This window comes from Ambystoma mexicanum, chromosome 3q (assembly GCF_040938575.1).
Source record: "Ambystoma mexicanum isolate Mex_15411 chromosome 3q, UKY_AmexF1_1, whole genome shotgun sequence".
Taxonomy (NCBI): Eukaryota; Metazoa; Chordata; class Amphibia; order Caudata; family Ambystomatidae; genus Ambystoma; species Ambystoma mexicanum.
Genome location: NC_090926.1, coordinates 1,156,490,349 through 1,156,562,437, shown reverse-complemented (window position 1 = coordinate 1,156,562,437; position 72,089 = coordinate 1,156,490,349).

Genomic DNA, 72,089 nt, shown 5'->3' with positions numbered 1-72,089 from the left:
TTGCTTTCCTGGATCATGTCATTTCTCTGGCATATTGGGCTGCTTTTATTTATTTATTTACGACCCTTACTATGCGCGAACACGCAGCCCCTTGTTCACTTCAGTGTTCATCCATCTGCATGCTGGGAGATGGCTTAGGAACAGCAACTAAATCTCAGGTTTAAAGGGGAGACTGCAGCAAGTCAAATGGTTGATGAATATTGATGATCTTTTTCACAGGCACAAAAAACGGGAATGGGAAGAAAAACCCTAGGGTGGCTAATCTGGCCCCTGTACCCATTGTGTGTCTGTGGCCCTTAGGAATTCAACCATATTCTGAACTGGATTTCACAGTGTTGATACCTTCAACTAGCCCTGTCTTTTCAGCTGGCATTTTGGTAATTGAAGGTTCACTTTCACATTTTTTTTTTTTTTTTTTTTTTTTTTTGTTTTGGCTTAAGCCTTTACAAAAGAGGAAGGTAATATAAAACATTTGCGTTAGGTAAAAAAAAGAGATAAAAGTTTGTGTTAAGGTTTCTAACTATCCACCAACCCTGCCAAGTTTTTTCTAGTCCTATAAATTACCTACTTAGGTACCTCTATCCTTTGGATCGTTGTGTTAGATTGTCAACCCACTTTTTATTAGCACCTGGATTGCTGCAAACGTAAGTGCAGCATTTTTCCCTGAGATTATTCTGTCCCAGAGGAAGTCTGTGACTATGTCTTCCTCCCTCCGTACCAGATCTCTGAAGAATCTTAATCGCTGAAGCCAGGTGCCTTCGCAATCCATTAGGATATGTTTTAGCGTTTGTTTGGCAGGGTTTACGCAAATTGAGCATAATTTTATTGCCTTGTGCCCTTGGTTACGTCTTGCCAGAACCGCCCCACAGTGGACGAGATTCAGTCTCATTCTGAGGAAGTCTGAGCGCAGTTTTCTGTTTGGAGATTTCAGTAGGTAACATGAGAGTGATCCAAGTTTCTTTTCTCCCTTCAAAAATATATTTTGGGTTGGGTCCTCTCGTATTTTCTCCACTGTTTCGATCCAGTCCCGTTCTTCTAGTCTACATTTAACCTTCTGAGGGTTTAGACCCAAGGTCTCTTCGTTAAGATCCAGTTTTTTTAGTATTTCCAAAGTTTTCCGTTCCAACGAGATGAGGATAGCTGATTTTTTCAATGATGCTTCATGCTTGAGGTCGCCATACAACGTCGAATCCTTGCTAAGTGTTATTTCCCTAAACAATGAAATGAGCTTCCAATCAGCCATACAATTTAAAGATTTTAGGCCTAGTTCAAATCTTAGGCTTTTTAGGGTGGCGCAATTTGGAAGACCCAAAACTCTTTTCCAGAGGCGGCCTTCATGGTTGTCCCAGTTTATGGACCAGAGATCCGGTTTTGCTTCTAGACCGTATAGCACGACTGGAACCACATTGGCGAAGTAAAACTTTACCAGAGGCAAAATAGAGAACTTGCAGAATTTATAATTTAGCTTGATCATCTGTGATGTAAATTGTGTTATTTTGACTGCCACTTCATTTTCTACTTTGTACGTCGCTGGATGTGCATAGATGTTATAACCAAGATATTTTATGGTTTCTACTGTTTTGATCCGTTCTCCTCCCATGGACCAATTTATGCTTTTTACTTTTGACAATGGATGTTTAAAAATCAAGATGTTTGATTTAGATGGGTTTACTGTTAACTTGTTTAATCCTACGTATTCGTTCAGTTTGTCCAAAAGGTGTTGTAGCCCAATTGGTGTTCTGTCGAGGAGAACTATGTCATCCGCATATGCCAACCAGCAGATTTTCCTCCCGTTTAGTATTGGGCTTATCAGAGCAGCTGTTTCTAGAAAATGGCCCATGTCTGCCAGGAACAGGTTGAAAAACAGAGGTGCCCCCAGACACCCTTGTCGTACACCTCTGTTAACTTCCACTAGTCTGGACAGGTGCCCCATTGCATCGAGCCGTATTCTTAGGTTGGTGTTTTTATGAAGTTCCACCAAAATTGACAGAAGAGATTCTGGAATTCCCCAGTTCCGAAGTTTATCCCACAGTAGGGTTCGTTCCACCTGATCAAAAGCTTTGGACAGATCTATCCAGGCTCCGTACAGCATTTGTTTTTTCCCCCCTCTCTCTTGCTCATTCAAGATGTTGAGAATCAGGCCGTTAATAGATGTTGAATGGCCTTTGCGAAAACCTGTTTGGAACCGTGATAGAATGTTGAAATCTTCGACCCATTTCGAGACATGAGTTAGTAGTAGTCTCATGAAGACTTTGCTTTCGATGTCCAATAATGCTATCGGTCTATAGTTCGTTGGTTTGCGACGATCCCCGGATTTGAAAAAAGGAATTATGAGGGCCGTTTTCCAAGATGCAGGAAAGGTTCGTTGCTTTAATATTTCTTTGAAGAGAGCGGATAATAGCTTTGACCACAATAATGGTTCGCTTTTCAGTGCCTGATAGGTCAGGCCGTTTAAACCCGAGGCTTTTGATGATGAGGAATTGGCTATAATTTCCTGTATATCTTCTTCGCAGAAGTTAAGATGCCAAGTGATATCTGATTTGGATCTAAATTCGCGGGTTTCGTCGCTCTTAAATGTCTCTGTCAGGTAGCTCACCCAGCCATCTTCTGACACTAGGTTACATAATGAATGTGCATGATCCCCTTCAAACTGGTTCATGACTTCCCAGAAGTTCTTGCTGTTTTTTGCTCTAAGTGTTTGGAGTATATGCTCACCATCATTTTGCATGCGAATTGCGTTATGCGAAATCAACCATGATTTGTAATTGGCTTTTTGAGTTCTTCTCTCAGTTATCGTCTCCTCCACTGAAAGTCCTGCCTTTTTTATATCTCGTAACGCTTTCCTGTGCTCTCTTTTTCTTCTCTGTGTAGATTCATCAAAGGAGTGCAGATGTTTCTGTTTGACTTCTCCCGCTAGGTATTTAGGTGCTAAAGTTGCCCATAGGAAGTTGGTAAAACGGTGTGGATCGCATTGTGATTTCCATATGTGATCGGGAATCGTTTTAAGTTTTCCATTTAGGTTAGTCCCCCCATCTTTGTATTTTACAACTCTAAGTTTACCTTTCTTCCCCTCTAGTATCTGTAGTTCTCGTTCAGCTTCCGTGGTCATAAAGTTTTCGAGTGACAGCTCCAGTCTGCTGTGATCACTTCCAGACTCCTGTATCGTTTTGAATGTATAGGGCAAAGCGAGCAGAGTTTTTGAAACAAAGATATAGTCTAAGGCTGAGGAAGATTTACCTCTTCTCCAGGTTATGTATGGCTCCTTTACACCCTCCTGTGAGCCCACTATCATGTGAAGGTCCCATTGCTCCATAAAATCCTGCCATTGTTTTCCCAGATTGCTTTTCCTCTGGGTTGCTCGATCGCCATTTCCTTTTGGGGGATAAAGGCAGTTCGTGTTGAAATCTCCAGCTACCACAATATTACTAGTGACAAGAGTTGTTTTTAGCAGTTCGAATAGAAATGCTAAATTCTCTAAAAAGCAGTCTAGTTTCGATGTTGCTGGATTCCAGTAAATATTTACAAAAACCCAAGTTGTAGTGGCTCCTTGTGTAGATACTTCAGCTCTGCATGCCTGAATACCCTGGGGATTTTTCCATATCTCCTTTGCATTTTTAAAGACTTGGTTTTTTAATGCTATTAATAAGCCTCCTGAGGGCCGGCCCAGTGGTTTTTGTGTAGCTGACAGACAATGGACCATGTACCCTTCGATGTATAACGGATTGACCAACCAAGTTTCTTGTAAGAGAATTGCGTCCCCTTGATTGAATAGGTATGACTTTGCTTCTTTGCCTCTAATGACACTAGAGCCTCTTGTGTTCCAGCTGAAGATATTAACATGGTTCTTTCTAAAGTTGTTGTGAGCCCAGACCCAGCTTCTTCAGAACTTCTGACAGTATGTCTGGTAAGAGCAAAAGGGTGTTTTCTTTTGTTTTGGGGTCTTTTTCTAAGCTTCCTTGCTCTGTGCGGGTTGTCTCATTTTGATATATTGTTTCTTTGTATGGGCGTGGGGGAATGCAGTGTTTGGCCATGATGTTATTTCTCTTCTTACAGTATGAAACTTCCAGTCCATAGGATTCTAACTCTATTGAGTTTCGCAAGATGTCATTTTTTGCGGTCTCTGAGGTCATGATGAGTTCAACCAAAAATGGATCGCATGACAATGGGAATTTCACGCTTTCAATGTCATTAGATGTTATAGAGTGAAGATCTCCTATTTTTTGTAATAATTTCAAAATCACTCCCCGGTTCAAGGATTTGTAGTGGCCATAGTTTGAACGCAGTCGCAGCCAAATCCTTCCATCTCCATTTCCCATTGCTGTGTGTTCGGATGGTTTGTTGCATGTATCGGAGGGTGGGTGGGTGCCTTCAGCGTTCCTCTCGTAGTGCCTCTCAGTATCAAGTTTGACGAATTTCCCTTCACCATTTTTGGCTTGGTTAGCATTTATTTCAGGTATATTTCCCCCTAGCCTGTTTGCTGAAGCAGTTGCATCTGAAGGGGTTATACTTAAGTCCTTGAAAGCCAACGGCTTCTTTGTTAGAAAGATGGGGGCAATTTTCCTGTTTTCCTGTTGATTTATGGCAGAGCCACTCCCACACGAACTTTTTGCTACCTGCTGCCCTATTTTTTGTGTGAAAATTGGAGCCCATTTGACTGCTTGAGCTATATTTCCTTTTTGTGGTTGAGCAGCAGGTTTTTTTTTACTTGGTGTCTCCTCCGGAATTACCTCTTTTTCCCGGTCCTTTTCAATCTCTATGCTTTTCTTTTTCGGATGGTTTTTTTTTTGTCCTGTCAGCTCCTCTGTTTGTAAGCCAATACTTGCTTTTGTTATTGGAACTGTATCGTCCAATTGTTTGTCTTTGATAAGTTTGGTTTTTTTAGGGATGTCGATTTTGGCTTTCTGGTTTCCCTTTCCTGTATTGAATTTGTTTTTTTTTGTGCCAATAGGAGGAGTTTTAGAGTCGCCCACAGTGGTGTCTTGCTCCTCACTAGACATATCGGAATATATTTTTCCCTGGATCTTATCTTTTTCTTTTGCAGTTTTGCTTTGTTTCAGCCCTTTGTAACATTTACTTTTATTTTTTGACTGTGAGGATTTGGAGCCCTTTCTCTTTGGTGGGCGGTTTCTCCTTTTTCTTCTACCTCTCGAAGTTTGTTCCCCTTGTTCTTGCCATTCCTGAGTTTTTTCTGCCCGTCTGGTTTTTTGATTACCAGGATTGATTTCTTCTGTGTTTTTTCCAATATCTGCCTCTTCTTCTAAAACTGTGGCTAGCCTTAAGAACTCTTCCAATATTGAGTCTGATAGTGGGGTATCCTCCAATGAGTAGTCCTGAATTTCTTCCACAATTTCTTCTCTTTGAGCTGGGGGCAGTTGTCTTTTCAATATTGAGGAAATTTCTTTCAAAAGTGTGTTATTTTGGATTTCAGTTTGGTTTTTTTCTTTCAGCGATTGCTGGATGGAGGAGATGTCGAGTCCTTGTTTTGCAATCTCAGTGTTCAATGCCTGAATTGGGGTGCTCAGTTTTGTATTCATGGCATTTGCTAGGCCCACTAGGGTAGAGTCGCATAGAGAAATTTCTTTAGTCATCTCTAGAAGTGTTCCATTTTGCGATTGGACCTCTCCTTTAAGCATCTCAAAGACTGATACCAATGAGTTAAGAACAAAGTTTAGTGCTTTTAATGTTTCTGAATTTGGATTTGTTGTTGCTTCTTCTTCATCTTTTCTTTCTAGGTCCCTTTGTTCCCGCATTTGCTGTGCAACAGTCGATGAGGATTGTATGGTTTGTAATATTGGGGTGAATGCGCTATCTTCCATAGGTGAGGTGCAGCATTCTTCTTCCGGATGCACTGCCACAGTATGTATTTCTGTGCTAGAAGCTGGGGCTTGAGAGTGTCTTGGTTCTTCCCAAAGAATAAGGGATTCTCCTTCAATGTCACTGTGGCTTTTATGTCGCTTATTGCCGAAATGATTTTCTATTTTACTTTGTATTTTCCTTGTTGAGATAGTGTATTCCAACCCTTTTTTCCAGTTGTTTATTATGGCAATATTTGGATTTTTCTCTATCCGACTTGGTGTTGGGGTACTATGTTGTCCGTCAGCATGTACCAAAACTTGGATTACTTGTTCCTTCGACTGATTGACATTCTCCTGGACCAGTTGGACAGTTGTTATGACCGCTTCGCAGCTTTGGTTTAAATATGAACCGTTCCCTGCCCCTTCCATATCTTTGGTGCTGCGAAGTTTCATCAAGTTTTGGTATAGTTGACACTCTATGAGGTGTTTACTGGTTATTGATAACAAATGGTAGACGGTATGTCTTACAGCATTTAATATGTCAGGGGTAGATGGTCAGCTTGCGTCACAAATGCTTACTCCCAAGGATGGAGAAATAAAAAATAAAAAAAAAGCGAAGATTACAAGACGACTTTTGTCGTATCTTAGTTGGACAGAACAGCGCGATCAAAGGATGTAGATTCCCGCAGTCTCACGCTGTCTGAGCAGTTGATGTTTACGATGTAGGCCTTACCTCAGGTTCGCCTCGACTATCATTGGCGGCTGTTGTTCTTGTACTGAACCCGTAGAGTTGTTTGCGCCAACTGCGCGCAACAGCCGCACAACAGTCTCTGGGCTTTACTCCAGCCGGGCTTAACGCCACAAGGGTGGTTGCCTTGGTCCTTTGTAGGCGGCCGCGCTCACGTGATCCAGTCACGTGTTGCTCCTGCCTCCTGCCCCGCCTCCTCCAGGAAGCACGCTGGTGCGAGGGACGAACGGCAACAAAGCGGCAACAAACAGTGCTGGTTTAAATTCACCACAAAATGCAGCTCTCTTCACGGGTGGGTTTCGCTGTATAGTCACAAGGTAATCGGTGAGCGGGCGGCTGCCTTGGTCCTTTGTAGGCGGCCGCGGTCACGTGATCCAGTCACGTGTTGCTCCTGCCTCCTGCCCCGCCTCCTCCAGGAAGCACGCTGGTGCGAGGGACGAGCGGCAACAAAGCGGCAACAAACAGTGCTGGTTTAAATTCACCACAAAATACAGCTCTCTTCACGGGTGGGTTTCGCTGTATAGTCACAAGGTAATCGGTGAGCGGGCGGCTGCCTTGGTCCTTTGTAGGCGGCCGCGGTCACGTGATCCAGTCACGTGTTGCTCCTGCCTCCTGCCCCGCCTCCTCCAGGAAGCACGCTGGTGCGAGGGACGAGCGGCAACAAAGCGGCAACAAACAGTGCTGGTTTAAATTCACCACAAAATGCAGCTCTCTTCACGGGTGGGTTTCGCTGTATAGTCACAAGGTAATCGGTGAGCGGGCGGCTGCCTTGGTCCTTTGTAGGCGGCCGCGGTCACGTGATCCAGTCACGTGTTGCTCCTGCCTCCTGCCCCGCCTCCTCCAGGAAGCACGCTGGTGCGAGGGACGAGCGGCAACAAAGCGGCAACAAACAGTGCTGGTTTAAATTCACCACAAAATACAGCTCTCTTCACGGGTGGGTTTCGCTGTATAGTCACAAGGTAATCGGTGAGCGGGCGGCTGCCTTGGTCCTTTGTAGGCGGCCGCGCTCACGTGATCCAGTCACGTGTTGCTCCTGCCTCCTGCCCCGCCTCCTCCAGGAAGCACGCTGGTGCGAGGGACGAGCGGCAACAAAGCGGCAACAAACAGTGCTGGTTTAAATTCACCACAAAATGCAGCTCTCTTCACGGGTGGGTTTCGCTGTATATTGTGCTTCATGGCATCATTTTCTACAATAAGTGGTTGCCTACAAGTCCGTAAATACAACACGGATGAGCTACGTTTCACTAACAATGTTCAATGAGGATAAAATATGTCTGGGGTTGCTTGTGGGCCACGCAGAAAGTGTGTGACCTGGCGTTGTGGTCTCATATGGGATGGAATCAAGCCGGATTTAGAAAGGGCGTTTCACTTTCTGTAATGCAATGGCTGGCTGAAAAATAATTGTATGGTGGGTTTCCCAGAGCAATGCCAGTGGTTATGATTAGTTCAACCTTCAGTTACTCTTCTTGCTCAAAAGAGAGGACCTGTTGAAGGTGTCAGCCTTGGCATTGGATTGGCATTCCAAGTATGTGGTTCAACAGATGTGGGCTCATAAGATATACCAAAATGTCCGATCCATTCAGGGAATGGCAACCCAGCCCTGTTTTTTCGATACGTTTTTGGACTTGTAGTCCTGATTTATAAGGGGGAAATCCAGAGCTATAAGTTACACAATGCAGAGAAAACAAGCATCGGCAATGCCGACAGTTTGGGGCTTTTGGTTAGGCATGGGATAGGCAATTGCCAGGCACTGCCACAGTGGTTTTAACTGCCTATCAATGATAACCAGTGCAAAATGGGCATCTAATAGCGGTGCCCGACAAATGCCTATGACTACAACCCAAAACGGTTGGCTTTGCAAATGCTGTTTTTTGTTCAGTGAAGGACCTGCATAGTGCTTATAAATAGAGTGGCTGAAGCCAGACCTGGTTAAGACAGTTTTATTACACCAATAGCGGGTTTTCTAGCTCCAATGAAGTAATTACATCTCAGTAGACTGCTTTTTGAAAACATTGGCAGGCCCTTCGAGTGCAAAGTTTGATGGTAAGTCTTGATTGAAGTGAGCTCAAAGATGTTCCCATGAAGCTGTGTTTTGGGTGGGGAGAGGCAGGAACTGGGTGGGCATGGCCATAGTGATTACCATGGTCAGTCAATGGGTGGGCAAATAACCAAACAATGCCTACCAGCTGTGTGTCCCTCTTCACATGCCATTTCTCCCGAGCTGTACTCTAAAGCAACAGTTTCGGCTTATAGGTGGCGCTCAAGCCCACACTAAGAAGGACTGCAGTAGCATCCCCAGAATAGGATGGAGCATGTTGCCATGCATGCGCATACCATCCAGATCGCTTAGGAGATGCTGCTGCAGTCCTGTTTTTTACTTTTCAGTCTGGGACTTAGAGTTCAGCTTTTCCTATTACAAAGTGCGAAATACAAGTCCCAGAAGGCAAAGAAAAAAAAAGAACAGGGCACGTTACCACGTGGTCCCGTGCATGCATGGGCTCACACTTGCTAGCTAGGCCAGCCTATGAAAAGCCGGTATCAGGGAGTCAGTGATGAGTCGGCCCCTGGCAAGGGACTCTGCCTCAGTCCTGCACGCCATGGCGGAGCCAGGCACAGGCATGCCGGGGCTTACACGCTCCCACATTGAGGAAGGTGAAGGCAGAAGGGGGGCGGAGGCAAAGGGCGCAAAGGACAGAAGCCTCCACTGCGCATATCAAATGTGCACCTCCCCCACCCCCACAAAATCATGAACTGCTCCGCTTTGAGAGGACCCACACCTCCCGAGGAGTAGCATCTCTTCCCAAAGGAACACGTCCAGCTGCCAGTTCTCCGAGGGAGGGTGGGGCGACAGCACAGTAGGTCAATGCACCTATTGCTGCTACCTATGAATAACCTGCAGGCAATACACCCAGTTCTTGGTGCTATACTGATACAGGTTTGCTTGGTATGCTGGGATCTGTAGTCACCTCACATCAGCTGGAGGCGGTTCTGTTTGATTCCCTAACACAAGTGTTCCCCTCCATTCCACCCCATGCTCCCTTTTCTTTGCTCAATTGTTTCAGGGCATTTGAGAGAATTCTTATTTATGCGGGTTATGGAGGCCGGGTATGCAAAGCAAGGGCACAACTGATGGGTGGGAGGCAGTGGCCTCACTAGAAATCAGTATTAGGGGGGCAAAAATACAACAGGGGTGGCAGGGCTGTGGCACACCAACTAAGGGTCATCAGGCCAAACTGGTTTAAATATACCTATATGCTACCCAGCGGGTTAAAAAAAAAGTGACATTCTTCATGTTCAGAGTAGGTTTAAGACAATAAAAGTTTTCCGTCAAGTTGCTATACATCCTAAAAAGTTAACTCACGGTCCACAGTTGAAGTAATGTACTATGCACTCAGCAAGAGACGGTATTAACTCAATTAGACATCACTCCCAGCACAGCTTCAAGAAATGTGTAGTTAGAGGGGGTATTTAGCAGAAGAGACATCACTCCCAGCACAGCTTCAAACAATGTGTAGTTAGAGGGGGTATTTAGCAGAAGAGACATCACTCCCAGCACAGCTTCAAGCAATGTGTAGTTAGAGGGGGTATTTAGCAGAAGAGACATCACTCCCAGCACAGCTTCAAGCAATGTTTAGTTAGAGGGGGTATTTAGCAGAAGAGACATCACTCCCAGCACAGCTTCAAGCAATGTGTAGTTAGAGGGGATATTTAGCAGAAGAGACATCACTCCCAGCACAGCTTCAAGCAATGTGTAGTTAGAGGGGGTATTTAGCAGAAGAGACATCACTTCCAGCACAGCTTTAAATAATAGCCAGTCAAAAAGAATGAGTTTAACTCAGACCTCATTTACAAATTAAAGTCAAGGACAGTCTGTTTACCAGATGAATTATCACCTCCAGGCACAGAGTAGAAGGGAAAGGAGTCGACTGTCCTTTAGTTCTTTAGCAAAGGTTGCTGGAATCTCATGCAGCAGGTGAACCTATTTTTTTAATTGGAAGGACATAAATATTTTCCCCAAATATGCGAGCATAGCGAGGGAGCCATCACACTAATCAAGAGGGGTTGGGGAAAGGGGACGAGACGGTGGACGGGCACGGGGCCTTTCCCCCAGAGACGTTTTTTGTAAATTATGGCTTGAAATTGTGATTTTTGCAACACACTTCTTTTGAAAAATAGGGTAAATAGCTAGTTTGCAATTGGTGTTGTAGGGTAACTTATGAAACATTCCAGTAGATGCAAGTCACCAACAGCGTACCAGGGCATTGCCAGAGTTTGAAATTGAGGGGAGATGAGTCTGGGAACTATTTAGCTCCTGCTTGTAGCCTAGAAGAGCCTGGTGAGCTTGACAACAACAGTTTCGAAGAGCTATGTTTGGCTGCCCAGGCCCACTGATGCCAAACAAACACACCTATGTGCATTTAACTCTGTGCGTTTGGGATGATCTATAAACATTATGACACATGTATAAGTCATTTAAATTATATAGTGTCACACTTAATTAGCAAGTTATATGTTTGCATCTTATGTGGAAGTTACATTTGTAGAACGCTATGTACTAGCTCCTTGTTCCCTAGTATTAGCTCCTAGTACCTGGTTACTGCTGGATACCCAGCAGCTGCTTTTGGCTCCTGCTTATCCATTGCTAATTGCAATCCCCGAAGCATGATGTCTTTGCTGACAATATATGCCAGCACAACAACATGTTCATGCTGGCTGCACCAATATATGCTAGTATTCCCACCCATAGTGCATAATGCAGTAATGACACTATACAAAGACATGTCCATTCTTGTTCTGCCAATATATGCTAGTACCCCACGTAAGAAGATACTCCAGTTGGCTTTACCAGTAAAAATGCCATACCACACTATGAAAACATGTCCAAATTGGCTGCACCAAAATGCCAGTCTAGCCACATACTATTACTTCTCATATTTGCTTTATCGAAGATGCCCAATCCAAAATGTCATGACAGTAAGAAATGACTAGACTGGCTGCATCACACTTCCAGTCTAGCCACGTAATAACAGTTATCATGCTTGCTTTATCAAAGATGCCCAATACTAGATGGCATTCCATAGTAGGACATTGATAGACTGACTGCATTAAAATGCCACTATAGCTACATAATCACACTCATCATGCCTGCTTTATCTTAGATGTCCAGTAAAAAATGCTATGTGTGCACCGTAGCCCCACAGAGCCTCGCACACAAACAATCCATGTGTGTCATAGTATTTGTATTAGTCATCTATCATATATGCCTAGTACAAAATTGAGGTACCTGGCGGGTGTGCCCCCCAGCGCCTCAGATGGATACAATGTGATTATTTTTGCATGCACGGTGCTCGGGGCCACAGGGGTCAGGCATGGTATTTTTAAATAGGCATCTATCCTGACCCATAAACACCCCAGCGCCTCGCACGGTGAGCAAATTTTTTCTGGTGAGGACGGGCATTTTGCAATAATGGTATTTTTAAAAAGCTGTTATTGCAAACCCCCTTTCTGTCACACCCACCAAAATGAGATCCCCAGCCCAGCACAAACATATTCGCACACATTCACATAACATTCACATGCAGCATGCACTCGCTCAGTCACACGCAAACACATCATCATACACTCACTCATTGCACACACACATACATACACTCACACACATTTCAATTAACTTACCTTCTGCCCTGATCCTGAAGTATCTTCGCAGCGCTCCAACTCCCACGTAGAACGAATAGGAACCAGGAAGCAAAGAGCACTTCCTGGCTCCTGCAAATGCACACAAGAGCTAGAGCGCTGATTACGAAGCGCCCCGCTCTGTTTCTATGTGCCTTGAGGTGCAGGAGCACCCCCTTGCACATTCAGACATGCAGTTCTCCGGCCAGTATCCTCAATGGGCCATGCAAGGCTGTGGAAGAAAAAACGCCCCCAGCTTTGCATGGCCCATTGGACATGCGCATCTGGGGAACAGAACTGTCAAACGGAAACTGCTTTTACCTTTGACGAAGCAGCTGCGCTCCCTCAGCTGCAAAAAGCAGGTGCGCTCCCTCAGTTGCAAAAAAGCAGCTGAGGAAGCACTCAGTGTTAGCAAGTAGGCTGGCTCCTCAGCCCCTCCATAATGGATGAGGGTGCCTGCCAGTGATCTGGCGCCCCCTCACCCATTATGGATGATCTCTCACTGGCGCATCCTAAATGAATCTATGCACCCTGTCTGTGTGGCGGGAGAAGAAATGCTATGGACTTGCAAGTCATGTACATGAACTGCCCTGTGGGTATGCAGTGATTTTGAGCACATTAGGATATCCATAGATGTTCCCTGCAGTAGAAGGTTACCAGGGTAGCTCAGATGGTTGAGCAACTGTTACTGAGATGTTATATGTTTAAAAATGGGCTGTTATGACTTTGTGAATTTCTTATAAAAAATAAGTTGTATAAAATGTTCTCGACCAGGGGATGGGTTGGGCTGGTCGCTTGCCAATATTCCGGACGGGGGAATGTCTGCGCTGTAGTGAAAATCAAAGGTTGGCACCCACGAGTTTGCATTTGAGTTTCTTCATAACTGCTGTCATTATAATAGAGGCATGGGGGCAAATGCCCCCTCTAGGGATGCCTTTGCTGAGAGGTGGTGGGTGCCTGTTGTGTACTGCGTACACGAAGTATGCATGCGCGAGCAGCTACGGGGCTCGCGCATGCGCGTTAGTTCAATAAAGGCGGTGCCCGGCAGTTCGCGCCGGAGACCGGAGCCACCACACGTCTCCGGCGTGTCTTCCTTGCATGCATGGGTGCGGGTTGCTGTACGCGTGTGTGACGGCTGGAGGCCGACCCCCAGCACATACAAAATTGGCGACGAGGCGGGATCGGAGCTGTTCTTCCTGTTTCCGACGACACCGGCGCAACGAAGCACAACTCCGCAGTCGCAGACCCGCTCTAACAGCCGGTGGCCATTTTGAGTGCTCACTCACTACGGCACACGCAGTGGTTGCGCCCCGTTCTGGGTGCTCGTGCGCCATCTGCCCGCTGCAAGCAGTTGCAGAAATTTTTGGACACTCCACAGCCCAGCTGAACCAGGGCTGTCACACAGAAAGTGGCAGAAGAGCCAACAGGTAGACTCTGCCACAGTTGGGAGTCGGATCATCCATCAACCTGCCAAGACAATACTGTGAGTACCTATCGTGATGGGCGAAGAAACAGATGATGAGGGCGCCGTTGCCCCAATACCACGCAGAGTGCGCACCACTCTGGCTCCCATGCCCGAATTTGATAATACGGGGCCCCCATCAAAACTTGGCCCAAAATGGCTCACATGGGTCAAAAGACTGGAAATGATGTTCAGAGCCTCGGGGGAGACTGAAGACGAGGCAAAGATCGCCATCATGATGTACTCCGCAGGCACTGAAGTCCAGAAAATATATGATTCCCTCGACATTCCAGTGGCAACGTATGACGCTGTCAAGCAAGCACTTAAGGATCACTTCCTACCATTAGCCAATGTTGATTTCGACAGGTCTGTCATGGGGGCAGAAAAACAACGAAGCAAAGAGTCACTGGACCAGTTTTGTGCCCGTTTGAGACACCTAGCGAGCTCCTGCAGGTGGGTCAACGAAGAGGAAATGGTCCGCAAGGTTGCTGCTCAGGAAAACTGCGGAGGCAAGTCCTGGGGGAACCAGGGCTGACCCTCCGGCAAATCCTGGACATGGGAAGAGCGTATGAGCTGGCGGAGGCCAGAGGATCGAAAATGGACGTGGCCACGCATCCCAAGAATGAGGAGGAGGCTCTAGCAGTCGGACGGTTCACACCTGGGAAGGCCAGATGGACACCGAAGAAGGGAGAAGGACCCACGACTTCAGGTACCCCTCAGTCGTGCTCCTATTGTGGATATGACCTCCCACACAGGGGTGAATGCTCAGCCAAATCACGAACATGCGGCAGGTGTGGGATACCGGGGCATTACGCAAGGATGTGTAGGGCCGCCATGCCTGTAGCAGCAAGCAGAGGACCGGAGAGGGCCGGTAGAGGTGGCACTCGCACAGTAAGGGGCATATCCTCCCTTGAACAGGACGTGCACGACCTACACATTGCCGAAGAAGAGGAAGAAGAGGAGGAAGACATTTTCTTAATTTCCAGCATCGCAAATAGCCCTGGTACTAGACGAAGACCCATATGTACTGTGGACATTGGAGAGATTCCCACCCCAGTCCTCATTGACACGGGAGCTTCAGTATGCGTACTGGCGGACAGACATTACAACGCGCTGGCAGGCCCACCAACCCTGTCACCCTCCAAAGCCCAGATATACGCTTTTGGTGAAGATACTCCGCTACCCATCCAAGGGGTATTTGTAGCCCCAGTGACCCATGGCCAAAACAGCATCAAAGCGAGGTTTTTGTAACCAACGTCAGTCCGCACTCTCTTTTAAGCTGCGCAGCATCTGAAGCACTTGACCTGGTTCATTTCACTTTTGCTGTGTATCACACAGATCTGGACAGCCTGCTGACACGCTTTGAGAAGCTCTTCAGGGGCATAGGGAAACTGAAGGCTGAGCCAATAAGGCTCCACATTGACGAGTCAGTCAGACCAACGGTGCTGAAACATCGTCGCATACCGTTTCATCTGACGGCTCAGGTGGAAAAGGAGCTGCAAGACCTAGTGGAACGAGATATCATTGAAAAGGTGGAAGGTCCCACCCCGTGGGTCTCTCCTATTGTAGTGGCCCCAAAGCCCAAACAGCCTGGGGCTGTACGCATTTGCGTAGACATGAGACTTCCTAATCTGGCCATAAAAAGAGAACGTCATCTCACTCCCACTCTGGGCGACATCGTTGGAGAACTTCAGGGTGCAGTTTTTTTTTTTAAACTAGACCTGAGAGCGGGTTATCACCAGTTGGAGCTCCACCCAGAGTCTAGATATATTACAACCTTTACTACACACGAAGGACTGTATCAATATAAAAGGCTCAGTTTTGGAATTTCCTCGGCGGCAGAAGTCTTCCAAAATGCCATCAGGGGGGCTCTGTCCAGACTAAAAGGAGTAATAAACATGTCAGACGATATCCTAGTCTTTGCCAAATCTGAAGCAGAGCACATCAAGCGTCTGGAAAACACTTGTCAAAGGCTCCACAACCTCGGCCTGCCGCTGCACCAAGAAAAGTGCGAATTCCTGAAGGACAGCCTGGAATTTTTTGGATTTGTCTTCCATGCGGGAGGCATATCCCCAGATCCTGAGAAGGTGAGAGACATTCGAGAGGCGTCACCTCCCACGTCCCCGGCAGAGGTCCGCAGTTTCTTAGGGATGGTGAACTACTGTGGGTGGTTTATTCGAGATTTAGCATCTCTCTCTGAACCCCTGAGAGCACTCACGAGGAACGAAGTGGCATGGACGTGGACTGGCAAGGAACAGAGAGCATTCACGGCCATCAAGGATGCCCTGTCTGAACAAGACACCATAGCGTATTTCAACCCAGCCCGGGAGTCCGAAATCATAGTGGACGCCAGTCCAGTGGGACTTGGGGCGGTTCTCATGCAGGCGGATCAACAGGGATCCATGCGACCCGTTGCATACGCCAGCAAGGCTCTTACAGACACAGAGAGAAGATATTCTCAAATTGAACGCGAAGCCCTCGCAATACTATGGGGCTGTAAACATTTTAGATTATATATTCTGGGGAAACATGTTGTTGTGGTGACGGACCACAAGCCCCTACTGCCCATTGTGGCTGGCGCTTCATCCAAACCGCCACCTCGGATAGAGACGTGGATGCTATCCCTCATGGAGTACGGGGTGAAGCTGGTACACTGCCCAGGTACGCACAACCCTGCAGACTATTTGTCTCGCCAGCCCGGCGCAGGAAGACCCAGAGACACTACGGAGGTTGCAAACTGTATGGACACCATTCACATGGTCGTCGAGTCAGCGCTTCCCATTGCTTTGACAAGAAATTGCCAAAGAATCGAACTCGGAGGAGGCGTTTCTGAGAGTGAAAGATGCGATAGCCACAGGAGCATGGCGGGAGCTCCTTCTGAACAATGCCCGAAGAAACGCAGAAACGCAAAGGGACTTGCAATTGCTCTGGGGTGCACGACAGGAACTGTCAGTGATGGCCGATGGTCTCCTGCTGAGAGGGCACCGGATTGTGATCCCCAGGTCACTCGTGCCGAAGGTCCTTCAGTTGGCACACAACGGACACCAAGGGATGACCAGAATGAAGGCACGTCTCAGACTCAAAGTTTGGTTCCCCGAATTGGAAAAGAGAGTGGAAGAGTATGTAAGGGCATGCATCCCGTGCCAAGCAACGAGCCCGGCAGAGAAGGGACCCCCGATTCAGACCATGGCAAGGAGCGATTCACCCTGGGGGACAGTACATGCCGATTTTGGCTCTACCGGAAGAGGACAACACTTCCTAGTAGTGACTGACCAATGGTCCCGATATCCAGAGGTGGAACTGGTCGAGTCCCAGGCCACTGACCACACCACCCTGGCCTTGGACAAGATATTTGCTACCCATGGGTTTCCTCTCAAGTTATGTTCCGACAATGGGTCACCTTTCCAAGGACAATCGTTTGCTCGATACTGCGAAGAGAGAGGCATAAAACACCGAAAGGTCACCCCACTATGGCCAAGAGTCAATGGAGAAGTGGAGCGCTTCATGCGGACACTAAACAAGGTGTTTCGCATATCCGAAAATGGTGGTGAAGACCCCCGACGGAATTTGTTCGACTTTCTCTGGGAGTATTGCACAACACTGCATCGATCAACTGGAATAGCCCCTGCGGAGGCACTTTTCAAGAGGATCCCAAGAGGACTCATACCGGAGTCAGAGAGGAGACAACCAGGAGTGATAGACAATGACCAAGTACAACTAGAAAGGTCATGGAGAAACGAGAATGAAACAGCGCGGAGGAGACTGCCAGAAAAACAGATCACGGTTGGGGATACCGTGTTGGTCCGAAACAGAAGAGCAGAAGGAAAGCTGTCGACAACGTATGAGACCCAACCACTGGGGGTAACACATGGGAAAGGTACAATGGCCAATGCCAGAGGAACCGTCACCAGAAACGTGTCGTTTTTCAAGCGCATCAAGGCCGCTAGTGACGAGGCAACAGCAGAACAAGTCCCGGAACAAGGGGAAGAGACAGGGTGGAAGAAGCTGCCCCAACTGCAGATCACGAGACATCGGAGGCCCCTGGTGACGGGGCACCACGGTACCCGAGCAGGGCCGGACGACGACTTCCCCAGAGGTTCAGAGACTTCATCATGGACCCTGCACCATAGGCGGGGAAAGGTGTCGTTGCAAATCCGAAGAAGGAACCAGGTTGTACTTCTGCAGTCCGTTGTTAATTGTTGTTGTTTCTGCAAGGAAGTGTTAATTGTTTGTTTTCGGGGAAAATGAGGGATGTTGTGTACTGCGTACACGAAGTACGCATGCGCGCGCTGCTACGGGGCTCGCGCATGCGCGTTAGTTCAATAAAGGCGGTGCCCGGCAGTTCGCGCTGGAGACCGGAGCCACCACACGTCTCCGGCGTGTCTTCCTTGCATGCATGGGTGCGGGTGGCTGTACGCGTGTTTGACGGCTGGAGGCCGACCCCCAGCACATACAAAAGTGCCCACGCAGGCTCTTGCACGGACATCGGGTATTGAATGATCACTTTTGTGCCACTCACCACCTGCTTTTTAAAACTGTCCTCCAACCTCCCACCATGTCGTGGCTGGCTCCACTCCTGCCTGCAAGCCTTTCAGCCTATCCAGACCGGGGATGTAGCCCTTATTCCTTGGGGGATTCTTTCCTTCTGACTGTCCACGAGTAAGAGGCCGGGCCCTGCACAGACAGCGCCCCGGGCAGTGACTAATAGGCCCATGCCCGACACTGAGGCCGATGGAAGCAGACGTGGTGAAGGATGGGGCGCTGCCGCCGCCCCTCGCGTCCTCGCGCGCTGTCGGGGCGGTATATATACATTCACGGTTGACAAACAGGGCAGCTCCGCCGCTTTCTGTGCAATCAGCAGATTCTCGCGCTGCCTGCGAGACCGAGAAACCCAGTTCCGCTGAAAAATATTGCATCGCATATCAAGTGTTTAATGCATGTTTTAATCTTAAACAGAAAGTGCTGGCTCCAGCACATCTGAAGGCTCATTTCGTAAACACTAGTCTGAGCGCTTCTTTCCACGCCGTCCATTCCCAGGACACAGAGCTCCAGTTCCGGTTCTCAGGCCGGCAGGGCTCTGACTCGGAGGTCACTCCAGGGGTACCGAAATCCAGTCCAGGTTCTCCTGAAGGGCTGCACACAGACCCCAACCCAGAAGTCACTGAAATCCAGTTCCCATCCGTCGAACTTCAGGGCACTACTCCCACTCAGCCGAAAATATTTGGGGTGGGGACATAACCTCAGTTTGAAGGTAATTATATCAGAGTTTTCAGAGGACATTCTGGAATAAAGTGCTTAAAGATGTGCATTAAAAGCCCATTTTTGTGCAAGAACATTTACATACGTGCCAACATGACCCACTCGTTGCAATATGTAGGTGCTTATCCAGTCCTGTTTTTTTCTTTGCATTCTGCGACTTGTAGTCTGAGTTTTATAATGTGAAAAGTGGAACAAGTCCCAGAAAGCAAAGAAAAAAAAAAACAGGACTGAATAAGCACCTAGAGATTGGAATGGCTCATCTTGGCAAGTATGCATTTACTGTGGGGAAAGGGCAGAGCACACCTACTTAAAACTGAGTATTTAATTTAAAAAAAAGGCCTTGTGCCCCAACTTTGGGTTAGAACCCAAGGCTTGTTTAAAGAATGGCGTCTGCTCGTCTGCTAACAGTGTGGCCTTGTAGTGCCATAGACCTACCGGGAGGGTAGCAGGTCGGGTGTGCATAGTTGCCCTAGGTCTTTTTGTGGGGCATTTTGGTTGTCCCGCGTGAGGGCCAGAGGTGCGTGCTGATCATGATGCTGTGTTCTTGTTGCCGCAGCTGTTGCAAGCCAACGCAGGTGCAAGCGGGAACGGTCACAGCAGGAAAAGTCTGCTTTGTATAACTGTTGCATAGAAACTCGGGCCTTCAAACAAAAGTGAATTAACTTCACTGCCACACACTGTTGCAATCTTGCAATTTCATTTAATATACATCGTACTAGCAACACTCCTTGTTATTTTGTTTCTTAGCACACATTACAATGCACACTCCTGTGTTTGCAAGGTCTCTAATTGTCCCTCTAGCACACTTTGCCATGTTTCATAATGGCCCCCCTACTATGACATGCCCTGCATGTTCCCAAATCCGTGTTGTTGAGAGGCAGATGTATACGTCATCCATAGCTTCTGCCCCTCCCCCAGCTCAATGTTGCACAGGCGAGAAACGTTACTTACTAAGACAACCAAAACACCCTTATTCCAGGCATGTACAGCAGGAGATGGACACACACTAAAGCTGAAGATGGCAAAAGTAAAACCAGACCAATGTTGTGACAATACATGTGCATGCATTAGGCATGAAGCTAATGTGCACTCAGCATGAACACAAACACTAGGTAATTCATGCCCATATACATGATGAATATTAACATGGCATCCATAAGACAAGATGAATACTAACATCAGCAACTTCAAACCTGAATGCAACATGAACGATACGCAAATATAACTCACTAACATAGAAATGCATCAGTGATGCGCGCCATCTTTCCAAAGTGGTATCCACAACACGCTTCTAAGTAAACGAAAGGCCTCAAGACTTCACGAGAACCAAAAATGCTAGAATAACAAAATGCAGAGCTGTGCAGAGCTCAGGCAGTAGCTAGCAGCCCAAGACAAGGTTACCGCAAATTAAAGGAGGGTCAGAATGTTGCAGTGAAACCACCAGATAACGATTCCCAAGAAACAAGCCATATTCTCACATTAATTAAAAGTACAACTAGTCTTTGTAAGCCAGGTGCAGGACAACCATAAGCCAAAAAAAAACCATGAAGGATAGCTCAAGGATGTCCCAAGTGGTAAAAGAAACAACATTCGCACCAATATTAGCTTACATTTTTATAAATACAGGGTGAAATAATTCCAAACATGGTCTCATCACACATGATCCATAATTGAAGAACACTGTCAATTCATTAGCAATGAACACAGATAAGACACCTGCTATACTCCCTACACATACACCCAGACACAAGGCGCCACGCACGGCCAAATACAAAGGGGTCGACCTGGCTCATGGCCTAAAAATGTGGGATGGTGTATTCTTGAAGTGAACGGAAAACAGTCCACGGACCGCACATTCCCCATCCTCCTGTCTGGCTCGTGTCTTGATTACCTGTCAGTTGTCCAAGGTTGGTCGGTAGAGAGCAAATCAACCAAAACTCATGATGTTAGGCCACCCATTAAGTATTATGCCAACCAAAAGCTTATTGTATGTATTGTATTGTTGAGCGCACAACAGCCCAGAGGCATCGTGGCGCTTGTTACAGTGGGTGTACATAGCTTAGTTACATAAAAAACAGAAACAACAGACAATCATAATATGTACAAATAGTATAGATCAGAAGGGAAGCATGAGGAGGGGAGTCTGCCGTGGTATGAGCAGTTAGTTGAAGAGAGCAGTTTTGAGGTTTCTCCGGAAGACGTGGAAAGAAGTTTCAGCTCTGAGTCCAGGTGGGAGAGCATTCTATAACTTCGGGGCAATATATGGGAATCCTATCCCTCCTGCCTTGACCCTGTTGATTCGCGGTACAATGAATTGGTTGGAGTAGCATGTTCTGGTGGGCCTAGATGAGAGTGATCTGGATAGTGTGTCTGATAGGTAGCATGGTGCTGTGTAATTAATGCATTTGTGTGTGGTCTTGAGAATTTTGAACTTGTTGTGGTCTTTGACTGGGAGCCAATGAACCGTCTTTCTTGCTTGTGTGATGTGGTCTCTTTTAGGTATACTTAGGGCTGCTCTGAGAGAGTTATTTTGGGTAGTCTGGAGCCTGTTTATGTTTTTCTTGGAGGTGCCGGCTAGGACCACATTGCAGTAATCAAGCTTGGCCACTATAGTAGCTCTGGCAATGGAGAGACAGTTGTCCTTTGTTAGGAAGGGTTTTATAGCATTAATGAGCTTAGTACTCAATGCAGAGGCAGAGACGATAGCACTGACTTGTTTGTTTTACTGTTTTCAATTTAGATGTGGTCTCAGAAAGAGTCATCAGTTTGTCATAACCCTATGAAATATTTTATACTTATCGATTCTATGTGTAACCAATCACATGAGCAAGTGCCTACTCCCCGTAAATTTTGTACGGAGAGATTATGTTGGGATCTCAGTTATGATGTACATTGAATATAAAAACTGTTGTTTTTCATAAGCTCGTTGAGAGTGTCAAGACTTGTTATTCTTGTATGCTTTATTTGGATGATAATAAAGCTGGGTTTTGCCTTTCACTTTGTTTATTTCCATTATTGAGTCTCGTTTGATCTGGCTCCTCAACCCCTGTGTAAGTGGGGACTTCCCAGGCCATCTTAACAGATAGTAGCAGTGGTGATGGTTCATTAGGCATCGTTGGACTGTCAGGGATTGCTGCCGCGGACCTGAAGAGAACAGGATTGTAAAGAACAGAGAGATGTCATCAAAGTCCTGTCTGGTCACTACAGACTGCTCGTATGGCATGAAGAATTGTGAGGCTGATATGGGAACCCCAACACTGAAGATCCTCAACAGATCCACAGATGTAAGTATGACATCAGCCAGGCAAAATGGGCAGAGGGTATTGTTTGTATATTGGGGGATTGTTATGAAATAAAGTGATGAGAGATAAGAGAGATAGCTTCTGACAAGGGTCAGGAAAGATCACGTGGTACACCTTGTTACAACATACCTCACCTAGCATTGGAAAGATTGCCATAGTGCATTTATTGGTGTAGTAATGGCTGGCACCAACCTCATGTTGTAAGATAGCTTAGACTTTGTGAAAAGTGGAGCTTTGTTGTGTTTATTGATATATATTGTGGAGGATGTGAAGTTGTGGTGTGGACCAAGGAGTGTGGTCCTGTGTGGCAGCAGGGAGGTGGGGCTTCTCAGAGCATGAGTGACTATTCCGGTGTCACTCGGGAGACTTGGAAGGAACAGCAAGGTGGGGCTGTTCGAAGCATGAGTGGTGTTTGTGCTGCCACTCTCAAACATTGGGTGATGCTGGAGGCATGGTTGCAGAGAAAGACACAGAAGAATTAAGTGCAAGAGAAGTATTTTTGCAAAAGGGTGTGAAAGGTAAGTAAAAGAGGGTGAGTGAGAATGGAAATAAAATTTTGGTAAGTAACAGTAAATAAAACTGTGAGGTAGTAATGTGGGAGACACTCCCAGTATTCACCTGTGCAAATTATTACCCCTGTATAAGGACAAAATACTCAAATACCACACTCAGTGGATAAAAGATTTTTATGCCCGTCTGCAGGAAGGCACACATTCGAAGGCAGTACTGCAACACATGTGCACATATTTACGCGTATAAGGGAAAACAATTGCAGAATCGACTAGCCATTTTAGATATAGGAGCCACCCGTGAAAGAATGGATGCTTAATCAGCATGACAAAGGAGGCATAGCACACACAGCTCACTCTCCTCCTCCCCAGAGCAGTTACCCGTCTTTAGAACCACAGGGATTATGTCCATTACGAGCATTGAAGGCAGCAGTGGGGTACACTCATCCCACATATGCACCCCTGTGAACAGTAGTCAAGACATTATAAGTGGAGAAAAAGTAAGCAAAGACTAGTGCCCACACATGTAGAATATGACGTGCACCGCGATCAGCAGGCAAAATTGACACAAGCCGCAGAGGAAGTCCAGAGAAAGAGAAAGGGAGGCAGGGCAACAAGGATGAGACCGAAATCATATCGAATGAATGGGTAGGAGGACCGATAATGCCCAAATTAGATAAACAGGGCATGGATGATTTGAAAAAAAAGGGAAAGGGAAATTAGAGAAAGGCAGGAGAAAGAAGAAGGGAAAAAGGAACCAGAGGTGAGAGAAAGAGAACAGAGAAGAGAGGAGAGAGACAAAGAAAGACACAATGACAAAGAACGAGTGGCAGACAGAGAAAGGGAGGAGAGATGAGAAGAAGAAAAGAATAAAGGGAAAAATTAAGAGATGCAGAAAGGGAAAAAGAAAGGCAAAAGGAGGAAGAGAGAGACTTAGAGGAGTAAATACGTAGGGAAAAGTGATGAAAAGAAGTTGATTAGGGGACATACACTGCCAGACAGAGAGAAACCAGAGACAAGAACAGAGAGAAAGAGAAAGGAGCTTGGAAAGACGCTGCAAGGAAGTGGATGAGATTCTTAAAAAATGTACCCTTCCAGATGAAGGTGAGGAAGTGACCATACAAAGGTGGATTGGCAATCTGTATAGTAGCAGGAGGGATGGCACCAGCAGCATAAATGGGAGTGGAGAGGGGTCTCTGCAAGATAGGAAAAGGAACGTATTGGAGGAGGAGATGAGTGGAACGTATAGAATGAGTTTCCTTAGGAGACTACATTTTGAAGAAAGAGAAGCTGATGAAGATGATGACAGTGATGACACTATGTTAGAAGATAAATAGAGAGAGGAAAGTGGAGAGGAGGAGGCTGCATAAGCAACTTCTATACACATGGGAGCAGGGAAAGAGATAGCGTGGTTAGATTTGGAAGAACCAGTGAGAAGGCCAGAGCCCGTAGAATACCGCAGACGGCCGAAGATGCGATCAACCAGTTTAGAAGAGAGAACACCATATGTAAACAAATGAGGAATTTACCAAGATGGAAGAGAATCAGTATGACGGACATGATGACAAAGACAAAGGGTGGGGCTACACTAACAGGGCACTGGGTTTACACAATTCCCTAATTTGAGAAATGGAGAAGACGGCCACCATACATCCCATGGCCACAAATGGAAACAAATAATTTAATTTGTAAACTGACATCGCTTACATTAGGGGCAGGGAAATAAATCTTTGAATTAAAGAGAATGACAACTGGAATGACCTTAGCAGTAGGTGACATTAAAAGCTTGCTTGCTGTCATATTAGGGGAACAATCAGATGACATTTGGAAGTGGGCAGAATATCCTGAATATCAGCACAGAATACTAAACATGACAGAGTAACTTTTAATAAGTGCAAAGCTCATGTATGGAGAGCACTTAGGGTTCAGTATCCAGATTAGTCAGATATGAGCGCAATTATGACTCACAAAATGAGAGCGGACGATAATCCGATGGCCTATATTCAGCATATCCAGGAAAAATGGTGGTTAGAAACTAGAGAACCGTGGGACAAAAACATAACTATTCTTTATCACTTTTTAGGCCAGGGGTTTCCAGAGGAAGTTCAAAGACAATTGAGAAAGATTGTGGGAACAAAAGGAACTGAGGGTTGCGTTTACCATAAGTGACAACACATTTTCCTTCCTAGTAGATATGCGGCAACTCGATCTTGTGTTAAAGAGGGAAGGTCCCCAATATCAGGCATTGCTATAAACGCTAAAGGACTATCTGGGGCAACAACTATGGTTCCTTTTTACAGAGGCTTTACCCAGCATCACAGAACAGAACATGTCTATGCCATTATTATAGTCTTGCAAGACACCAATCAACATATTGGGTGGAGACTTGATGAGCAAATTAAACATGACAATATAATTTACTGACAAAGGGAATAATATGTTGTACCCCAAGGATTCATTATGTGAATGCATAGAAATTCATAATGGCATTTTATGGCCAGGAAACGCATAGAGGAATGTCACTAGACCCGAAAGTATTCTGAAGTGGGAGAATGGAAGAACAGGCTCCCGCCCTTCCCCTCTCGCACTTGGCCTAGAGGATCACGGCCTAGACACCCGCCACGAGAGGAGTTTGCCTATCTACCAGACGACCAAATACCCTGGTACAGGAACATACGGATGTGCCCATCTACCTGCCCAGCAGCCCGCCCTGTCCATGCCGACACCTGCGGCACGGATCAACTCGACTAAACCTACACGTCGTTAGAGATGCCATGACGACCTAGCCAACGGTCAGCACACCTGTGCAAACATGCACACCGGACACTCCCACACCAATCCACACGAAGAATATACTCAGTGCTATGACGTAGGCGACAGACATACTCACGGACGTGCATCTTTATTATTTTCCACATAGGCTCTCAAAATGCAGAAACGCAAGACGCATCATGAACTTATCTAAAAAGGCTTGCTCACGCTTCTTCTAAGAACCATGTACCATAATGAAGAATATAACGGAGACACGATACTGAGGATAGAGCAATATGATACCGTAACCTAAAGCGCTCTGCATCAAACGGTTCCACCTATGCACCAGGCCCAAGTAGGCCGCAAGCAAAAGCTTCCATGAACATTGAATGAGCAAGAACTGGGTTGCTGACCCTGCAGAATAAGCCCGGCGAAAGCACACCGCCAAGGGCACGATGTTGCAATCTCGCACGCTGCAAGCCAACACCAAGGTCGCACCTGCAAGATAAACCAGGCACACAGTAGGAAAAACAATATTAATTATGTTGAATTTTGCCTCAAACACGGTCCCACCTCACGTGACAAAGCCAAACCTGACAAGATGCCAAGCCCAGGAGGAAGGAGATGCCTGAATCCCACGTTTCAAGACACAGGCAGATACAATTAAAAGACTCATTGGACATCTGCAGCAGTGGGAGTAGTCGACCTCCCAACATATGAATAAATCCTCACATTGTTTACACCTACCCATATTAAAACATTGTTGCAAATTACAGGTGCACCGCGAGCTGGGAACAGCGATAGTCCCAGACTGGGAGGCTCGCGAGCGGACCAATCAGAACATGGGGCTCTTATCACTGACGCCATTAACATTGACCAATCCTCAGAGGTCTTCATGTAACAATTTTCATGTATCAAATTGAAGGGACAGCCCAGGTATACCACCTGACTAACCCTCAACCACTAACAACGTTCTCTATATGTGTGCTATACTAACCCTACCACTCGAGTAACCAATCCAGAGTGGTTTTTTGCTAAACTTTCCAAGTGACGCAAGTAGTGCGTCATACTAAGGTAAAAAGGGCCTGCGAGCCCCACGATTGTGTGTGTGTCAGGACGGACGCGTACGCTCCTTGACCCATCCCTGCCGTTTTGTCTAATAAACAGCAGAGTCACCTTGCTTCTTGCGTGTGTCTCATACTCTACCTCTTTTGGGATATACGGGAGGAGTTGGGGCCTCCCTGCCCGGAGGTCTGCGGACGGCCCGGCCGACCCCGGCAGAATTTCCCCCCGACAAGTTGGAGGCACTGCTGAGATTGGTTTAAGATCTGCTTTTTTATTTTTTATTTTTTTCCAGGTACTCCCGTTGCGAGGAGGCCCGGCGGCGCGGCCCTATCTGCCGTTGCCCCCTTCTGAGGACTACAGGACCATCGCGGAACTGCGAGTAGACCGGACAGCGCAATCCGGATATTGGCCTTCGGGAGCCGGTTGAGAAGTATCCCGCCCGCGGTTGGCGAGTGTTCAGACGGGGTCCAGACGAGGGGAGGTGGCGAGCCGCTTGGAGGGGTGCACGAAGTCGAGCGTCCCCGCATCAAGAGAACTTGGTGAGCATTCCACGCACAACAAGCAATGTGAAATTGTGAGGGAGGGGGGAGGAATTAAATACGGGAGGTGGGAGGTGTTGCACAGGTGCGCGGCGAAGGTTTGACAATTTAATGTAGGCAATGAAATGAATGGTAGCCGAACGAGTGCGAGAGCAGTCGGTTACGTTACGCGAGAGAGGGGGGCGGAGCACGAAAACATCACGTGCGGCCGCTCGTAGACACTGATTGGCCTAGGTCGCGACTACGTGTAAGGGTGTGTGTGTGTGGTTTCCTACGATTTGGCATTTATTGATCAATGAGTAGATGAGGATCCCTATTGTTCGAGCAAGAAACTCAATAGGCAGATGACGTTTCCCTGTAGGCGGTAGCTAGTTAGTTGCCCAATACGGAAGATAATTGGCTGGTTAAGCCCTCCTGTCGAGGGGCGTATGACACGCGAGGCGACGCAATGTGCGCAGTCCGATTATATTATTGATTACCTTGTTCCAGGAGTGACAGGAAGACAGCTGTGAGGTTAACGGGGGTAGATTGCAAGTGTATTTTGAACTTAAAGAATATATGAAGAACTTACCAGTAGCTCGAAGAGATCGGTGACGTCACCAATAGGGCTTTCATAGGATATCCCTAGCACAAGGCATTTTTCCTTCTGAGAGTGGTGGGGAAGAGAACTGTGGTAAGGGAATGGAAACGGAGATAAACGGTAATGAGTTGATCGGGGAAAGGCGAAACGGGGGACGTGGCTGCACACGGAGAACGGCGGCCACGGCAAGTGTAGAAGAAGGAGGAGGAGCAAGTGAAAATAGGACGACTGAATAAGAACGTCATAAGGGGTACGCAGCCGCAGGGGGCTACGTGCGCCTCGGCCGCAGGGGGCCGTAAGGGTGTCGTGTAAAGGAAGAAAGACAGAAGAAAATATACAAATGTAAATACTATATTTTAATAATTTTCCTTAGCGGACTATCGCAAGTCCCCAAACTTACGGGGCCAGGTAACGATATAAGGCTGTATATTGTAAACTGCTAGTGAGATAACCGCTACCAAATAGGGGAAGGGTAACAAGTGGAGCGCTACTATGTCACACGGGACAGGATCGGGAGGGTGGGGGAACACCCTCACTACCCCACTACAACACATATGTACAACACTGTCACCCCATAGGGAGAAACTGATCAAGAATAGCATAGAATGGACACAGGGGACGGACAACAAAATGATAACACCATGGCCGCCTAATGTTATCTTCGATCCATATGCCCAACATTCACTATTAAACCATCTGCATAATACATACAAAGGGAAGAAGTTGGCAAACCACGTGGAGGTGTTTAACTTATGGAGGATGTTCCAAGGGTCCCGACCAGGACCAAATGGAATGTTCACTGTGGGGGAAATACCGGAAGAAAAAGAGATTAAGGAGGAAGGAGAGGATGGGAAAAAGGGGAGTGAAGACCCAAAGAACACGGGGAACGGACAAGAGGGAGGAGAAAAGAATAATAAATCAAATGAAATAAGAAAGGAACCGAGCAGCGATATACCCCTCGTAAAGGTAGTGAAAACAGAGGGAGGGGGGTTGTACCCTTTAAGAGAATTAGGAGAAATAGAAAGAGGACAGTTAAGGGCGGCTGAGGGGTACTCGAACCCGGCATACAGCCCTCCACCATATGTGGCTCATAGGAAGATGCCAGCAGGGGAGGGGAGGACTGGAGAAGAACAAACTGTGGAAATAGGAAATGATGAGTGGGTAGCTGCACAGATACTATTAAAATTACGAGGTTCATTAACGTGAGAAGAGAAGGAGGTAGTAAAGAAAACAGACGAGGATAATACCATGGAGAGTGGAATGAGAGGGGAAGAGCTGTTACGACAAAAGGAAGAGATTTTGAAGGAACGACTAGCAGAGTTAAGGGATGAGCAGAATGAACTGATCAAACAGCTCGAGAGGGAGGAAAGAGAGAGAGCGAGGGAAAGGAAAGAAGGTAAGAACGAATTGGAAAAAATAAGGGAACGAACTGAGGGGCAAAGGAGAGAAGCTGAAAGGGTAAAAGCAGCAGCAGAAAGGGTATCAAGAGCAGTGCTACGAGAGGAAAAGGGAAGAAGAAGAGAAAGAAAGAGAAATGGCAATGTGGAAGAAGAGATTACTATCAGAAACGACTAAGAAATACGAAGAAGGGAGGGTGATAGAGAGTATATTAGAAAGGGAGAGGGTGAGATGGGAAAGGAAGAAAGAGGATGAAAGGATATTGGAAAAGGTGAGTAGTGAAGTAATGGAGGAATTAAAAAGGAAAAGGGAGGAAAATGGTAGGGAGATGGAGCAGAGAAATGAAGGAGAAAGAGAAGATAGGAGAAGGGAGAGTGAAGTAAGGGGGGATGTATATAGAGACACAGAAGTAGCAACAACATCAGCGCAAAGGGGAGCGGTTGATAAAGGAGAAAAGGGAGAACCGGACCTGATAGACTTAAAAACAGTAACAATCAAGGGAAAAAAGACAGAGTGGGGGCTGCCGTTTATGAATGACTTTTGTAGTGAGGAAGAAGAAGGAGTGGAGAAGGAAGGAAGAAACAGTGAAAGGGAAAGCCTAGATAAACTATGCATCACCCGGACCAACACAGACTCACCATGGATCCGTAGGAGAAAGGATGAACTGGAGAGAAGTGAGGAGGAAGAGCAAGGAATAGCGGAAAGACAGACACATGAGGCCGCACCGTCCCCATCACGCCCTCTCCCACCCCACCCTACATGCTCAACCACCTCACGCTCATTACGTACAATAAAACTTGCGCCCTTCACAGACGAACTGACACCCTATGCATGTCGGCTTAGAGACCTCCCTAGACGCAGGCAGGAAGGACGAATACATACGCCCACATTAAATACAGGAAATGATGGAAGAAGGGGAAAGGATGGAGAAGAAAGAGTTACGAGCAGGGGAAATACGGACGAAATTGACGATGTAGAAGAGAGGGAAGAAGAGGAAGGGTGTGAGGACTCGATTTTATGGAACACAAAGGGTAAAACGAGACATAACTTAATGCCACTTCTGGAGTGGGGAGGGGTTAGACCACAGTATGTCCCTTGGAAGCATACAGACAAAGAAAATATAAAGTGCAGGCTCCCATCATTAAGTGGAGGTGCGGGTAAATGGATATATGAAATGGAAAAACACACTGCAGGACAGAAACTGGCAGTGGGAGATGTAAAGGGCCTTCTAATATCGATATTAGGGGATGCAGCGGATGACATTTGGAAGAGATCGGGATTCCCTGGGGTAACAATAGTAAACACATCGCACGATGGGGCACCATTCGCAAACTGCAGACATGCACTATGGCAGGCACTGAGGGTACAATACCCAGACACATCACACATAGGAGCAATTACCTCACGCAAGATGCGTGAGAACGAAGATCCTGTTGATTATATCCAGGAAATCCAAGAGAAGTGGCGCATGGAAACTAGAGAACAATGGGACAAAACACCAGCAATATTTTATCATATACTAGTACAAGGGCTCCCAGAAGGAGTTCAGAAACAACTGAAGAAAGTAGTGGGAATGGAAGCAAAAGCATGGCCAGAAATACAACTGACAATAGTGCACCATTGCAGGACATGGCAAGGAAAAATGAAACAAAAGGAAGAGGACAGGAAAACGGAAGAGGCTAAACTAGTACAGAAAAAACTTGCTAAATACACAATGGAAGGGGCACTAATAACTACGCCTACAACAATGACCCAAAGCCACACACAAGTAGTGGCTGCACAAGATCCCTCCCAAATACCACCCTCACAGACTATAACACAACAGGTGCCGCCACTCCAACCATACACGACCAACATGGGAGGAGGATACTCAATGCCAGGAGCTGGGTATTATAATTACAACAGGGGAAGAGGAGGAATTATGAGAGGGAGAGGATACGGATATAACACACAACAGCAGGTGGGAGGACTTAGAAATTCCTACCCCACAGGGCAACCAGTATACCAGGACAACACAGGGAGCTTTCCATGGCAGAGTAGGGAACCACCGGTGTGTTGGAGTTGTGGATTATTAGGGCACATGTCACGCACGTGTAGAGTAAGACCAGGAACACCATCATGGAGTGAACAGGGACAACCAAGGCCCACACAGGAACAGCAGGGCATACAGCAACAGCAGACGTTGCAACAGGGAAATGAACAGCAACAACTAATAACACAACAACAGCCACAGACATATTCACTGCCACAACAACAGGTAGCGATAACACAACAACCCCAAGCACAACAAACACAACTGGGTAGGGTGACGGTCCTGGGACACAACCCTTACACAGGAAATGGTCAATCGTTGTACCCTCAATAGGACAGCCCACAGACGGCCTTGGTGTGTCCCATCCTGTCAGTAACACCTAATAGTGCGGAGGAACCACGCATAGAGGTAACGATAGGTGACAAAAAATTATCATTCCTTGTTGACACCGGGGCGACCCGGTCTTGCATAAGGGAAGGTAAATTTAAGATGTCAGGCGAAGCCATGAACACCCAAGGATTCTCTGGGGCTAGAGGGTTGGTTCCTTTTACTGATAACATTCCCTTATCTATAGGAGATTATGACATGTCACTTCCACTTTTATATTATAGTGCCTCACCAGTAAATATACTGGGGAGAGACATTATGAACAGGTTGAATATGACGATCTCCTTTACTGAGGACGGCATAATTTGCTCTACTCCAGGGATTAACATGCTCACAGCACGACAGATTATGCAAGCATACTGCGGACAGACAGCGATTAGGGCGGAGCCAGTAGATGGCGAACTCTTCCAGTACGGGACAGACATGGCATTTGCATGGATGCCAGGGATAGAGGGAAAGATCTGGAGGAGGCCAGCAGCCTATTTGTTCAGACCAGAAACACCAGTCAATGAACCAGAAGGAAAGGTGGTTCCAGTGGACATTGAGAGCATTATAGCAACAGCTGATTACATTGCTGTACATGCCCAAGACAGAGAAGGAAGAGCATGGAGGGCAGTGATAGCACTAGCAGAAGGATGTAGGCTTACCCAGGTGTCAGATGAGGAGCTGTTCTCAGAAGAAAAGGAGGAAGGTGAAATGGTGTTTATGATGAGTGTGGAAATATGGCTAAGAGTGGCGTACAAACAAGTAGCACAGAAAATTGCAATGGCACTTGAGGCACCCACATCCACCCCAGTTCCCTTCTTTAAGGAGGATATGACAAAGGTACCCACATCATTGTGGACTACTAGCCCCTATGACGTGGTGTGCATAAAAAGTATAGGGGGAGTAAGGATAAAATTGAAAAAAGGTGCCATACTCCCCAGAGTGAAACAGTACCCACTATCAAAAGAGGCAGATGAGGGCATATATGAAACCATAACGGCCCTTATAGATAATGGCATATTGGTCCCCTCAGAATCACCATGTAACACGGCTGTATACCCAGTGCGCAAGGCTAAAGGGTATCTTGGCGCTTCATACAGGATCTCAGGCCCTTGAACAACATAGTAGAAGCAGAATACCCCATAGCCGCAAACCCGGCCACAATATTGTGTGGCATTCCAGCAGAAGCATCACGATTTACAGTGATCAACCTTAAAAATGCATTCTTCTCAATACCATTGCACCCAGACTCACAAGATCTGACAAGCTTCACTTACAGAAACACAAAGTGGAAACACACCAGATTGCCACAAGGGTATTGCGAATCACCCTCAATTTTCAACAGAGTAATACAGATGGATTTGGGTAACATTGAAGTGGAAAGCACAGTGTTGCAGTATGTCGACAACATAATAATTTGCAGTACAAACGAAAGGAAATGCAGAGAGGACTCATTAAAGATGTTGACAATATTGGCTGAAAAAGGTTACAAGGTAGACATGGAAAAGTTACAGTACTGTCAAGAACAGGTACTTTACATTGGTCAGCTCATATCCCAACATGAAAGAAAGATTGCACCACAAAGAGCACAGGCCATTTCAAACACACCAGTGCCACAAACAGTGAGGGAACTGCAGCAGTTCCTGGGTCTGTGCAACTACTGTAGAGCATGGGTATTTGATTACAGTTCGTACATAGGACCCCTGCTTGAGGCGTTAAAGGAAGCTAATAAAGGGGAGAAAAAGTTGGGGTGGACAATGGAAATGAAAGAGGCTTTTGATGAATTGAAAGATGCAATATCAACTGCTCTGGTACTGGCATCCCCAGACTATGAGCAACAATTCTTTATATTTTCACATTGCGACTCAGCAGTAATGAAAGCAGTGCTGGCTCAAAAAACAAGCATGGGCTACAAACCAGTAGCATTTTACAGCGGCCACTTAGATCCTGTGATGTTAGGTCATTTCCCTTGCAAACAAGGTCTCGCCGCAGCTGCTTTTGCGGTAGAAAAAGCATCAGCAATAACCATGGGGTGCCCAACTACACTGTTTGTGGAACATGCACTATTTGCGATATTGAATAAACCTAAGTCCACCCTAACCACGCAAAGGGCATCAGGTTATGAGATCATCTTATCCAGAGCTGAACTATCAATTGTTAGATGTAGCACGGTCAACCCTGCAAGGTTCCTAGCAGAAGTAATTGAGGAGGGAGATTATGCCCACGACTGTACGCAAATAACTGAAATGTACTCATGTACTAGAAAGGTTGAAGAAAACGCACTAGAGGGAGGTGAGCTCCTGTTCATTGATGGGTCATCAACTATCGACCAAAGGGATGGTATAAGGAGGACTGGGGCAGCAGTGGTAAAAATGATGGAGGTACCGGTGTGTGTGGCAATGAGATGTGTACAACTACCACAGCATTATTCCGCTCAAGCAGCAGAATTGATTGCACTGATCTTGGCGTTGAAGGAAAGCTTTGACAAACGAGTGACCATATATTCCAACAGTGCATATGTTACATCCACTGTCCACTCAGGGCTGTCGAAATGGAGAAGAAGAGGGTTTAGGAGAGCTGATGGCACTCCAGTGCAACACGCCCTCCTATTGGCTGAACTAATTGAAGCAATAAATGACCCCCAAGAATTAGCTTTGGTCAAATGCACCGCACACACCAATGGTGAAGACCACATCTCAAAAGGGAATGCAGCAGCAGATGCACATGCGTAGTATGCTGCATACTTTGGTGAGATATGGAACCCCCCAGAATCACAGAGAGGGAGAGGGAGGGGAATGGCTAAGGAGATGTTGATAAGAGAAGGGTACACCCATCTCCCAGCCACATAGATTATGGAGCTACAAGCGGCTGCACCAATGGCCGAAAAAGAAATATGGGTAAAAAGAGAATGCACAATGTCACCAACCGACGCACTATGGCGCCAGGGTGACACTGGAAAGATTGTAATACCACTGGCACTATTGAACACCGCCCTGAGCCAACTACATCACCCAGCCCACACAGGCAAGGAAGTAATTGCAGCACGAATTAGGGAAGACTGGTTCTGCCCCGAGTTAAATTCTCATGTGTCAAATTTTATCAGCAATTGTCTCACATGTCAACAGTTTACGGCCGGTCACACTCTGAAGGTGATAAGAGGTACTATACCCCGGCCAGAGGGACCTTTCCGACATCTCCATATTGACTATGTTGATATGATCAACGTATGTCAAGGAAATAGGTATATGATTGTAGTAGTATGCCCATTCTCGAGGTGGATTGAAGCAGGGCCCTGTTCACACCCAGATGCATTTAGAGCAGCTAAATTCCTAGTGAGGGGGTCTTCCCCAGGTGGGGAGTGTGCGAGGTACTGAGGTCAGACAATGGCCCACATTTCGCAAACAAAATGTTCCAGCACATCACATCCTTGCTGAACATCAAGCATAAATTTGCATGTGCATACCACCCACAGGCCAACGGTATATGTGAACGCCTGAATGGCCTATTAAAGGAGGCAATTGCAAAAATACAGCAAACAACAAAGAAGAGTTGGTTGTATTGCCTTCCATTAGCCCTATTTGAGCTAAGGAATAGACCAGGTTCCGACCACCACCTCACCCCTAACGAGGTGGTTACCGGACGTCAAATGCGCCTTCCCCTAACGCCAACATCAAGAGCATTTACTGACCACGAGAGTACTGCAAGTGTCCTTGGCGATGAAATGTACCAATATGTGTCTTCTTTGATTACTAGTGTAGTGTTTGTGTCTCAACAGCTCGAGCGCACGCGGGGCGGGTCTAACAGCGATCAACAAGAAGACGTGGATAAAGAATTGGAAAAGGAAAGACTGTGCAAAGTTGCTAAAGGTAACCACGTATTACTTCGCAATTTCAACAGAAAGTGGAACAGTCCACGATTCACTGGCCCCCATCTGGTAGAGGAGGTATCAACGAGAGCAGTAAAGCTACAGGACAAACGTGCCTGGAACCACCTACACGACGTAAAGATCTACAAACTCCAGACCCGCCCCAGCGCCACCGACAGGGCCACTGGAAGAACAACACCAGCGTCACCAACGGAGGAAGAGACTTCTACCACAACTAACGGCCTAAGTGTCCCCATACCCTGCCACCCCCAGATTCCCCAGAGACAACTATTAGAAAAGAAAGGGGTGATCCCCATACCGCCTACCCCATGGTTACACGATCAAAGGGTAAAGAGACTTCCGCCAGTTGAGCCCCAAACCCTCTGCCCATTGACCCCCCTACCCACTGTAGTAATAACGGAACTGAAGGACATTGTTTTGCACATATACACATGTAAACACCTGAATGTTCTCTTTCCTTTCTCTCACACATGCAGGTACAGCGTATTATTGTACTGTTAAGAAAGTAGATAACTAACGAATTCACTGCCCAGGAGTAGATGGTACCCTCAGACGATAATTACCTGGAAGAATTGTCACACCAATTTGTATATGAAATAAAAAGGCCAACGTACCTGAAAAGAAGGAGGGTACGTGTCTACTACACAGCATTCCTCTTGGCCATAGAACATTCAATGCCCCACCTCCAACCATACTTGCATGCCCTAAGAGATAGATCGCTTAGATTGGCGTGGCAACAGCTCTTCGCCTGGGCACTGAATGACTACCTGATAGGGAGAGCTTAAAAAACGACAACTAACATCAATAACAAGCATATTAAGAATTTTTCAGGCGGGCAACTGTAACGTCGCAAGAATAAGCTGCCGGACTGCAGCAAGGTAAGAGCAAAATGCCGGTGAAATTAGCATTTGAAATAAAATTGATAGGGATTTTAATGATGACCGGGTTCTTGGCTGCCTCTGTATGGCAGTACAGCTATGCTATCAATATTATTGCTGTACCCAAACCTAATACACCCCCACCCCCAGCTGCAACAGGTGTCATGTCAGGTGGTACTAGTAAAATCCCACACAAGGAAACTAGAGTTAAACGCGGCACATACTCAGATAATAAAGGTATTGACAACTATATACAAGATTCAGCACACATCTCAAACAACATATGGTATCAACACATGACCCACATAGGTAAGCAGACAACAGAAGACAGCTGCTACGTTTGCTCATTGATCCCATACGCCATGAGCGCTTCTCGAACATTTGTTGCCACGGAGATAGATGGAAAAATAGCACGATGTATAATATACCTGGCACTGTTCCTACGAAAGGAAGATTTCAAGGGACAGTGGTGCATCTGGTGTGGAAAACACGAGATACATATCCATATGAAAACAACTTCCTCAAGACTTATTTGAGTTACCACAAGAGCAGTTTACATGCTGAAGGATTCAGATACATAACAAGTGGTCCTGAAAAAGGAGAAACAAAGAAAGTAACACTGCAGTACCTACCATGTGATTGATACGCCACTGAAGTCCCTGGTAAAAACGGATGTTGGGAAAGACCACTGATGATAATAACAGGGAAGGTGTACATGGACAACAAATGGGACATAGGAGTGGTTGGCAGCAACATGGTAACAAGAGAAAATATTTCAACTATTGATGGACATAACCATAGATGTTGGATGACTTGGATCAAGTACGTACCCATGCTCACGTGGATGGAGAAGGATGAAGACCCAATAACAATACTGCCGCTAACTGCGCCTAAGGTATGCTACCAACATAAAGGAGAGGTGGATGTAGGATACAACACCAACTGTGAAAGCGTGATGGAGTTACCTGTGGGGGGAGCAGGAACAGCAGTAGTAATGGACCATTACTGGGCCTGTGGAGACAAGGCGTACCACACACTGCCCCCTTTGTGGAATGGTGTATGCACTATAGTACAGGTTAATGTACCATCACTAGTGGTACCCCAGAAGCATGTGAATATGGCGAATTTCCCCAAGATGGATGAAGGGAACAAAAGGAAGAGGAGATCTGCACAGCCTCGGAAAGGGCCAGAGAACCGACGCAATGGTAACAACACTGTCCTCAACAGAAGGAAAAGACAAGGAGAACCTCTGACAGGAAATTACATGTGGGGAAGGTCGGAAACAGCACTCACCTCAATTCCGCCAGAACACAGACTATTCAGCAGAGCAGCTATGTTCTTCTCCTTAATAATACATCCTGGACAGCAGGCTTACGCAAACGCAAAATGGCTCCAGATAACTAGGTGGGAACTAATGATGACAATTAACTCTACAGTAAATGGATTCAACGCAATAAAAGAGGAATTGCGAGCAGTAAGAATGGTTGCACTACAGAACAGATATGTACTGCACCTCCTCACAGCAATGGAAGGAGGAGTTTGCGCAAAGATAGGACAATCATGCTGCACATTCATTCCTGCTAACGATGCTGACAATGGTACACTCACGGAAACTGTATCACAATTGGCCCAGATGCACTCAAAAATGATGGATGAAAGTTAAGGTGTGAAAAAGGATGAGAGCTGGTTTTCAATATTATGGTCATGGATGCCATCTTGGCTGTCAGATGGACTGAAGATTATAGTTGGATGTACTATTTTGGCTGGAGCTACACTGATCATAATAAGATTTTGGAAAGCCCGGAAGGCACGCACCACAGACGAGATGATCGAAATGGTTGGTATACACCTCTTGATGCCAACAGATGACGGCCAACACACAGGCACAATCATAAAAGAGAGAGAGAAGTTGCGCAACCAGATCATCACCAACCACCTGGACCCACCATCTGTGAAGCTCGAAAACCCAAGAAACCCAAGGAGCTACATAGGGAAATGGGTATACTGCACTCCTGGAGGAACTCCTGTGAATATATGTATTGGTCATTTGAAGACCATGTTAACCACTATGGACATTTGGGAGGAATAACTAAAATATGGAGAGTAAGGGGAGATAAAGAAAAGGATATGTTTGTGGTCGACAAGTCGACCAGAGGGGGGACTGAAGTGGGAGAATGGAAGAACAGGCTCCCGCCCTTCCCCTCTCGCGCTTGGCCTAGAGGATCACGGCCTAGACACCCGCCACGAGAGGAGTTTGCCTATCTACCAGACGACCAAATACCCTGGTACAGGAACATACAGATGTGCCCATCTACCTGCCCAGCAGCCCGCCCTGTCCATGCCGACACCTGCGGCACGGATCAACTCGACTAAACCTACACGTCGTTAGAGATGCCATGACGACCTAGCCAACGGTCAGCACACCTGTGCAAACATGCACACCGGACACTCCCACACCAATCCACACAAAGAATATACTCAGTGCTATGACGTAGGCGACAGACATACTCACGGACGTGCATCTTTATTATTTTCCACATAGGCTTTCAAAATGCAGAAACGCAAGCCGCATCATGAACTTATCTAAAAAGGCTTGCTCACGCTTCTTCTAAGAACCATGTACCATAATGAAGAATATAACGGAGACACGATACTGAGGATAGAGCAATATGATACCGTAACCTAAAGCGCTCTGCATCAACCGGTTCCACCTATGCACCAGGCCCAAGTAGGCCGCAAGCAAAAGCTTCCATGAACATTGAATGAACAAGAACTGGGTTGCTGACCCTGCAGAATGAGCCCGGCGAAAGCACACCGCCAAGGGCACGATGTTGCAATCTCGCACGCTGCAAGCCAACGCCAAGGTCGCACCTGCAAGATAAACCAGGCACACAGTAGGAAAAACAATATTAATTATGTTGAATTTTGCCACAAACACGGTCCCACCTCACGTGACAAAACCAAACCTGACAAGATGCCAAGCCCAGGAGGAAGGAGACGCCTGAATCCCACGTTTCAAGACACAGGCAGATACAATTAAAAGACTCATTGGACATCTGCAGCAGTGGGAGTAGTCGACCTCCCAACATATGAATAAATCCTCACATTGTTTACACCTACCCATATTAAAACATTGTTGCAAATTACAGGTGCACCGTGAGCTGGGAACAGCGATAGTCCCAGACTGGGAGGCTCGCGAGCGGTCCAATCAGAACATGGGGCTCTTATCACTGACGCCATTAACATTGACCAATCCTCAGAGGTCTTCATGTAACAATTTTCATGTATCAAATTGAAGGGACAGCCCAGGTATACCACCTGACTAACCCTCAACCACTAACACCGTTCTCTATATGTGTGCTATACTAACCCTACCACTCGAGTAACCAATCCAGAGTGGAGATAGGTTTTTTGCTAAACTTTCCAAGTGACGCAAGTAGCGCGTCATACTAAGGTAAAAAGGGCCTGCGAGCCCCACGATTGTGTGTGTGTCAGGATGGACGCGTACGCTCCTTGACCCATCCCTGCCGTTTTGTCTAATAAACAGCAGAGTCACCTTGCTTCTTGCGTGTGTCTCATACTCTATCTCTTTTGGGATATACGGGAGGAGTTGGGGCCTCCCTGCCCGGAGGTCTGCGGACGGCCCGGCCGACCTCGGCAGAATTTCCCCCCGACAATTCCTTTGTGGGGTACACATATTGTTAGCATGGCTTCCAAGAATACAGGACAGACTATTGTGTTTACCTACAGAATTTCTGTTCTGACCAGAAATACCCATGGACATGGAGGAGGAAGGGCAGATAATTACAATTGAATTAGAAGCAGCAGTCAAGAGAGAAGACAGAGGAAGTTTACACATAGTTGATGAGGAAGGGTTAAACTGGAGAACAGTGATAACCCTTGATGAAGGACATTGATGAACGTACTTAACAGATGAAAGATTGTTTACAGATGATGACTCAGGTGGTGAAGTGATGTTTAATATAAGTCTTACTTATCAGTTAAAAGTTTAAAATATGTAGGTAGATCAGAGAATGTCACTAGTAAAGAAAGTACCGTCCTTTCTCCAGGAAAATCTGGTGTTGGGACAAACTCTGAGGTATATTCTTTATGTGTCCAGGAGTACACCTAATATTCCTAATGATACTTATGGAGAGTTCCACAAAGGTGTGGACATCTGCTGTATTTTCCATTTGAGTCTACAACCTTGTGTCAGGGTTTGTTTTCCTCCCCGGCACCCCATTAACTATCATAAATCAAAAAACTATTATAGGGCATAGAGGTTATAATGTTTTTACACCACAATTTTCTGATTTTTATTGATTTTTTTAGGAAGAACTATGAACTATAGTGAGAATCCAAATAGGAGGAAGATTCTTAGAGAAAGTGACACAAGTTGGAATCATCCAGGTGATTATTAAGACAGGATTCATGACAGTTTATATTAATGAAATAAAATATAAATGGAAACATGATATGAGAAATATTGTATGATTGACACTCATTTTCTTTTGTAGATACAAATAATTGAATTGACAGCTCCTGATGAAGGGAAATCATTTTCCGAAATGCATAGAGCAACACACAAGTGATTGTTACGTCAGCAAGATTATTGTGGTTTACATATGTGAAACTCGTTTGAACATTGTGGAATACTTTTGTTGATGATTTCAATCATTGTAGCTATTGGAAAGAGATTCTCATAATGCCTACCCCCAGGCATCCGGACCAAGCCCACCAGCCCCGGGTGCAGGCATCTAGACATTTAGTAAAACCTCAGCAGCCCCGGCTAGGGGCTATCTGGGTTCAGTCCTGGCGCCTTAGGCGCCAGGCTCATAGTAGAAATCAGTCCTGGCGCCTAAGGCACCAGGCTCATAGTCATTACTTACCTCAGGCAGACCATGCTGAAAATGACTCCAATCCAACATGAAGCCTGAAAGAGACTATTTTTCTACAGGGACTATTTTTTACTCGGGTGTGGATCTAGGGACTTCTTACCTGGGACTACTTTTGAGTCTATTTAAATCATGCCCGACCAGCAACACACGCTTCGCGTTATTCTGCATCCAGCAGAGTAACGCTCACCGTGCCTGCAGTCTGCATCCAGTCTTCTGCCACGCCCGCCTCGAATCCGGAGATCCTAAAACAAAGAGGAAAGCAAGGGACAAGGTTAGAAAACAAACTTATTTCTATTCCACACCTGATTCTGGATCCATCTCGTCTCCAGACCTGTAAAGAACATCATTTATGCACGTGCCGCACCTCCAGCTGCAGCGCCGCGCCATACTCACCAGTCTTCACAGCATCCTTCGGGTCGGTGCTGCCTCCATCATTTCTTCGCCGAACTTCGGCACCTAGGAGACAAAAGAAAACCACAAGGTGAGCCGAGGGAACCAACAAATATAATTCTTACCACCATAGACTTACCTGATTTACCACCAAAGGCATCCTTTTGTGACTCTCCATATTTTCACGTGCCTCATCTGTAAAGAGAGACAAAACAACACGTTTTCCACGTGCAACATTTACCGGACAGCGCCTGGTAATACAGACTCTTACCTGAGCGCCACCAGCTGCCACAAGAGCATCTTTTCACGAGCCAGCTGCAAGACAGGAAAGGAAGGGGGGATCAAGAGTGAACATCGGACATATTGAACTCTATGAACTTAATGCTTACTGGTCCTCACCAGGAACCTCAGAGTCAATACTCTCCGGAACTCTCCTGAGCCTTCAAACCAGTGAAGTAACTGGAATCGACGCGCCCCTGCAAATCCACGCAGGATGGAGAGCTCATCTTTCAAGAATATAAGGTGAGATTGCTGTGAGGGCATTTCGGAGGTGATTAGTTGGGGAGGACTGTGGGGGTGCCATCACTTGAATCCACAAGTGGCTAAATCCATCTCTTCACTTGCAGGAGAATATTTCTACGGGTTAAGCAGACAAGATTAGAAGGGCAGATCCAGTCAGTCATCGCTGCACTACGCATCACGTGGGTGGAGACCGCAGCTGTCCGGGTCCTGTGGGAGCCAGTTGAGCGTAACAGAACGCAAAGCCTATCTACAAATCCCCACCTGGGCGTTATGGAAACCTAAGAACCCGACCAACTAGCCCTATTGTTAGGGGAACTTAGGGCAGAAGTGCACTCCATGCGCCAAGAGACTAATGCCCTCAGGAGAGAACTGATTGTGTCAAAGGAGCGCACTGATGATCTTCCTAGACAATTACTGCAAAACCAAGCTGGGCAAACACCATTACCTGGTTTCGGGGGGAATCCAACTCCTGTTTCATCGAGCAATCCTGTGCAAGTGGTTCTACCAGGGAGCATTCCTTTAGCTCCACCCGAACGTTTTGCTGGGGACCCAAAAAAGTTTGCTGTGTTTATGAACCAATGCCGCTTGCACTTTTTATGCAGACCTGGAGCTTTTCCGAACAACCAAACCAAAGTAGCCTTTGTACTATCATATCTTAGTGGCAGCGCAGCGATTTGGTCAATTCCATTAGTTAACCAGGATGACCCTCTTCTTCAGGATTTTCAAGGCTTTCAATTGAGCATGGAAAGACTATTTGCCAGACATTCACAGGGACAGGCCCTGGATAACAAACTTTTATCATTACGACAAGGTAACCAGGATCTACTAACCTATATTGCCACTTTCAATAGGTTAGTGGTGGAAACCGGATGGCCAGAGGTAAAACGAATTACATTATTTCATCGTGGACTTCGGGGTGAACTCAAAGACGTTTTGGCCCAAGTTGTGAACCCACCTCAGGATTGTGCAGAATATATAGACTTAGTGGTCCAGTTAGACCACCGACTTCAGAATAGAAAGGCTGATCGAGCTAAGTTCGAGAATCGGGTATTGGTTAAACCCAATGTTACCCTCAAAGGAACAGATGTATCAGAACCGATGCAGATCGGGGGGGTCAAGGGACCCTTAACTCAAAAGGAAAGAGAAAGAAGACGGCAAATGCAATTGTGTCTGTACTGTGGGGCCTCAGGACATTTTCTACGGGATTGTCCTATAAAAACATCTAAAAGAGTAGTCAGAGTTGCTGATAAAAATCAAACAGAGCCTGATTCGGGAAACGACCACGCCCGACAAGAGTAGAGGTCCGCTTGCCGAGCTTGAAGAAGGATACTCAGACCTTGCACTTCATCATACCAATGGTCCTTATAGATCCAAGGCAGCCATCATGTATGCACGCAGTGAGGGCATACATTGATAGCGGGGCCATAGGAAACTATGTGGACCACGAGTTGGCTTCTAGGATGAATATATCTCTCTGCAAAAAGACCACTTCGGATGTCATCACCACAGTCAATGGAATTGAAATTGCCTCTGGGCCTGTAACTCATTCCACCACAGAGATGACACTATTGGGTCAGGATGGGCATCGAGAGACTATTGTGTTTGATTTAATCAAAGCCCCGCAGTTCCAAATAATACTGGGGATACCTTGGTTGGAAACACATAATACTTGTATTGATTGGCAAGAGAAGAGAATAACCTTCCCGGATTGTGCACATACTTGTTACCCGAAAAAACCCTTGAACCAAGGCTCGGCCACAGTCGCTACTCCAGTCGTGCAGTTACCTCAGGAATATCAAGAATTCCAGGATGTTTTCCAAAAGGAACAGGCAAACACCTTACCACCTCACAGATCATACGATTGTCAAATCAATCTCATACCCGGTGCACAACCTCCATGTAGTAGGATCTACGCCCTTACGGAACCCAAAAACCTTCACCTACGACAATACTTGGACCAATACCTTGCAAATGGCTTCATTCCTCCATCCAAGTCCCCTGCATCTTCAGCTTTGTTCTTCGTGCCTAAAAAGGAAGGTGACCTCAGAACGTGCATAGACTACTGCGCATTAAATCAGATCACGGTTAAGAACCGATACCCATTGCCTCTGATCCCCGAATTACTAGACCAAGTAAAGGACCCTTGCATCTACACTAAATTAGATCTCTGAGGGGTACATCATCTGGTACGTATAAAAAAAGGCGACGAATGGAAGACTGCTTTTCGCACTAAGTACGGGTTATTCGAATACCAGGTGATGACCTTCTGGTTGTGCAATGCACCAGCAGCCTTCCAGTATTTTATGAACGATGTCCTTCGTGAACTCATTGACGTCTGTGTTGTTGTACACATAGACGATATTCTAGTGTACTCCTCTTCAGAATCAGGCCATGTGAAGCACGTTTGTGCAGTCCTTGAGAAACTACGCCAGCACAAGTTATATGCAAAATTGAAAAAATGCGTTTTTCATGCTACGGAAGTTGAATTCCTTGGATTTATCCTGACTCCAAAAGGAGTCCGAATGGACACACGAAAGGTGGATGCAATCCTCAAGTGGCCATCACCCAGTTCAGTTAAAGGGGTACAAAGCATGCTCGGATTTGCTAATTTCTACCGCTGATTCATTCCGGATTTCTCACATGTTGTACACCCTATCACAGCACTTTTGCGAAAAAACAAACGCTTCTTGTGGACCGAAGAAGCTGAAAAGGCCTTCCAAGAGCTGAAAGCGAAATTCACGTCTGCACCTGTCTTAAAGCATCCACGCCCCGAACTTCCATACATAGTTGAAACTGATGCATCCAGTTTAGCCATGGGAGCTGTCCTGTCCCAGAAGATTCCTGAAACCGGTCAACTTCACCCAGTAGCATTTTGGTCCAGAAAGTTCTCGGCACCCGAGTTAAACTATGCGGTTACCGATAAAGAATTATTAGCCATCAAATCCGCCTTCAAGGCTTGGCGGCATTATCTTCTCGGTGCCAGGCATACCATTACAGTAATCACCGATCACCGGTACTTTCAGTATTTAAAAACAGCCAAGGCCCAATCGTCATGTCAACTTCGATGGGTATTGTTCTTTGCCGAGTTCGATTTCGTGATCACTTTTCGACCAGGTTGTAAAAATGGCAAGGCAGATGCCTTATCCCGAATAGGGATGGGAGAAGCATATGCGAACCCGGAACCGGTGCCTATAATTTCAGAACAAACAATTCTTGGCATAACCACTCTACAGACACTAGAGAATATTCAAGTAAAGATCCAACAACTCTTCAATCCAACAGCCCTGCAGGACTGGGTGAAGAAAGGCTCGGACTCCTCAGTCATCAATGACCTACCTTATTATCAAGGGCGACTATTTCTACCACACAAGGAACTACAAGAACTAGTCATCTCCAATTATTATGACACCCTGATGGAAGGACACCCAGGTATCGCAAAAAGTGGAGCTAAAATTAAGAGACAATTCTGGTGGCCCACCTGGCGAAAAGACGTAAAGTCATTTGTAATGTCTTGTGGCATTTGCGCCCAAAACAAAAGTCAGAAGAAAAAAACATCTGGCCTCTTACAACCTTTGGATATTCCACCTACACCATGGCACACCTTATCGTTAAACTTTATTACAGATCTACCTCCATGTAATGGATTTAACACCATTCTAGTTATTGTGGATCTTTTTTCGAAGATGGCCCACTTTATTCCTCTAAAGGGATTACCTTCTGCTTCAATTCTGGCCAAGGAGTTCCTCGAAAACATTGTTCGAATACACAGATTTCCTTCTGTATTGGTCTCTGACCGAGGTAGTCAATTCATTTCACATTTTTGGAAGAAATGTTGTCAACTGGCGCAAATCGACGTGAGGTTATCAACCAGTCACCATCCCCAGACCGATGGTCAGACGGAGAGGACCAACCAGACCCTTGAACAGTGCCTATGTTGCATGCTACACCAGACTGAACGTAATTGGAAAGATATTTTATGGATTTCCGAGTATGCATACAATAACTCTGTACATTCAGGAACCGGACAAAGCCCCTTTTATACCATATATGGACATCACCCTCGAACCTCAGAATTAGATTCGCCTCAGCATTTAGAAATGCCTACAGTTAGTCATGTGCATTCTACTATTACACAAACCTTTAAAGAGGCAACAGAACATTTGAAACAAGCAAAAGAGAAATATAAGAAAAATGCTGATCAACATAGAAGTGAAACTCGACAATACCAGATTGGGGATCAAGTTTGGCTGGCTACAAAACACATACCTCTAAAGGGAACTTGGACTTTTAACCCTAGATACTTGGGACCTTACACTATTAAGGCCATTATCAACCCGGTAGCCGTCAAATTGGAATTACCCTCTAATATGCGCATTCATCCTGTCTTTCATGTTTCACTTTTAAAACCAGTTCAACAAGGAACAAGATTAACCAAACCACCCGACCCCATCTTGATAGACCTGAATTCGAGGTAAAAAATATCCTGGACTCCAAGATGGTTAAATCAAAACTTTTTTATTTAATCGATTGGAAGGGCTACGGACCACAAGAAAGGTCCTGGGAACTCAGTGACCATGTCCATGCACCTCGGTTGGTGAAAAGATTCCATCAGAACTTCCCAGACAAACCAGGGCCCAGGGGAAGAACAACTTTAGGAGGGGCCTTGGGGGGGAGTGCTGTCATGATGCCTACCCCCAGGCATCCGGACCAGGCCCATCAGGCCTGGGAGCAGGCATCTAGACATTTAGTAAAACCTCAGCAGCCCCGGCTAGGGGCATATATGGGTTCAGTCCTGGCGCCTTAGGCGCCAGGCTCATAGTAGAAATCAGTCCAGGCGCCTAAGGTGCCACGCTCATAATCATTACTTACCTCAGGCAGACCATGCTGCAAATGACTCCAATCCAACATGAAGCCTGAAAGGGACTATTTTTCTACAGGGATTATTTTTTACTCAGGTGTGGTTCTAGGGATTTCTTTCCTGGGACTAATTTTGAGGCTATTTAAACCACGCCGGACCAGCAACACACGATTCGCGTTATTGTGCATCCAGCAGCGTAACGCTCGCCGTGCCTGCAGCCTGCATCCAGTCTTCTGCCACGCCCGCCTCGAATCCGGAGCTCCTAAAACAAAGAGGAAAGAAAGGGACAAGGTTAGAAAACAAACTTATTTCTATTCCACACCTGATTCTGGATCCATCTCGTCTCCGGACCTGTAAAGAACATCATTTCTGCATGCGCCGCACCTCCAGCTGCAGCGCCGCGCCATACTCACCAGTCTTCACAGCATCCTTCGGGTCGGTGCTGCCTCCATCATTTCTTCGCCGAACTTTCGGCACCTAAGAGACAAAAGAAAACCACAAGGTGAGCCGAGGGAACCAACAAATATAATTCTTACCACCATAGATTTACCTGATTTACCACCGGAGGCATCCTTTTGTGACTCTCCATATTTTCACGTGCCGCATCTGTAAAGAGAGACAAAACAACACGTTTTCCACGTGCAACATTTACCGGACAGCGCCGGTAATACAGACTCTCACCTGAGTGCCACCAGCTGCCACAAGAGCATCTTTTCACGAGCCAGCTGCAAGACAAGAAAGGAAGGGGGGAACAAGAGTGAACATCGGACATATTGAACTCTATGAGCTTAATACTTACTGGTCCTCACCAGGAACCTCAGAGTGAATACTCTCCGGAACTCTCCCGAGTCTTCAAACTAGTGAAGTAACTGGAATCGACGCACCCCTGAAAATCCACGCAGGATGGAGAGCTCATCTTTCAAGAATTTAAGGTCAGATTGCTGTGAGGCCATTTTGGAGGTGATTAGTTGGGGAGGACTGTGGGGGTGCCATCACTTGAATCCACAAGTGGCTAATTCCATCTCTCCACTTGCAGGAGAATATTTCTACGGGTTAAGCAGACAAGATTAGGAGGGTAGATCCAGTCAGTCATCGCTGCACTACGTATCACGTGGGTGGAGACCGCAGCTGTCCAGTTCCGACCGACGCCCCTGTGGGAGCCAGGTGAGCGTAACAGAGATTAGATTGAATTTCTAACTACTTTATTAATTTGCTGAAAAAGAAAACAATGTTAGTATATTTGTTTATTATTTATATTTGACGAATTGAAATCACAGAACACATTAAGAATCTTTCCTTTTTTACTAAAATTAGGTATTAAGAGATATTTGGAAAAAATCTAACAGAAATTGAATGTTTGTTTAGACAATACAAATTGGGTGTGCAGGGGACGGGAGAGTTCCACAAACGTGTGGACATCTGCTGTTTTTTCACAAACTCCCAGGTATGCCAGAGAGCCACTAGGAATTTGCAGAATCTCAGAAGGCCCAGCACCTTCCCTAGGATAAACAGAGGACTGCGGTTTGTTACAGACAAAACCAAAAGGGATCAGCACAGGAACAAGTGAAATACATGCATGTCTCGCTCGATCTCAGCTTGCGTCAGAATGAGATCACAACCCGGGCCCTCCTCCAGGAAACCTATCGGCTCTCCTTATTGAATACTGAGCATCTTATCACCTATAGTGAACACTATACATGTTATTCTACTGGCCCACGCATGTCAGATGGTTGGCCCGGCCCATCCCCAAGTCACTATCTATACCAATGTTGCAGTGTGGTGGGCTTACCATTGCTTCTGACCCGTTGCCACCCATCCCTAGGATACTGAACTGTGGTTGTCTGGAGCAGCTGTCCCCAGGCATGAGATCCATAAAGGTTCTCAGCTCTCGGTGTAACCCTTCAAGGTAATAAGAATGACTATGTGTCTGCATTATAACTTGTGTGTACCACCTTAGTCTATAAGAGTGCTCCTTTGCTCGGTGCAACACTTGTCTCATATTGTAGCACATTTGTTGCAGTATTGTGTCTGGTAGCTCACTTTATCAGTCCCTGGGAAATTGTTTGGCCGGCTACTACTGGGAAAATTGCAGGAATGGGTAAAGAGCAAAAATCTAAGTGACCCACTACAAACAGGCTTTGTAAAAGGCCTGGGAACCATCCCAAACATAATAACGCTGAGAATGATTAAAGCCCAGCAGGTTGAACGTAGGCAGCCCCTGTATATGGGGTTTATTGATTTCAGAGCCGCGTTCGACTCAGTTGACAGAGCACGGCTGTTCCAAAAATTGGTTGAGTATGACTGTCCATACTCTCTTCTATCATTAATTATTATGTTCCACTTGAAAACATCAATGAGAGTGCGGATTAGCCTTGAGGGGAGACTATCACCAGAAATTGAGACCCTGCGTGGGCTAAAACAGGGCGGCCCATTGGCAGCGTTCTTATTTAATTTTTTCATTCTAGATTTGGGTCTGGAATTTCTAAACTGTAATAGCGATGCTCCGAGGATTGGTGTTCAAAAAATCCTGTATTTGCTTTATGCGGACGACCTAGTGTTGCTCTCACAAACGCCACAAGGTCTTCAACGTATGTTGACGCGGTTGGGGGATTACGTCAAAGCAAAAAATCTAATGATCAATGTCTCTAAATCCCATGTCCTAAATTGTGCTGCATCTGGGGGCTGCAAGAACTGTGTCCTGCCTTTATCTTGGATGCTACAAAACATTGAATTATTAAGAGTGTTGAATTACAAATATCTGGAGACTGACATAACTAATAGGCAAAACAAATCCGCCAAGGTGGCAGCTGTCGGGAACAAATTACAACACTTAACCTCGCAGTCTAGAATTCTAATTACCAGATTTGGGAAATTTTCCCTGACGCATGTGGTGACCTTCTATAAAATGAAGGTATTACCAATTATGCTATATGGTGTGGAGGGGCGGCTGCTTGACAAATGGCTCGAGTGTGAGGTGCTGGAAGCAAAGTATTGGAAACAGATACTAACTCTACCTAATGCAGTACCAATTGCTCTGATCGGCCACAAATTGGGGTTACTATCTATTCATGTTGAAGCAGTGTGCCGCCAATGTGCTTTCCTACGTAAATGCTTGAAAGGAGTAAATAGCGGAACTATTCTAGAAATAGTTGGCTACAACTTGTTAAAATCTAGTAATGCATTCCCGAAAGCATTGCGTAATAATGTGCTAGATCAACTAGGAGAGGCAGATGTGTCCCTTGACTTGCTGATCTCGAACCCCGATCGCACGAAAGTGAAACTCTTCCAAGCAGACTGGGCAAGAAATTTAGCAAAGTGCACTCAGTTTAAAGATTTTAATATCTGGTTATTTGGAATTAAGAGATATGGTAGGATGTCCCCATATTTGGTGAAATGCCCATCACAGAAAGTGCGGGCTGATTTCCTAAGGTTCAGATTGAACCTTTGGGACACCTGTGACGTCTTGTGCAGGCGAAAACAGATCCCTATGGAATGTAATTATTGCAGATACTGCTTATCAATAGGAAAAAGGGAAAACCTCCAACATTTGCTAGTTGAATGTGGCGCCTTGAAGAATATTCGGTCAACATGCTTCGACAATGTGTTTGTAATCCACTCTGAGGTGACAGATGATCACTTATGGCAATTGTTGTTCTCTAACCCGAGAGAGAGGGTACAGTTAGCAATAGTTCAGTTCTTAAATATGGTAATACCACAAAACAAAGATACTTTTAAGGGCATGGGGCACCAAGATGGAAACCATACCTATTGGCTCATTAGTATTTGTAATGCCATGAGCTATGTATCCCAAAGGCCTATGCGAGAATGGTAAAGGTATGGTGCGGGAATTGTATTTTATTGTATTTTGCTGTAGAGTATGTTGCAGTTGACTTTTGCCTGGGCAATGATATTGCTAAAGGTATCCTGTGCCATATTGTAATTACTGTGATTGTGATTACTTTGATTATGTATATAGATGCGATTTTATATTTTGTTACTCTGTTTTAATATTGCTGTGTGTAGATATGATTGACTATTGTGTATATTTGTTTAGATGTTTGAAAAGTTGCGTTGCAACAAAACCAAATAAAAAAAAATTAAAAAAATTAAAATAAGTTGTTTACTTAAATACAAGTAGGTCCAGATAAATCTCGGGGGAAATAAGTACTATCATAGATCATATAAACACATTATAAAAACTGCAACACTATGCTTTAAATTACACAGACCAAAGCATAGACCTTATTTAGAAAACTAACAGTAGTCTAGGTAAGTCAAACCTATAACTCTGCTTCAGGATAACACAGATATTCTAGGGGAGTTGGACATTGGTGTGTAATATACAATTATACTTACTTTTCAGCTCTGTGGAACACAGTCTAAGATCTGTAAAAACATTTTACAACAATTGAGGATTACACCATGCATACCAAGGTCAGCTAGACCTAAAGAACACTTTTCAAGAATGGCACACATGTGTTCTAGGTAGGTAAAACCTAATGTTGTAATATACTATACAATTTGCTTTTCAGATCAGTTCAACCGAGATGAGGTAAGCAATAACTCTTCAACCTGTTTTAGGATTGACACAGCTAACACAAGGTAAGTAAAACCTATACACTTTCAAAATGAGCTATCAGCAACTTAGAGGTAAGTATAACCTAAGGCAGACTTATTCCGGACAGGCAGCAGCAAGTCAGGGGATGCTAGACCCAACTGGGGACACTCATACATGTATATCCTAACAGGAATAGTACAGTCAGACCAACAGCATTAGTTTTGGGAAGAGGTAGACTCAATTCACATTTGAGGAAATTAACCTATTATCTACTTTCTTTTAGAATGTTTACACCGTTTCTAAGCAAAGTAAGACCTCAAGTACACTTATTCAAAATGGCACATAGCTATTTCAAGTAGGTAAGACCTATATGTTCTTTTCAGAATGGCATACCAAATCTAAGGTAAGTAAGAACTTTACATATATTTACAAGTAGCAGAACACTTTCAAGGTAAGAACTTTTGTAACTGTTCTCTCTCAGAGGGCAGTTACCAACCAACACGTACACGTTTCAACACTTGTTTTACTTTACAAGGCAGACCCCTTAAAGTATCCACCCCTTCCAAAATTCTATGACATGAGTTCTCTCAGAGGCAGAAGAGGGACCCTGTAGTCTTGGAGCCAGCTGTAGGTAGGGTGGGATAAGGCTCAGCTGCAAGTAAAGTCAGAGTTCCAGACGAAGACTGTTCAAACAAGTCAATATTCTCCTTTCAAAGTTAGTTGAGGGTCCAAGGACTTCAGAGAAGACACCCTTGGACGATTCTAGCAAGGTACTGGGTGAACGAGACGAGAGGACTCCCAATCACAGAAAACACCCCAAGGATACACATGAATCAGTAGAGACTTAAGGTAAGTAATACCCAAGCCAACACAGTACCACAGCACAGCAGAAGAGTTTGCAGCAGGAGGACTTCAGGATCTGCAGCCAAAATCGCAGGTGCTGAATTCCTTATCAAGAAGACAGGACCCTGGATGGCCTGTTTCAGCAAGGGTCAAGACAGAAGGTTCCAGGCAAGAGTGTATTTGCAGATGGATGCGGCTCTGTGGTTATGGTACCCTTTGAGGAGCCAGAAGAAGACTGAATATAGTTGGACAGAGTCTTGTCATTTGCAAAGTCCAGGACTCTGGTGAGGAGACTTTTTTGACTTGATTCACGTCTCTGGAGATCCAGCAGGAGGCCCGCAAAGTATCAGCAAGACTTTGAATTCGGAAGATCATGCACCGCACAATGGCTGGTGGTCCTGAGTTATTGGAATATTGCAGCCCTGCACGGTCGCAAAATGACGAGGGATGGCTCAAAATACAGGTCGTCTTGAGTATAGTGGGTCTCACAAGGGTCTGCTTCAGGGTCATCTTTTTTGGGACTCCCAGGTCGATTGGAAGAAAGGATAAAAGCAGGCTCTGGTTACACAGCCGGCTCTCCGGTCGCTGGAAATACCCTCAGCCACGTTTTCTTCATAATCCTCTTCAGTTTCAGATCCAGTACTTGACCACCTCTTCAGCTTCCAGGATTGAACATTAGCCAATCAAACATCCATGCAACATTCACACTGGGAACAGCCAGCCTCCCAGCTTGAACTGGATTCTCGCAGTCAGGCTGGAAGACAAAGGGCTACAGAGTATTGGACCCTTGCTTCCTGCCTTCACAAACACTCTGGAGCATGGTTGGGGAATCCACAGGATTCCTGCCGAAGATAAAATGGACACAAAGAATGTTCCCAACCTAGAAGTTAGTGGAAGGAACAAGAAAGGACAAAGAATACTGAAATGGTGAAAAAAGAGGACAGGAGCCATTTTGGAAAAAGGAGCACCCATGGGTGCCTTTAACAGGGCTGTGGAAACAGCCCGCGGTGAAGGTGAACTGAATTAGTTAAAAGGTTCACTGCCACCAGCCATTAAAGGTAAGCTTGTCTCTATAACATAAACATTACAGTTAAAAGGAGAAAGGGGATACATTGTATCTCCCCAGCACTCCACATAAAGTTGGGTGTGCTGGTTTCACCTAATGAAATGTACAAGGGATCCAAAGATCCTGTCAACCCTTGGGAACTTTAGTTCTCACAAGGTTAGCCAGAAAAAGTTAAAAGGAGCCCCAAGGACAACCCAGCAACAATAAGCAATTTGTGCCAAATGTCTTCAAAGAGGATATGATTAAAAAGGAAATATGTATAGTCTTAAAAATGACACCCATAAAAAGAGTAAAATAATCAGTGAGTGTGGAAAAAGGTTCCTACTCACTGAGGTATAAGGAAAAATAATCCACCAGTAAAACAAAAAAGTTCTGGGGTTGACACAGGTCAGGAAGATTTATCATTGCTCTGAAAATCTTACCTAACAGTGCGGGCAGTTAAAATTTAATTGAAGCAAGGAGCTATTTTACCATGAGTAAGACAATATCCCATGTCAAAAGAAGCTGATGAAGGTATCTATGAAACTATTTCTGCCTTAGTGTGACAATGGATTTTAGTGCCGTCAGAATCCCCATGCAACACGGCTGTGTACTTGGTAAAAAAAGTGACGGGAGGGGCATGGAGATTTATCCATGACTTATGCCCCATGAATAATATTGTTGAGGCAGAGTTCCCATTAGTTCCAAACCCAGCCACAATATTATGTAACATCCCCTCCAGCGATAAATATTTTACAGTGATTGATTTAAAGAATGCTTTCTTATCCATCCCCTTGCATGAAGAGTTGCAGTATTTGACCTTGTTCACTTACAGTGAAACTAAAGTAAAACATACTTGGTTACCCCAGGGGTATTGTGAATCCCCCACGGTCTTTAACCTAAAGCTGCAGATGGACCTGGGAAATGTACAACTTGACAGCACAGTAATACATTTTAGTGTGCAGTAACACAGAGGAAGAGTGCGAGAAAGTCTCAGTAAAGCAGATGACAGTATTGGCCGAGCAAGGGTGCAAAGTTGACAAAGAGAAACTGCAATATTGCCAGGAAGAAGTTGTATATATAGGTCAGCTAATATCAAAAGAAGGAAGGAAGGTGATACCCGAAAGAGCAGAAGAAATCATGAAGGCATCCAAACCAGAGACAGTGAAAGGTTTCCCACGATGAACTAACAGAAAAAAAACAAAAAACTTCGACTGCCGCAAAACCGATAAATGTACCAACAAGCCAGCTGCAATCCATGTTATCGGTCAGCATTAGTGAAGATCCGGTATCCCCTCCATTTTTTTCCATTATTGTAGTGCATGGCTTTTTGACTACAGTACATATGTAAGGCCAGTTTTAAAAGGATTGAAGGCAGTGCCAAAAGATTATAGTGATATAGCCTGGACAAACGAGATGATAGATGACTTTGATGAATTAAAGCTAGCAATTAGCACACCTCCCATGTTAGGAATCCCCAACGACAATGAATAATTATTTTTATTCTCAGGTGCAGAGTTGCATATCCAGACAGATTTATAGCAGAGCCAGTAAAGGAAGGGGCTATCGTGCATGATTGTACTAAGTACACTAAATACCATGATGAAATACCTCATGTCAAGGAAAATGCCCTAGGAGGGGGGATTATTCTCTTCATTGACGGGTCATGATATGATATGATATGATATGGCATTTATAACGCGCCTATACACAGGTGTTTAAAGGCGCGACAAGGCAAGGGAGGGGAACCGAGGGTAGACAGACACCGATCCTACTAGGCCAGGTGTCATTAGGAACGTGCAAGTGCATGGGAAGGGGAGGGAGGAGAAGTGCACTGAGAGGAAGGGGGAGAGTACAGTTCAGTACATGGTATAAGAAAATAAATAAACAATAAGTAAAATACGGCCAGCAGGGGTAAGTGCAGACATCAGGTGTCAAGTGCTGGTAGTGAGACTGAAGGGATACAAAAAAACAGTCCCAAGAGCGGGGTTGCCAGGAAGGCAGTGCAGGAGTGTGACTGGCGGGGGGAACCTGGTCCCGACATCAAAGGGCAGCCAGTCAACCAGTGCAATATAAGTGTCAGCTCAGAAGTCAGCAAGGGAGAGGAGGAGAAAAAGCAGAAGCAGAGAGAAAGGTTTTGAGGTGCTTCCAGAACCGAAGATGATTCTCCTCATGTTTCAAGGAGGCATCATCAATAGACCAGCACACTGGCGAAAGCCCCAGTGACAAGGCAGTAGTGAAGGCAAAAGAGAATAACAGCTTTGAGGTAGTGACAAGTACAAGATAGGCAGCGTTTTTCTCATCACAAGCAGAAGAATTGGTAGCGCTGATTTTGGCACTTGAAGCGAATGACAAAGATGCAATAATGGTGTATTCGACTGCACCTTTGTGACATCAACAGTACATGCAGGACTGTCACATTGGAAGAGGAGGGGCTTCCTGCGAGCAGATGGTACATCAGTGCAGCATGCACCACTATTGGATAGACACATAGACGCACTTCAACTCCCATCGGCTATTGTTGTGATGAAGTGTGCAGCGCACACCATGGGTGCGGATTTGATTTCAAGCAGCAACTAGGCCACCATACTTGAAGCAAAATGAGCAGCATATTTCCCTGACATTACAAAATTATGACTGCAACAAACACATGCACATGTGCACGCAAAGGAGGATTTTAATACGCTACCCATAGCAGACATTTTCCAATTACTGGGAAGGGTACCACCAGAAGAGCAAGAGTTACGGAAATGACAGGGGTGCTCATTGTCCCCCACACATGCAATGCGGAGACAGGACAGCACTAGGAAACCAGTAATGCCCCTAGGACTGCTTACAGTAGCACTAGACCAATTGCACTACCCAGCACACACATCAAAAGAGTTTCTTGCAGTACTGATTTCAGAGGACTGGTTTTTCCTGAATTTGGTAGAACACATAGCTAATTCTATTGTAAATTGTTTAACATGCCAGAAGTTCACTCATGGCATACTCTGTGAACAGCGAGAGGAGCAAGACCCCACCCTACCGGACCATTTCAGCATTTGCCTATCGACTATGTAGACGTACTGCAAATTTGTAACATCTACAGGTACAAGCTAGTGGTGGTATGTCTCTTTTCCTGATGGATAGGAGTAGGTCCATGCACACATCCAGATGCCACATGTGCTGTGAAGTTCTTTCTATGTGAGGTATTTCCACGGTGTGGAGTGTGAAAATTGATCTGGTCTGACAATGGACCACACTTTGAAAATGAGGAGCCAGAAATAAGATGTGGACACAGAGCGGTCATAGTTTTGGCTATAGACTTTTATTTCAAACAAAAAAGGGTTGGGAAAATGCTTCACTGTCCCTACTGTGATAAATCCTGTGGAGTCATCACTGATCCCCAGCCAAAGATGTCCTCCCATGTGGCCAGGGGATGGCAGTCATTTCCTGATCCTGAACCTGGGGTGTTATTATGAGGGAGGATCACATGGGAGGAGATGGCTATTAGGGGGATGTGGCGACCCCTTCTCCTAAAAAAGGAAGAAGATCCTATAATGCCTAATTTTCTAATGACATGTTGTCACTTTACAAGTCCCTCCCATTTTAGGACCGAAAGAAAGCTTCCTGCAAAACAATATGAGCAGATTAACACTCACACCTCAAATACATATAATTCTCATTTAACATCTTGTTACTCTGATGTTTTGGTTTTGGACTACAACTCCCACAATGCCTCAAGCACTGAGATGAGTAAGAGGAAGACAGAGTAAGTAGGAATTGAAAGAAACCTCAAGTCAAATATGCAGGCTAGTTGTTACACTGGGGTTCAGGTGCACAGGACATTTATAAACGGCTTCCACTTTCAATTCAACGCAGCTCGAAGCATAAACGCGAGTGAAGGCAGACACACCAGAATAAACCGTGCAGCAGACGGCAGAGGCCTTCAAGCTGCTGAACTGTGGCAGGCAATAGGGAAGAGCCAATCCAGTGCCGGCATCAGTGGCGACGTTGTCCCAAGGGCGGTCATGCCAGAAAACAACAGCTTTAACGGCAAGTGAACATGGAGCCAGTGGGGAAGCTCAAACAGGGTCTGCAAAGTAGGAGATTCCATTCCTGAGTGAAGACTTTGCTGCAGTCATGTGCCACGGGTTGGAAAACACATGTAAGTTGGCCCAGTGATAGTGGGGAACCCAGGGTGTACTGACAGGCACGGGAAACAATTGAAAGTTAATTTTGAATGCCGCCCAAGTAAAGCAGAAAGACTGAATTTGCACAAATCCTTATGCATGAAATGTCAAGATGGGGAAGGTTCAAGAAAAAGATTATTGCAAGCAGATAAATGTTAGGAAGAAGTTAGAAGCCAGAATGTGTACACGTCTCCATATCTTAGATGCCAATGTGGGTGGAGTTAGAACAAATATTGCCACAAGCAAATGTACATTTGTGAATGGGTTAACTTGAACATGTCTCCATATATGAAATGCCAGTATGGAAATTGGAACAAGCAGTATCTGAAGCCAATAAAGTAGAGACAGTGCAAGAGTACAACTGTGTGATACTGAAAGATTAATAGAACATTGGAAGAAGTCACGGTAAACAAAGTACATCAGGCAGTAAACCTTTGGGGAACAGATACCTGGCAGGGGAGTACACCAGGTGGTCCTGTAAAGTATAGGAAAGGAGAAGGAAAATACATTGTGAAAAGATACCTGGCAGGAGAGTGTACCATGGGATCTAAAGAATCTGCCGAAGGACTCCTGACAGGGGAGTATCCCAGGAGGTCATCATTGAAGCATTTGTTATATAAAATACTCTTTTTGCCATCCTTGCAGTATTTGCTGAATGAAAGTAACACTGTGTACAGCTTTGAGAAGCTGTTGTATAAAAAAGAGATTGCTACCATGGGAATATTGTTTGGAAAATAAACGTTTGCCATTCTTCCTGGATTCATCCAGGCGGAAGGGAACCATCCTGTGGATCCAAGAACTTCTCTTTGGAAGAAACAATGTTTTTGTTGGATATATTTATTTGCTTTACATTTGAAATTTTTTTGGCTAAACCTAGATCAGAGACAGTTTTCCTTACATTTCGTAATTGATTAATTTCTAGTGCGAGGGTCAGATATATTTTGGACACGAGGACAGTTAACTTAATTCTGACGACAAGACACAGACTGATCTTTATTTATAGTTTCCTTCGTAGGGAAACTCTTTTGAAGATAAGGAGAGACCTTTATCCAACCCTTTTCTTTTAATAACAATGTCTGATGTTGAGAACATTACCACTTTGTGTCTGCCTTTCCTTTCTGACCCCTCACACTACTCTTATAGGTATTTCCCTGCCTAACCAAAAATAAAGGGTCTGTCCAATGTAAAAATGTTCAAAGCATAATGCCCTGCGTCAAAAGTTCTATTCTGGCACTCACGTTCTAAAATACATTTCTGTAGTGAAAAGGGTAATGTCTTGGCATTGAAAAGTGTACCAAAAATGTTTTCGAGTTCAAAAAGAAAAAAAGTATTTCTAACACAACAATTACCAATTGGATGACTTTTACAATTTGAAGGGATTGTTCCCTTCCCCCAAGTTGTTCTCTTATATATGTTCAAGCTCTTATGGGAAGGAGCCTTCCTTAGACTTCTCTGTTCAGCAAAAATGGTTTGCATGTAAAACAACTCGGCTGTTAGTCTTAATTTCATAGGATACATGGTGTATCACCTTGCCAGGTTTCTTCTCCTCTTTAGTGTAATTTCAACTTAGTGTTTGGCTATACCTGATGTATCCTCATATTCGGACATTCTCATGTGATCCACTTTAAACACTTGCCAACTTGACTTTACCCGCTATACTCTCCTACCAGGGCTTTCTCATGTGCTTCACTTGAAACACTTGCAAACATAAATCTGCCTGGTATACTCTCCTGCCAAGGGCTGTCTCACGTGCTTCACTTGACACACTTGCAAACTTGACAGTATTTTGTATTCATCCCATTATTTCTCTTTTGGAAATATTGAGTCTGACATTCTGTCTTATATGCTTCATTTATTCTTGTTTGCCCGTTGGTAGGTTTGCTGAAGTGCCCTGGTGCCCCATTTTCCCACTTGTGGACATACCAAATCTCTGTGACATGCCTCATTTCTCCCACGGTAAGCAGGCAGCGGCTCTTATGCATTCTGTCCTTTCTCCCTGGGTTCGCTAACCATGCTTTGTTGCTTCCGCATCCTTCGCGGCTCCCGTTTGCAAGCTATGCGCTTCTCCATGTTCAAGCGGTATGGATGCTGCTCTCCAGTACCCGCAAACACCAGGAAGTCTTCCCTTCCTCTCATGACATCCTCAAGGCAGACCGGATCCCGCAGTCTTCTTTCCTTTATCTTCTCCCAGGGACATAATTTCACTAAAATGCCTGGGGTAGCGGAAGTGACACCACACGACCCTTGACCACTGACAACATCACAGCAAGTGATGTAATTTGACACCCACCCAGAAGTGACATCACAGGAAGCGATGGAACACAACCGTTCACCCCTTGACAAAACAGAAAGCAGCATCACATAGCATTGTTCCTAGGTACACTACAACATATATAGTTATGATATTACTATAATGTGATGTACATTTCATGCAAAAATGAATCACCATATGTATCATCAATATCAGTGTGTATAGGCCCATATTACCAAATGACTGTGAATGCTAGTAGACACCCAAGGCTTAATGATAATGATGTATTATTATGTAGCACTTAGGTGTAAGCGCTTTATATAAACTACATACATACAATATCACCCAACCTGTGTGGCTGAGTTGAGGTGTTTAAGAACAGACTAAATCAGTGCAGTGACTCACCCCCTGAAGTGTGCCTGAAATAAACCTTTAATGAGTCTAGCAATTATTGTGTAGAATTCCCGAAAGACAAATTATTTGTTATTCATATTCTTTCTTATTTAGGGTCAATGCTCAAAGTCTTACACTTGTCGAACCCCTTTTTTTTAAGAGGCCGGAACAAGAAATCCAGCCACTCCAGAAACAAAGAGCCACATGGTGCTGGCCACAGCTTTTGTTTGTTTTATTTTTAGGGGTAGCAAGCGAGAACACTGGTCTAGCAAGGCAGTCTTCAGGGGTTGCAGCTGCGACCCCTGTTGATCCCCAAATTACATCCCTGCCTTCTCTGTGAGCCAGTTGGCCCCATGGTCTTCCCAGCAAAACAGTGGTCCCTCGGTCAGTGCAGAGTGACGAGATTATACCAGACATCGTCTCCCTCCTAGCAGCTGGTTTAGTGTTTTAAATGTCCTGCACCAATTATGCGCTCGCAACCACTAGAGCTCAGCTTGTCCTTTTGGTCTTTATCGATCTTCATTACTCCACTCAGCTTTCTCGTCACATTACTTTTATGTTAAAGGAATGGGAAGTCAATTCTTGGTGCCTTATAGACAGGGCATGGGAAGGTATATTTAGTAGCTTCCATGGATGGATGAAGGGAGTTATGAAATATGCCATTAAGGCATGGGGAATGGATAGGGTATCCCTAAAAGGAAAAGGAGGCCACCATGTCTCATCCGATGATATTGTGTCATTCCCTTGAGGGTTACCTCCCCCCAAAGAATTTGCCCTCATATAGCTGCCCCCAGTGTCAGGATCAGGTAGCGGCTGCCATCTCCTGACCACATGGGGAGGAGACACCGCTGTGAAAGGAGTGATGACACCATCAGATTCATCACAGCACATACATATCCTGTTGAGTATAAAGCACACATTATCGCCAGTTTATCATGCACAAGCAAACAGAATTTGCAAGAACCTCAACAGCCTCCTAAAGGAGCGGATCACCAAACTAAAAGATACACTGAATAAAAGGATAGTCCCATTGCCTTCCTCTAGCCCTTTTTGCATTACACAATCAACCCGGTTATGACCATCATCGGACTCCACATTAACTGGTGACGGGATGCCGAATGCATATGCCCCTTTTTCCTCCCACTCGAACTCAAGCTGATGCAGAGAATGCTGCTGCTGTGTTATAGAAAGAAATGCATGATTATTTTACAGCTGTGACAGAATCTCTTAAATGTATGTCTCGACAGGTTTCAGAGCTGCAGGACGGCAGTAAGTAGACTGATGAAGCAAATATAGATGCAGATATTGTGTTGAGGCCATTGGACCAGTGCAGGAACTTTGCACAACAGTGGTACAAGCCCCACTTCGAGGGACGTAGTTCGTAGTGGAGGCGGTTACACAGTCTGCAGTGAAAGTTCAAGGAAGGCGTGCCTGGATGCATCTGGTTGCATCTCGGCAAAATCAAACCCGACAAAGGAGTGAACCCCTGTCCGACAACATGGAGCACGAAATTGAAGAAGATATGAGAGGAGTCCAAACGTGGTCAAGGATGAGAGCCAACTAGCAACAAGAAGGATAAAAGAAACATTTGTTTTTAAATAGATATGCCGACAAGTTAGTTCTACATCCTTTAACAAAGATTGTCTAAAATAGAACATGATACTTTTCACACTAAAAGAAAAATAACAGATGTTCCCTATTACAATTCTATTTTTTTTTGTTCTTGTCCTTTTTTATGAATACATATCCCTTTTTAGGAACCTGGAACCTTTGCATAACCATATTGCTATTCAATATAAAGACTTACATAGTGTTGGAAAGACATTTTCTCTCAATTTTGACAAGGCTTTTCTTGTGAAAGCTTGTTTTTAAGGATATAAAAGAAATGCTTTTCCTGATACATGAATGCATATTTTGAACAATATAAGATATTGGCCCTCATTACGACCCTGGTGGAAATCGAAAAACGATGGCGGAAATGCAATACCGCCATCGAATAGCGCTCGGTGCGATCATGACCCGTCACCGCAAAGTACGATGCCATTAGCGACACCGTAGTGAACGCCAACGCTAACTGCACCAAGTACGCGCGCACGCGCCATGCCAAACCGTAATTACCACCATGGCGCAACGGTACGCGAATTCTGACCCTAGCGGACATGCACCTAACGCCATCAAGCACGGCGGAAAGTACCATTCCGCCATGGTGAGAAGTACGGCATCGCGAACCAACCGTAAACGGCCCTACTGAGTGCCTGTACACCGCTCCCTGGCCACATTGTACAACTCCCCGTAGGTGCAATGAAGTCACACAATGCAACCAGTGAAATGTACTAGTCATCCATGCCTGCCAACGAACAAATGAATCTCAAGAGGGGCCAATGGGAGCTGCAGGGCACAGATGGCACGAATACAGAAGCTATACAAATGGACATGACCTCAGTCTCCCACCAAGAAACGCACGCAAACACAGGCACCTGTGACCAGCCATATTCCGATAATCACATCATTCCACCAATCCAACTGGCTGACCGGCATCTGTTACACAAAAGCTAATCCCCCGCCCCTGAGCATGACATCATCAAAACAGTCATATTGGCAGCCCTTATCCCTGACCTCACTGGGCTTCGTAGGCAAACGCGCCCAGCACAGTACCACGCAACTATACTCCGAAGCTGGAACCCAATGCAGATCTCCTCACAATACATCGCTCCCCAAATAGGAATATGCCACATCACTTGCAAAGAAGAACGCTACACGGTTCATATCAGAATAGAAATTTAATGCACAACAAATTCACCAAGCCCATACAGCCATTAGGCCATGAACTCCAAAATACATTTCACCATTGTGGGCTGCATCCGCAATAAATGACCAGCTACTTCTTGTGTGACGCCCTGTTCCTTCATGGTACACAGGAGCTACATTCTCGTACGAAAAGGCAACATGGAAGCGCCTAGAACCGCAGGGCTGTCCCAATAGGGAGGCACTAGTCCAGCTGAAAGGCCGAAATGTTGCTCCTAGCCACTAGTACTGCGTAAGGGCATGTGGCCCATTGGCGATCGTCCCATAAGATCGTAATGCTGCTCCACTGATTAACACGAAGCAGCAGGTGTCGGGAGTAAAATCCATCTGCAGGAGTGGCATACAGATGGCAGTGGCAAAAGGGGAGGAGATACCTGTCACCCAAATGAAATGAAAAAGAATAGTATGGCCATCAGAACTTCATTTGAATTACTCACTTCAATGATCACACCAAATCCACAGCCATATGCATGCTAGCCCACTCCAAAGGATCATCACCACCCAAAAACCACTTGCGAATCATAACTATCTATATCGAGGTGAAAACACTATCACAAACGAGTGTTCCTGTGCATGCGTCTGTTAAAACAGAATCCATCAGATGGGATTGGTAACGTGCATAGACACAAGTGTCTGAAGGCGCGTCGAGACAGGGAGGGCTCAACAAGGCCAGATAGACGATGGTCCCACTATGGCAGCCCTGCATCACATAGCGCAGGGGAGGTGGATAGATTCCAAGAAGCCCTGTACATGGTAAACTCTGTATCAAATCATCTGTCCATGCATCCATACATCATTCCCTCATCCCGTAATGAAAACGCCTGTTTCCATACTCACATAACATGTGAAATTTCCATTGAGTCTGTGCGTTATGCAGCCTGCAAAATCCACTGTGCCCCAGCCCGTAATTCCAGTGTTGTGAAGTAACATGTATTTGGGAACGTCCGGCCTTATCGCCTACTTCGCTATTGCGCATCCCAAACTATTCATATCAATCATTGCATCCTCGCCATGGCCCCTGTCCCAAGGACATTGAACAATAGAACGTTATATTTGCAGTCAGACCTGTGGGAATCTCCTCGCCGCTAGCTGAAAACCGAAAGCGCCGCCCTTCGAATTCCTCATTTGCAACATCACGTCGAAAAGGCATCTGTGGCCGCTTGAAATCACAAATTAATCCATCTAGTGCGGCTGTGTGTGAAAATGGCAACTGCCTTCACTCACAAATGGGACGCCCCGCCCGTCGGTGAACCTCGGTACAGTGTTGCATGAGGGTCCACCGTTACTCGAGTACTACATTCCACTGACCCTTCACAAGTCTGTTCGCGACTGCAAAGATAGTATGTGAAACAATGGGACCATAGCAGAATGAACATATCAACCAATGTTACACTGCCATCGGGTACAAATACATGATTGTAATAGCAAGATGCCATTCGTCGAATTGCAGCGTTGTGTGCGGGACGTGCTCGCCCAAAGGGGAGAGCAGCTTGCACAGGTGGAATGAATCACCACAGGTGGAGGCCATACAGCCTGAAAACACATAAATTGCACACCCAGCCTCCTCCCACAACCACACCCACTCCGAAATGCTACCGGCAGGACTAGCTATGTTGGCCCTGGGGGACCTGATAGCACTGCAAGTACTCCAACTTCAAGAAGAAGACGAACACCAACTACAACCGGCCGCACGGAGGAGACGCAGGAGGAGGAGGAGGGCAAGGCAGGGCCAGCAAGGGCCGCCAGCACAGCCACTACCACCACGCAGGCAGCCCGCAATCCCACGCCTCCGAGCACATCCGTTCAACCTCACTGATGAGCAGATCCACACCCTCTACCGTTTGGACCGGGACACCATAACCGCCATTGTGGACATGACACAGGCTGACCTTGTCAGCATGATAGATAGCCCAACCGCCATCCCACCCCTACTGAAGGTGGTGTCTGTACGCCACTTCCTGGCCACAGGCACCTACCAGCACACAGTCGGACAGTTGCATGGCATATCACAGCCACTGTTCTCACGGACACTATTGCAAGTGCTCGATGCCCTCCTGCAGCACGCAGACGACTACATCTCTCTACCACGCTCGGAGCAGGAAATTACCAACACAAAAGTGGGATTCCATGCACTTGCCGGCATACCGGGTTGCATTGGTGCCATCGACTGCACCCATGTGGAATTGGTCGTCCCACATGCCATGGAGGCCCAGTACCGCAACCGAAAACAATTTCATTCTCTGAATGTACAAATGGTGTGTGACTCCAACAGGATCATTACACATTGTTGTGCCCGATTCCCTGGATCAACCCATGATTCTATGGACTTGAGGAACTCTACAATACCACGCTACATGGAGCGACACGCAGGGAACAGATCCTGGCTACTCGGTGAGTCTCATTTCATGCATGATAATGTGGGGTATGTGATGCGGCAATGACCTGGCAGGAAGGGGGGGGGTGCGTACGTAGCAATGTCATTCCACAAACATCCTTTATTGTCCACATACAGGTGATGCCGGGTATCCACTGAAGAGATGGCTCCTTACACCACTCCGGAACCCACGGGACCAGCATGAGGAGGACTACAACCATGCCCACTCACGTACCCGTGTAGTCATAGAACAGGCATTCGGCCTACTGAAGACTCGTTTCCGCTGCCTCAGCAGGTCTGGCGGGGCACTCCTGTACCGCCATGAGAAGGTTGCAAAGGTGGTCATGGCATGTGTCATGCTCCACAACATGTGCGTACGTAGAAATGTGCCCATGCCCCCTGACGCAGAACTGCAAGCACCTGAAGATGGTCATGATGAGGGTGGGGATGTGGCAGCACCTCAAGGAGTCTGCGAGGCACAGGAGGGCCGTGACATTCGTCAGCATCTCATAGATGCATGCTTCTAGCACTCACGCCTGGTGGCTGATACATGGACACGGGACTCGTGGCACTGTGTGTGTCTGGAACATGCACAATATGGACTGTACGCCTATAATGGCCTCGTACACAAAGATCAATGTCCACACATCTCATTGGATGATCGTGCATTGTTTATGGCATATGTGATATCATGTTAAACACCCTATCGACCCGCCACCCAAGTGAGCCCAACACACCCCCTCCACCCTCCTACCTCCCCCCCGAACACCAGTGTCCAAAGATGCTCATTGTCAGTGGGCAGTCGCTATTGCAAGCCCCCTCTCCGGGTATCAGGGGCACCCCTGCCTGTGGAGCGCAGGTTCCTCCCAGATCTACGTTGGGGGCTGCCCTGGACGGAACTTGCAACGGATGATGTCTCTGCCTGCTCACGTCCATGCATGTCCCTAAGGGTTTGTGAGAGCTCAGTGAGCACACGGCGCACTGCGGCAAGTTCGGCACATACGTCTTTGGACGTCGCATGCAGTTCCCCCCTCAGGCTCTCGGTGCTTCTCTCCATTTGTACTCTCAGGCTCTCGGTGCTTCTCTCCATTTCTACTCTCAGGCTCTCAGTGCTACTCTCCATTTGTGCCCTTAGTGTCTCTGTACTTCTCTCCATTTCTGCCCTAAGTGTCTCAGTTGATGTTTCTATGTCTGCCTTAGTGCCCCCACATTCATCGGCATGGTCCTTGAGGAGCGTGGCCAGTTGCTGCTGTTGCACGATTACCTGGTCGAGGGACTGTTGCCTCTGCTGGGCCATGGCCATTTGCGGTGGTGTCACAGAGTGGCTGGTCACCTCATGTTGCCTTGCCACAGGGCTTGTGGGGGATGGCCAGTCGTCGTCTTGTGGGTGCCCCTGCGTGGTATCCTCATGGTGTACGGGATGGAACAGACAGGGGGATTGAGACAGGTCATGGATGGATCTAACTTCGACATCCCCGTTTTCTGTGTCGGAGCATGCTGCCATTAATGCAGTGTCACCTATGGTGCTGCTGCCACCAGAAGCAGTGCCTACTGTGGCATCCATTGGGGGGACCTGTGGTGGTGCTGTTGTGGGCATGCTGGCTGCTGGGGTGCCTGTTGGAGTTCCCTCCTGTGTGCTGCCACTTGATTTGTGCTGCTGCCGTGTCTTGATGCGTGCAGCTGAGGTGGAGGGTCTTTGGCCGTTGGTCTTGGCCCTCTTTGCAGGTGTGCTGGTAGGGGTGTCCTGGAGCTCGTCGTTTGAATCGGACCCTGTGGTGGAGTAAAGGAGGGCGAGCGTTATTAATGGGTCTGTGGAAATTGGAATGGCAATGTATCACATGCATTGGGGTGGTACCTGAGGGTGATTTGGGTCGGGGCCTTGGAGGTGGTTTCATTTGTGTGTGGAGTGAGGGTGCAGTTGTTTTGCAGCCTGCAGTTATGGTGTGCCTGCTGCACGTGTAGAGGGTGTTTTTAGGATTTTTAATTATTTATGTATTTGATGTGAGTTTTAAAGTGTGCTATCAGGCCTATGTATGTGGACGTTCTCCTGGACATGTGTTACTGTTGCACTATGTGGACACGTGGTACTTCACATGATTGGACATTGTGGTTTTGGCATTGTTTTATTTGGGACACCTACCTGATTCTTCGGATGTCTGCACTCCTTTCTCCATCCCTCCGACTCCCTCTATGCTCTCCATTCCAATGGTGGAGGCACAGATTTCTTCCCAGGGGGTCAACTTGATGGGTGATTCCGATCCTCCCCCGGTAGCTGTGGCAATGTTGCGGTTGGCAGAAAGTATGCTACGGACGCGTATCCGCAGGTCGTCCCATCGCTTTCTGCATTGCTGTGGGTTGCGGGGTGCGGTCCCCACCACACTTACCCGCTGTGCCACCAGGGCCCATATGGCCTTCTTGTTCGCAAGTGCCGTCCTGGTCATTTGCGTGGAGAAGACGGCGGCAGCATTCTCCTGGAGGGTCTCTGTGAGCACGGTGAGTTCCTCACGGGAGAAGTGGACCTGCCGCTTGCGGTCGCACGCTTTCTTCGCTACTTTTCCCATTTTTCTTGGTTTCACTAGGGTGGATGACGGGTTGGGATGTGTCTCAGGGTAGTATTTTTAATGGTTGTGTGGAAATTGTGGTTTTATAGGTGTACGGCGTGATGTTTCCCGTTCCGGGACCATGCTTTTACTTCCGTTTCCGTATATTTCCGGTCACCGTACTTTCCGGTTGGCGCTCACTGCGGTGACCGCTAAGATGGGTGGCGGTATTGCACCTAGGGCGCCGTACGGCGGCGGTGTGGGCCATTTTGGGGTCATTTCCGCCATCGCGGACTTTGCACTTCCGCCATGGCATGGTGCTCGTGCCCGATGGGTCGGAATGAGCCGCACTTTGCTCCGTCGTGCAATGGCGGAAACGCTATTTACGCTATGGCGGTCCGGTCGGTTGATTTCCGCAAGGGTCGTAATGAGGGCCATTCTCTTTTAGCGCCTAGAAGAGAATTTACTTGCAATGATTTGCAGAAAGTAGATATCCGAGCAATAATGATAATAGTAATATTTATTTACATTTTGGAGTCTTCATATAATAATTTTTATTGCAGCAAGATAAATGATCATTTATAATACTGCTAGTCAGTGCTCCAGATAAGATATTGAGGTGGGAGTATTTTACTCCCTATTTTTAAAAGTTGAGAGTAAATGTGATTTAAAGAGAGTAAAAATGACTTTTCTCCTTTGCAAGAGAGTAAAAGGTATGCAACATCCAGCCGACATGTGCACAAACTGTGTGAAAATCATTACTATGCAGCAGCTTTCTGCATTGTGACAGAATACACCTTTCATTATTTGTTTAAGGTCTGGCAATTTGATCTCTCCTGTATATATTTAAATGTTGAAAACACAAAAACCAAGCCAATTACATAGTAAAGCAAGCATGAATAAAGCAATCTCTGATTTCGGGCCCAGGTCCCTACCCGCCCAGTTGCACACCCGCATGCCTCCCGGCAACCCTTGTACTTAGCTCTGTATCTGTAACCATACTGTCCCCAATCTGCACTTTAAGATACCTGCTGTCTGCACTTACTCTTACACCTGTCACCTGCACTTCTTGTTATTGTTTTGATCCTATGTACAGCACTTCCCCCTCCCCTTTCTCCTGGCACTTACCCTCCCCTCTCCCTTGCACTTGTGCAATCTCAATGTCACTTGGCCTAGTAAGATTGTTGTCTCTGTCCTCCTTCTGTTCCCCCTTCCTTGCCTCATTTTGCCTTGAAACACTTGTGTATAGGCATGTTACAAATACCATATCATGAATTGTATTGTGTGCTTTGAGGTTTGATAGCAGAATTGTCTTTTGATGTTGAATGCAAGTCCTTGTTTCATGGCACTATTATTACCTAATGGTATGTCAGTGTTAAGATGCAACAGTGCAGAAGAGCAAGGACTCCATGCTAAATTCTATACCTAATCTCATGGTTGAATGGTTATTTATATAGCGCTTTTGGCAAAGCTCTGTACATAGAACATTTTTATCACAATTATCACCAAATCGAAGTCGGTACTACTTTATCGACCTTGAAAGGATGAAAGGCTGAGTTGGCCTTGCCGGGATTCGAATCTGCAACCTACAGATCACAGCAACGAGTGCTTAACCAGCTGAGCTATCTTATTGGCTAACATCCTTCAGAGGTTGGTTTACTGAGTATTGACTGAGTTATAATAATCACAGCGCCTAGATGTTGGACAAACCATGTATGAAGCACTACATAAAGTTAAATACCTATCTGGATTATCACAGGGACCGGTTTTGCTGAGTTTCTCATTTTGAACAGTGCTTGTGCTTCCTGGATAGTCTGGCTTTGGATGTTTTAATTGCCTTGAAGATTTGAGAGGCTTCTAAAGACAATCACTCACCTTTGAACAAAGACTCTGCTGCCACTGACCATTTATAATAATGTACCCGATTGCAAGGTTGAATAGATGCAAAGTGCATAGTCATCATTTTACACAGTTTTTAGAGTGTACATTAAATTATTTGCTAAATTGAAATAAACAACAGAAACTCTTGGGTGCGCTCCAAAATCTGTTTTTTTATCATCAGTTGTAAATTGAGTAGTTATTAATCAAATTGTATTTCCATAACAATCTTTAGTTTCCTTGGGCTCTTGTATTATATTCATACAGAGTATTTTTGCAGTATTTTTTAAACACAAATGTATACTTTACATTTCTAAATCTTGATCTGTTTTTTCCCTAAAAGCCTTTTGTTTCTGTAGGCTCTGTATTATGTCCATACAGAGTGTTGTTGCTAATGTTCACTTTTTAGTGTTTTCACAATTGTTATTTTGAATTATCCAACCAATGCCAATATATATGGTATAGACAATGTTCTCTTGATTCACCCTCTTATCTCCCTCTACGTGTGTTTCTCCGTCCTCTCAGACGGTTCATCAGGAGGGTTGTTAGTTTATTGTTGTGTAATGATTTCCTTTTTAGTTAGTGCCTAAAAACTTAAAAAGTGTATTAAATGTTCGAGTTGAGATCTATTGGGCTCCGTAGTCATTAAATCAATGGTAATGTGTTCTAAGCACTTACTTCTTATACTACTTATAGATCTTGCCAATCCATCTGTGGAGTTTTGATATTTTCAAGGTTTGCTTTTTATTTATCTTCAAGAGCGCCAGAGTTTTGGCTTCTTTAACATCTCTCTCAGTCTGTTAGAATATGTTGGTCATCTAATAGTGAAAGTAAAAAGCGGAAATTTCGCTGTTATTTGTTATCCCCCCATATCTCTATACTTATAGAAAGAATAGAGTTCTGATCGCTTACCTTCTTTTCGATTAGTTTTTCTGAAAATGAAGTTTCTTTTGACCCTCAATGGAAATCCGATTGTGGTTGCTGATGCGGATTTCCTAAAATAGCCGTATATTTATATACGCCATCACGCCGGAGCGTGATGTTGTCATTGCGTGCCTGGTTGTTCTTGCCGTGCGTACGTGATGACGTCACAGCGTGTGTTTACACTTACGAATTTCTTGCTATGCTGGTTGGATTTACAGAAATATGAATATGGGCCCAATTGTGAGATATTTTTATTCATAGATGCGGAGAAATCCCTTAATAATACTGCAGCAATTATTTTTTCTATGCGGGTGGCTTACCATGATTTTTGAATCATGTAAGATACTGTGGATTGGTGTAGATACGTTTGTCATTTTTTTTAAAACATTTTTTTTGTGTCATAGATTGCCTATCACTATTCCTAACATTTACTTTATAGGATGTCCTATGATTCTATTAATGCCTGTGATACGTGCTTGTGATTTAGTTCAGTTGCCAGTCATTTTTTACATAGTTGGATACTTATTATAAAGACGTTCATATCAAAAGGTAAATGACATTTCATAAAGAGTGACATTACATATTTCACAAAAAGTGTCCAATTTACATGTCAGAATTCAGGCCTATGTTGCAGCTGTCTAGATTGCAGATCCAAATTGCTTCCCTCTGACGTAATGATTTTTCTCTGCTACCCCCCCTTGGCGGGGTTCAAACAATTTCCAGTCCAAAAAATCTAATCCCATCTATGTTGGATTCATCATGTTCGGTTACATAGTGTTTGCCTAGTGGGTATCTAGTGTCATGGTTTTTAATTGTTCTTAGATGCTCTGAAATCCTTGTTTTCAAGGCTCTGTTTGTGCTGCCCACATGAAGTTTTTTGCAAATGCATTCAATTGCATGAGTCACATGATTAGTATTACAGTTGATGAAATCCTGGATCTCATGTTTTTTTCCATCAGGTAGTGTTATATTCGTTTTACCATTCGCTGAGTATTTGCAGTAGTTGCACATGCCACATTTATAGTTGCCTTTAATTTTTTCCGTTGACCATAATTTGTTTTTTCCTGTTTTTGCTGATTCCTGTACAGAATGTGAGGGACATAGTATCTGTTTCAAGTTCTTGGCTCTTTTGTATGTAATGCTTGGTTGATCTTCATTATGGTTTGTTAGATCCTTGTCTAATTTCAAAAGGTACCAGTGCGTTTTCAATATTTTTTTCAATATCATGTGGTCAGTGCTATATGATGTTATAAATCATATTTCATTTTGATTTGTTTCTCAGGATTTCTGGATTTATTTTTTAGAAGTTCAGCCTGGATAGAGCTTTTGTTTATATAAGTGCTTTATTGAGTTGTGTGCTGTTATAGACTCTTGCTTGAAATTTGC